Genomic DNA, 70,037 nt, shown 5'->3' with positions numbered 1-70,037 from the left:
GGTGGTGTTATTGATCTAAGCTGTGGGGACACACATGGCAGCTCAGCGCCACATAGTTGCATGATATTGATGGGTGGGCCAGCAGCTGGCCACCTACATCTCTGAGAAATGGACCCCGCTGTTTGTCCTTCACACTGAGCAGACTGTGGGTGTTGCACTGTGGGCACCTTGGAAAAAATGATCACATCTTCACCTCATGTTTGTTCTTTATGTTGGCTCAATTACATTTAATGTACTCAGTCACTTTAAATATGTGGACATGAACTTTCCTGTTCAAATGCAAATCGAAATCAGTAATAATACAACCTAATGACAAAATTCGGACAGAGACCCAAGCGCCACACAACCTCAAATTCAGGGATGGAAAATAGATTTATGCACAAATTCGTGGACCAGGGACAGGCGGCAGGTCGGGTTTCCGGGGTTGAGGCAGCAGAGACGGGTCAGGGACAAGCTGGGTCGGTACTGGGTAAGCAGACAGGGAAAAAATGCTGGAAAGTCGTGCATAATGCAGAGGACAATCTGGCAATGGGCACGTGTGGATGTGTGACCTAAATGCTGTGGCTGATTACAGGTGAATGAGATGCCGGTGCCGCTGATTACTGGGTGAGAGGTGGGCCGACAGGTGAGGTAATGGAAAGGTACATAGAAGGTGAAGCAAAAGACAGGCGGATTGTGACACCTATATGTAAAAATTCAAACCTGGGACTAAACTCAGATCACTTTTTGAGTGTGCTTTGTTTTTGTAGTGATTTCAGTAACTCATTTTGTGCTACAGCCAAGAGTAGCACTCATATACCTAAACTCTCTTTGCCCTCTGTTTAATTAGAGTATGCAATGAGATATTAATTTAAACCGTACAATCTCTGGATGTTTTAAATATGCGAGTCTATACTCACTATATGAAGGACTGATGCTCACTTTAAGGTGGCTGATAAGACACCAGGATGTGTTGCTGACGTTGCAAAACACTTTAATGCAATTTGCGATGTTTCATTAATGTAAACCACAGGATTTAAGTAGAACTTTTACTTTACTTTTTATCTATCATCTGCCTTGTCACAAAGAAATAAATCTGGTACATAATGCATGCGCGCACACACACACACACACACACACACACACACACACACACAGATACACGCAGTATTATAATAGAAAGGAGGAATGTCTGGCATTATGCACAGTGTGGAAGCCTGTTACTTAGCCGAGTTAGCGGAGTCTGTTACGCCCTGATTGCCTGCACGTTCCCAACACGCTCATCTACAGGTGTAGCCGTGCACATCCTCTGCATGTGAGCTTTGGCATTACTCTATTGCACCTGGTCTTTTCAGTAGCTCAGCATTGGCGCGGGTTGCCAGATGTTTTGTTGGCGTGTTTGGTGACTGTGCAGAGACATGGTGTCAGCCTTTTCAGCCCCCGCTTTGTGTCTGTATTGGTTCTGAAGAGCACCAGCAGAGGCAACTGGCTTTGACCACTGGCTACTGCCCCGCCCAGGAACTGTTCTGGCTCTTCCCTTCAGCAGTTTTTTGCTATGCAAAATTTGTAGTTTTATATTCAAACTACTCAGGAGGCAGTACAATATATATATATATATATACTTTAATAAATCCACATTTCCTAACCAGTTTTCACTTTCCCATTATGAGACAATATGCAGGATTTATTTTTAATTTTAGCATAGTTAACGAGTCAATATTGATGGTGTTGCTTTGCCTTAATTGTCAAACATAATGAACGATAACAGAGTGCCGTACATGTGTGTAAATGTTCTGCACACAGTTAATTGTCAGATCAACTGCTAACAGCCTGATTACGGCAGCACTCTTGATGGTTGAGCTCACAAAGGCTGGAAACAAGCAAACAGCGGTGCGATTCAAAGAAGATTGTGTTTGTGACAAACACCATTCCTGACTCATCCATCACGGTTGCCAAACTTAGGCCTTCATTATAAAGTTTGCCGATGGATGCAGCCCGTTCTGCTCGGCCATTCTTTTTTTTTTTAAAGCCTTCTGTTTCTCACCCTTTCTCCTTCGATTCTTTACATCTCCAGCATTGTTCTCCCTCCCCCTCTCCACCTTTTTTAATCCATGCATCCTCAGTATGAATGAGTTTCCTGTTCTTTCTCTTGCATGGTGGGCTGAAAGATGCTGAGCAGCCTTGTAACAAAGGAGGCAGTGCATTAATTAAATGCAGCTATTCTTTTTTTCTTTCTTCACCATGTTGAGAGAACTGCAAAGATTGATGAGGGACTGACTGATACACAAGCAACCCACTACATCTGTATCTCAGGCTGATTGTGATAAAATACCCACTAAATGAACCGCATGTATTACAATATCTGCTATGATGGCATGGTTTTACTTCCCTATTTTAATTATTTCACTCAAGCTTCCCCCCACATTTCAAGTAATCATATTTCTTTGCCAGACAGCATTTATGCTCATCATGGAACCGCAACTGATGTAATGTTATGCAATGTATGTTGTGAGAAATGTCAGATTTTTGTGCGTCATTTAACAGTTCCACAAATTACAGCTGTTGTGTAACAGAATAAAACATTTTAAAGAAACTAAATCAGATAAAGTAGAGCGTCCTGATTCAGGATTATGGGTTGTTTCAAATGGCACCAAAAAATAAAAAAAAATCATTGGCTTGTGAGCACAAATTTCTTGGTCGTTGGCTGAAAATATTACAGCAGGTTTTGTGGTGAGTCAGTTAATCACTACGAAGCTATTTCAGAGAACCGGATTACCAAGCTACTGAGGCTGAATTATGAAGTTATGCTTGTTTTCTTTCAAATTAAAGCCTTTTCAAATGCTGGCTTAAAACCCTCATGTGCTGCTCACTTGCCTATCAGCAATGTCGATGCCTGAAGAGGACATTCTAAAGGGACATTAACCCATCATCCTTTCTGAGCCATCAGTGAGTTCAAAGTGATATGTTCAATGATTTACATGAATTAAAGAGCAGTTTGAACATATTTTGATGAAATTTGAAATTTAAACCCGTTGAGAGTTACAACACAAAGATTAGCCCCTCTCTTCTTTAAGCCCGGGCAGCCGGGCATCCACATCAGTGAGGACCTCATTTGGACAAAACACCACACAGCTGATCAACAAGGCTCAATCGAAGCTGTGTTATCTGAGAAGACTGAAGAAGCTTGGGACATCACCTAAGATTCTCACCATCCTGGCCAGAGGCCTCAGCGTGTTGCGACAGCACTACTGCTGCGGAGCACTGCAGAGAGTGGCCCGAGCTGACTAGAAAGAGGACTCCACTGCCGTCCCTGCATCTACCACTGCTGAGTCCACAAAAGAGCTGCCTCCGTCCTCAATGACCCCACCCACTCCGAACACAGCCGCATTTTTTATACTTTTATTTTTGCATGTCTTATTTGCCTTTAAATTATGCTGTGATTGCATGTTTTATACTTGAGGCTTATTGTTTGGAATTCCTCACAGAGAGAGCAAAAGAATAACTTCATTGTACAGGGAACCTTGTTTTCTTATTGCACCTTTGACAATAAGCCTTCAATCTTGAACCCATCCACACTCTTCTTCCTAATTTGAGTTACAGGAGGGGCTGCAGTCTGAAATGGATTACACTCTGGACAGGGGGCATTTGTGTCATTCACAGGACACACACGCCTACTGGGGACGCTTTAGTGTCCTTAGGGGAGACCAAGGGTCAATTAAGGGCCTCCAGTCAACCTATCGTGCATGCTGTGGAATGTGGGAGGACACCAGAGAAAAATTATGTAGGTGTTGGGAGAGAACATCCAACCTCTATGTTCTGAATCAGACTAAGAACATTCATGTTTTGTGGGGACTGTACTCGTTAATGCAGACACCAAATAAAGACAACAACCCCCATCGGCTAGTGGACAAACACTGTCATTCACCCACAAGTTAACAGTTTACTGGGAGTTGAATTGCAGGACCCGTCTCGATGCCAGGGGTTGGTTCATTTCCTCAGACTTCAGATGACGCACACATGGTCAACTATGGAAACATAAAGGAATTAATCATTTTGAAAACCACCAAAAATAGTAACGGGAGAGACAGCTTGTGTTTTACAATTAGGAACAATCTGGTGAGGATCAGCTGAAGGACGTAGGAGATCAGGAAAGAGAACATGCGCATGGCTGTACCACCAGCCTCTCAAAAAGACACGGAGAATATATCTTTAAAGTAGATAACTAAAAAAAACAAAACTATGACATCAGCATATTCCCTAAACTCCCTCCCTGGAATACCCTAAAGAACCTGAATATGAGCCTTTTCCAGGTCCACATGCAGATCTACACCACCTAAAGTTCTACGCCTTTAATAATGCTCCTCTAGATAAAAACTTTATTCATCTAAGGTTTAGATCATGTAAGGAATTATAAGATGCCCGTTTAATGATGATGCAGCTGTGCTTCATCATTTTCTCTTATGCTCCAGCTCACTGAGGTTTTTCATGTACAGTGTAATTATCACACAGCTTCACCAAACACCCACCTCTTTGTCTCATCCCTTTGTTTCTGTGCTGCATCCCTTTTTCCTCTTCCTCACCTCTGGCCTCCCCTTGGTGCTGCATTCTCCCTCCTCCTCACTCTAATTGATAGGAGCAGCCCTAGTTAAGATGTCACCCGAACACATCCACAAGCCTCAGACACAGTGTCAGCCAAGCATCGACAGCCAACCCCATGCCGCGCACAACTAACCAATGGTTAAATTGGTCTTGTAGGAGGGTCAGGAGTACTTCAGCCCCTCGGGAAATATTTGACCCTTCCTGTCACAGGCTCAAAGTTGCACACACTCCTCACACTCCCGCAGCAAAAGCCCAAGCCCAACAATCTATTTATTTCCACAGGAGCTCATTAACACATGCAACCGATAGCGCAGCTATAAAGCTTGTCAAATATGCACATAATACATACATGCACAAGCACACACTGCCCAATAAAGGCATGTTCTGCAGGATTGGTAATTGCTTCCAGTTCTGACCCTGCTGTCATGATCAATGGGTGTGACCTGGTGATTAGACAAGACAAGTGCCCAAATTCATTGATTAAATGCATCCTTAGCATGGAATATAGATTTATGAGGCTTTCCGTTGCACAATGAGTCAACCCGATGGGATTTCTTGTATAAAGGTTACGAAAGGGTAGCGAATCCTCTCTGAAAGGATTTTCATTTCTAACAAGATAGGAATGACCTTTTCAAAAAACTTGGCCAGAATTTGGGAGCGAAGAAACAAATGCACAACATGCATCTCCACCTCAGAGTGTGGACCGGAATCTTCGAGATGCATTTTCTATATGTTAAAGTAGTTTCTTACCGCTCTGAAGGCAGAGAGATGTCATGTGGACCCTCGCTGAGTCGGCAAAACTAACAAACGCGTATTCACAGAGCCGGAAAAGACATTTTAAGCATTTTAATACTGCAAATCCAGCAATGCACAGCTGAATTAGGGGATCGATGCTCCAGGGTGGTTATTGCAGCACACATGGAACTAATCGATATACTCTAATATCATTGTTTTCATTGTGTATTTAGATGCGACCGCGTGTGTGTGTGTGTGCGTGCGCGCGTGCGCGCAAACTAATTTGAACAGTTTCAATAGGACTGGGTGATTTTAGCAGGCTGGAGTCAGATCATGTTCATTGGAAACAAAGTGTGTGAGATATTCTAAATGATGCTTTTAAAACCATTGGAGTCTCCAGTGCAGCATACGTCACTTTTGCTGACCAGACGAATGTTTGCTTTTCCTCTCTGCTTTGTATTCTGAAGAATGCACAATATTTGGGCAACATGCATGACGCGACTACCTACAAGCCAGGAACCTGCAAATATCGCTGAGGTAGCGGTACTCACATCAATTTGTCCACATGGAACTGCAGAGCCACGGCTTTACAAAGCACAACCTCCCGTATTACAAGGGAGAATTTCCGGTGCTCGATTGGACTTTGTATTCCTTTCTAATGCACAATAAAATCAAAACATTGGAATGGTGCTGCAAAAATCTGTTTGTGGATAGCAGCTTCTTCTCGCCTGCCCGCCTTCACTTAAAAAGCAGGACGCTCTCTTTCTCCCTGCTGATCATAATGATCAGTGAACGTGTGTCTGCAGAAACTCGCTGTCAGGCAGAATGGATTGTACTTAATTTCCAATAAGGTGCTTAAGAGCGATCCCTAATCACGCCTTTAATTAGAGTCCCTTGATCATTAGGGGGAGATAATTCGGTGAAAAATAACTCTCCTCTCTGTGGGAGCAGCAATGCAGCAAATGGTCGCGGGCCAGTTTTCCTCCTGCTATTTGAGGGATCGCTCACATTACCCATCTCCCTCAGTCTGCTTTGACCATTTTGAGTTCCCATTTCCATCACAACCATAATAGGTGGTTTTTATTTTTTAACAGGGCACATGGGCTAATTTGGCCGTATGTGTGGGTTTATGAGTTGAACATTACTGTCCTGCTACAGTCAAACCTGATAAATCAGACTGATGTTCTGTGTGCATACAGCATACAGTCAATATTTGTGTAGTAACAGATGGATCACATGTAGAAACAGATAGAAACAGTTATGATTTCAAAACAGTCATACGTTGTACTGGTAACCACATTTTGAGGAAAAACACACTTTAGCATGCCATAGTTCCCACTTCATCTGCCCAGAATAACGTTACACTGTTGAATTGTTCTGTCTGGTGTACATTTATTAACTGAGAATGACTGGTTTGTGTCTTCGTGCGTGTGTGTCTGTTTCTAGTGGTGCTTGATTAATAACATCCCTTTGTTGCAGTAATCAAGTCTGGGATGGGCAGCAGTGGCAGGAAGATGTAGAACTCGGGGCCTCGCAACATTAACTCTCGTATTTAGCAGCTGGCGACGTGTCCCGACAAATTGGAATCGCCTCGGTGCTCAGGCTTGTAGCAAATCCAGTGAAAGGTCCATTTACATCATTTTGCTTTAATCTACTGACCGAACCTGGAGAGCATACTCCTAAAGAATCCGGCATAATAGAGCACCAAAATCATGCTAATGCCCGTCCTATTGTGAGGACTATACAGTACCAATCGAATTTTGATATAGGTTTGATTCCCATTTGGCATATTTTCAATTCAGATTTATTTTCTATTCACAAATACACTATGAAACGCCGGTCGTGTTAGAGACCAGTGGCGTTGGGAGCTGTTCTTGTGGGGACTTGAACTCCTTAAAGGTTGCAAACTCTTTCACACTGAGAATGAAGCCTCCCCAACACTTATATTCTGATGCCATGTGATTTCAGATTCACTTGTTTTAAGATGTCCAGATAGAGATAATAATGACCTGCTGTCGCGGCCATGGCCTCTGATTCCCTGCGCTTAATCAGCCCCTTCCATGGGCAGTCACACAATTTAATTAGCTTCCCCCCACCGGTATTATTCTGACTTACTGTGGCCCCTCTTGTCAGAGTGGCAAATTAAAGTAAAGGGATGAGACGAGTATGCTGCGTGCAAAGTGCCCTTTCGCAGAACTTCATACGCAGCAGCAGCGTGTAAATAATAAAACATATTTAATGTATTTAACTTCAGAGTCAAGTCATCATCAGAGCGACATGAGTCGTCTGAGCGGGGGGCTTCTTAACCTTGAAAGCTCAGCATTAACGCTGCTGCTCTGCAGCTCCGTGTCAGATCAGAATAACTGCAACAAGAATCACGCTGCATCACACAACTCCACCCTCGTGCCCCTCCCAACCCCCTTGCCGATGCCTATCGGGCCGGTGAGCGAGGTCGTCAGGCAGCCTTGCTGCTGTCAGATCAGGGCTGTGAGCTAAAGGCCTAAATTCATCGCTAAGGTTCTTCAGGCTGAAAGCTGTGGCAGCAACATTCAGTTTTTATCCATCTGTAAATGAGAGAGGGAGTATACACACACACATACACACATACATACATAAGTACATATTACTACTGAAACAATCCGTGCTCACTTCTCGGTTTTATTTCGACCTTTGACCTGATCACATTCAGCAACTGATGTCAATTAATGAGGGGATTAATTGCCGTATTGATCTCTATTGACCTATCGCTTGATGCTAAGAAAGAAATGGGATTATTACCGTGTAATTAGTAATAATACCAGGACTTTAATGTAATGCTGAGGTCCATTTCAACGATATTAATCATACATTTTATATGTAGCGCCTTTGAGGAAAGTCAACCGTCCTTTAAACTATAAAAGATAAAACAAACCTTGAAATAAGACACTCGGTACACATCTCATACGCATATTTTGTCCATAATGCAACACAAACACGTTCTTTTAGGGCATTCCAAACTAACCTGTGACCATTGTGTTACTTAAAAAGAAAGAATTTACCCAGAAATGGCCTTCAGCTGTCTGAGGGATCAAAAGTCATTTTTCTTTTAGTCACCCTGTAAATTCTTTTAAGATTCAAAAACAACTAAACACAAAGCTTAATATAAGAACCCAAGCGGTCCACAATGAGCTTTCACTCACTAAATTACCAGAACAGATTCTTTAGCTGACCGCACAAGAACAGAAACCGTCTTTAAACGTTCTAAAATTTACTGTCTTGGATGCACGAGGTGCATCAAATCACCTCACCTGACGGAGGAAAAAGTACTTGATTATGAGCTCAACGTGACTACTTACAGAAACATTAGCGAGTCGATCCAATACCGAAGCACAACAGATGAGTTTAGAGCTCTTCATTAGTATCGTCAAAAACTGCTTGAACATATTAAAGCAGGTCTTGATCCAGGGTGGGTGACAACATATTTGACAGTGGAGGTGCTACGGAGAACAATAACAACCCTTGTGGTGCAAGATAGAAGAGTACAGGACAAGGAACTGGACGCCATGTGGTGGGCGACGACAGGACCCCATATGCGATCCATAATTAAGGCACTTGGAGACATAAAAGACAGGTGAAGCTGGAGGACATTAGTGGGAGAGTAGCACAGCGAGAACATGTGACAACTAATCAGTAAAATTTCTTACTAGGATTTAAGAAAAAAAACAACAACCTGTATAAACGATAAAGAAAGCAAGAGTTTTGCTAAACAACAGCCCACCGTAACCCGCTGTCATGTCTCTTTGTTGGCCAATTATAACGCCTGTGCCGCTGAGGAAGAGTGTGAGCGATAAAGCGTGAACGCAGGCTGGAAAACACAGGTGGCAAAAACAAAGACAGGGAGGTGAAACACAGGAGTGGATGCTTACGCTGTAGTTTCCTAAGGTGACCCTGATGCGCGGGCGGCATTGTTCATTTAAGTAGGCAGCGAGCGGAGCTGTGACAGCCCGCACCAGAGTGGCGCTGGACCCCTGGAGAGGGGCACTGTAGCAGATGGAATAAGAGGAACTTAGATTAAACAATCACACTCTGCACAGCGTCACCACATCGACGGTGTTCTCTCATTAGAGGTGACGTAAGGCTGGAGCTTTCCTTCTCTGAGAGAAAAGATGTGAGCGTCTCTGATGTTCAGTCTAAATTTTACATGCGATTATTGTCTGCAGCCATTTTGTTATTCTGTACCATAGAATGGCATAATGTCAGGCCGGGACTTTGAACAGGACAGAAAGAAATTGCCGACTTTGTTCTACAAAATCAATTAGATCCACGATGGACACAAACACAGAGACACAGACGACACGTGCAGAGAGGGGCGGCGGGGAACAGGAGGAAACAACCAGTAATCTAGGACAACAATCAGGCAGGTGACACACAAGGGAAGAAATGAGGGGAGAGCTAGGTTTCAAAATAAAACAGGAAGTCATAAGACAAAACTGTGGAGTGACCAGAAATAGATGCTGGTTGCAGTTTCTGCTTCACTTTTATCTTCTTCATTCTTCCACTTTTAGGTATTTCTTGTCAAGTTGTCATCACTTCAAAGTATTTCATTAATAAATCACTTTCATAGGTTCATTAAATGTGTTTGTGTATATGTATATGTATGTGTATATATATTTAGAGAGAGAGAGAGACGCACGCTCACATCTGGAAAAAATCTACAAACGGCAAAAATCCCACCAGGCCGTGGTTGCAGCTTGCTCTACGCTGAAGAGCTACAGCTCAGATGGAACCATGAACCCCTGGTTTGAATTTGTTCCTCCTCAGCCTCATTTCAAGGGCACACCGGCTGCACTGAGAGGTGATCGCGCTGCAGTTGTATCCGTAATATTCCCTCCACTGCCCCATGTATTAGAACATTTGATTACCATCCTCTACACACACTGATAAGCTCTTAGCTGGAACAGGACAGAGGTCAGGCTGCCAACACACACACACACACACACACACACACGCGTGCTCTTACAATAATGGACACAAAAGATGGCTGGCAGCTTCAGCGGTGAGTTAGCAGAACATTGCTCATAACCAAATGGTCGTATTTTATCCACAGTGTTTACTGATACCCAGACTGCAGAGATCATTTTGTTTTATTATGGCCATCATTTTGCCATCTCCTCGTGACAGACCCATTTTTCGCCAAGACACTCTTCTCTCTAATTCATTTTCCAGAAACTGAATTTATCACCGATTATTCTTTACATACACAGTATAATAATATGGCGGCAGCAGTGAAAACGGGGCTTTTGTTGCTGGAGCGTCTCTGCTTCAACGACAGTGAGGTCCTGATGATCTCCTCTGCATGTGCGCCGTTCGAACTGACGCGTGCATCCATTTTCTTGCCCTTTTCTCAGGATCAGTGCTTTTATCTGTGCGTGCCGCCTCTTCTCAGTAGCACTGCAATTTTCCTCCGGGAACTCAATTAGCGTGCAAGGCTGACCTCTGAAAGTTTAAAATGACGACTGAAAATCTTTGCAGAGGGGTTTATTTCACCCCGCCGGTCAGAGGTGGGTAGAAGATACGATGTGTTCTTACCCAACATGCACCACGTATGTCCCTGGTGGAACCAAATCATTAAAGATAGAAAAAAATTCTCCGTGGCATCCATGTAAAGGAAATTCAACCAGCACACGCCACCACGGTAGCAGCCAGCAGCACGTTTCTTCTGTTTTCCCCTCCGCTCATCTTTTTTCCTATTCTGCTTTCATACCTTCTCGGTCATCGTCTGAACCCCCCGAAGGTTCTTCCTGATTTATGATTTCATGTCAACATGTGTCTCCTGCGGTTCTTCAATGTTTAATGGCTGAACCTGGTCTGTTTGTTCTTTACCTTTGAATCACCGGAGCGAATATTTGTACACGTTAGGATCGCGTGATCGGGTTGGACAGGAGGTGTGTCGCAGCCTACTAATACAGAGAAGAATAAAGAGATTTTCGCAATGAGGCTTAATGTCCTGACGCGCTTTCACTTCCAAGGAATCGTCTCTTCTTGTAGAAATGTAATTATTAGATGCAGCTCTGCTTCTTAAAGAGGGCGGAGGTGAGCAGGAAAAATGGTTCATCACGTTTCTGTTTGAAGCTAGTACAGATATTTACGAGCTTAACCAGTTTGACCCGGTAGTCCTCATCATCATCTCTTCACGCCGTCGTGTCACTGTTGCTTGGTTGCAATTGATCAACTTAAATCATACGGTGTGAGAAAAACATGCAGCAAATGACACGCTGAGCAAAATCAGGAGGTTACAGAGGGGAAGGACAAGAGTGTGTAAATCATGTCAAGGCAGGTGCCCGTGTGTGTGTGTGTGTGTGTGTGTGTGTGTGTGTGTCTGTGGGTGTGTGTGTGTGTGTGTGTGGTATTGTGTTATAACTCAGTTATTCTTCAGACAAAATCCATCCACAATGGATTCACATAACTCTCCCAATAGTTGCTCAACATTTCTAATAAACTAAATTATCTCTTTACAGTTTTTGAAATAATGATTCAAATGATTCATTGAACGTGCGCCCAGTATGAAGGTGGCCACTACGAGCGCTTGCTAATGTGTTTCTGTGAGTTACCGGCAACTGCAAAGCAATCTGCCATGAGGTCACTGGGGTCAGACATCCTGATGGTGTGACCTCGGTTTCAAGTGTCAGCTGGTAACGACTGAACAACCTAAACATCAGTGACCTCAATAAATAACGTAATATATAACGGAGGTTGACTGTGATTTAGGCACAACATCACTGCACATTATTGTTGTAATTCTATTTTAAATTATCTTCATATAATAAGTTAGTGAGAGAAAGAACACATTTGTGCATACGTACTTATATATTTCCTGAACTTTTCCTTAAGAGACAGAAAGGTACTTACGTTGTATTGATTTCCACTTTCTATTCCCGCCCTGCAGACTCTTTTTTATACTGCTCCTGTGTGTGCTGCATGTCCTGTCAACAGATAATGATCATTTATCATTATTATATTACCAATTATTTTGCAACAAAATGATGGTCAATAGACCTAAAAGGTACACAGTCTCACTCCTTAACTGCATTAATATTAGCAAGATGAGCAGGAGATGAAGAGGAGATGAGGAGAGGGTGAAAGAATGACAGCAATGCTTTTCTTTGGTAACTGTTCAAGAAAAAGGAAACTGGTATAACCCTCTAGATCAACTGTAAACAGTCAGTTTTGGGCTGATGTCTCATGGATGAATGTTGAACTGGCTCAGAACTGATTCAAAGCGCTGCAAACACATTAGCACATTCAGAGAGACTTTATTTAAATGTTTCACAGCTCTTGCAGGAAAGTGTGTGCAACAAATACAACAGTAGGAAAGACAGATAACGGACTATCGTACAGTTCATTTCTGCATACTCACTCTGACACCTCTCCATCAATAACTGCATGTCCGTGTCTTGTTTCTATGTTTGTGTGTCTACACAGTAACTGTCCCCTCTCTGGGGACCAAAAAAGCTCATCTGCTATCAGCATCAGGGACACCTTTGGATTTGGCGTTCACAGTCTCCAGGTTCATGGTGACTATCAATTCTTTGAGAAAATATTAAAAAAAATAAAATAAAACACTTCTAATCACTGTCAGCCAATAAAAACTCTAAATTATCTGACTTTTAAAAATGGTTCCTCTTAAACAATAGCACCAGACATTTTAAAAGAAGGTCGTCTGCGTGTACATTGTTTGGTACGGCTTTGTCCACCAGGGGGCGATATTCTACGACCAGTTCTTACACTTTGAGCTGGACACAAATCATCGATGGATCCACACCTTTCTGTCAGGGTTTCAGTTTTCTTTCTCACCTCAAGGAGGTTGAGATGTAAAAGAATGAGCAGCTGTATTGATTTGTTAAGTTGTAAAATACTCTAACATCATCAATGCGTCCCTGAAAACTAAATCATGTTGCAACTCAGGAGCTGTGGGTTTTTTCCTGTACAATATTTGACTATGTTCCACTTGTTCCACCGGAGCATGTGTAGTGCCTCTACAAAATGTCAGAACAGAGTGCATGAACATGAAAAATGTTCACACTGAGAGTATAAAAGAGTGCGGGTGTTCTGACAGGATGATGGGAAAAAAAATCAGGAGCTAGGGGCTGTTTGTGGGTTTATTTTGAGCTCTATTACCCCTATTACAGACGAGTATCTGCTCTCCATCCTCCTCTAAATGCTGAGGATGCAGGTGGCCCACCGAGGAAAGCACCTATTAATCTCTGCCTGGCCATCTACTTATCCGTCTGCCCATTTATTCATCAGCTCATCTGATGACAATCCGCCCTGTCTGATCCACTTTTCTTCTGCCTCTCCCTCATCTTTCAGATAATCACTCCATCAACACATCCATCTGTGCTCCCATCCAGCAATTCATACACCCTTGTGCACATCTGTGTCATCCATCCATCCATCCATCCACATAAACACATCCACCTTGAGCTCAGCTGTTTTTAATGCCTCACATTAATTCAGCCCTATGTTATCCTTAAAAGCGGAGCTCCATCAATGGCTAATGTTAACTGTAATACCACAAAGGACTGAGGAGGAAAATACAGGAAACAGGAAGGACCCTTGGAGCCAGTAATAGAAAAGCCCAATATTAGCCTTGCATTTGAAAGCAATCTCCAGTTTACAGATACCTTATAGTGTGGAAGGATGATTCTCCTGTGCCATGTAGGACGCATCACTAAAAGTTCTGGACACAAGAAGTTCTGGTCCACGTGCCTCCATCTGGCCAACAGTATAACTTTTCACTCTTCAGGTTTTTTTTTTTTAAATGTACTTAAGCTCTTGCTATATTTAGGTTGAAGCCGGAGACCTAAGAATTTCATGACCAGCCGAACTGCTGCTATAATCTTTGTACCCAAGATAATAAAAATCTTGATGGTAAATATGGTCAAAGTCACATAATACGTACCCCCCTACTGTGGCTAACTGGGCTGGAATAGATTGATTTTGTACTTCATCTGCAGCACTTTATCAGTTTCACTTTTACTTCTCAAAAACAGCACAATTAAGATTTAATGAACAAACTCTCGTTAAAGGCGGCGCTCCCCCGAGTTTAGAGCTTCCTATCAAACTGCCAGCTGTGGCACAGATCAGCTGCATCGCAGCAATTAGCTTGATTCTTTTTAATTAGAACTTATTTCATTTCTTTATTTCAATTTTAGGTCAACAAGCTAGATTTCCACTCGTCTGGAGTCCAACTTTTGCCTCCAAAAACAATTGCAAAGTAATATGAGTTTTTGTTTTTTTTGCAGGAAACGATGCTGCGCTCTTCACACGCTCCAGAGCTGTAGCCTGCTTGGTCCTCTCTGACCTCCAGCTCATTAAATAAAAACATTGTTTTGGCGTCATCGAGGTTTCTGATCCAAGACACAATACTGTCGTCGTCTTCTGCCTCAGACACAGTTTTTTACACTTTCTGAATATGTAGAATATTTTCTAATGAACTGTTTCTATACAGCACTAAGCATTCATTGAGAAGGGCTACCAGGTTTGTTGGCAGTCTGATGTGCACGTGTGAGGAACTCATTGGAGACACACACAGGGGTAAAGCAGTGCTCTTTATTCAGTCCAAAAGTCAAAAACCCAGCACACAGAACTCACAACAGTGATAAAATCCCCACATCAAGGAAATAAGGAACTACTAGAGGAGCAGAGCTGAACCAGTACTCACCAGGAAGACAAGACAGTAACGAGACACAGGTGAGACACATAAAGGAAATGACCTAAGGTCAGCACAAAGGAAGGAAGCGAACAGAGATAAACTAAAACAGGAAATGAACTAAATAAGATGCGAACCCCGACGGCACCAGCTGTTCTAGATCACAGCGATGCATTCAAAGACAAAGCATCACCAAAATATGGAAAATTCTTGCTATACTGTGCACCACCAAAGCACATTTTATTCTATTTTCCCCTCAGGGAAATAAAAAGAATATCAGAGTTGCTGCATTTGCTGTTTCAGACAATTAATATGTTATAGAATCCTTATTGATTTGCCTGGAGTTCACTAAATGGATCATCCGCAATTGTCTTCGGAGGTGAACGCTGTTGGTAACGATCGGAAGAGGAGTGGGAAGGGGGGGGGGCTTAGCTGCACGTGTCGTTCTCCGACGGCCCTGCAGGCCAGCCATTAGGAAACAAGAGGCAATCACCATTTCATCAATTTTCACCACACATTCCCCCACCTTTTCTCTTTTATTCATGTATTCTCCCCCTTTGCTTTTGTTTTGGGTTTTTTCCCTCCGTCTCGATTCCTCATTTTCATTCCATTTCCGTCGCTCTCAGAGCGCTCCGCTCTCCTCCGCTCGGTCAACATCGGTGGCGGCTGCGTCTTCTGCCCCTGTGTGAGCTACTAAAAGTTTTATTTGAGTGAAGAATACAAACCTTTTTGCACAGCTGCTGCGTGTGTGGATGTTTTTTGTTTGCAGACATGCATGCAGAGAGAGGGAGAGAGGGAGAGAGAGGGAGAGAGGGAGAGAGAGAAATCCAGCAGCATAATAAAGAACAGCCCTCCATCCCTCCATTTCCTGTTAACCACCACTTATTCCTAATGGAGAGCCTATCACACATTCCCCTCATTATGGCTCTCTGTGGCCATCTCACAGCTCACATAAAGGCATCGGCCTCATACCATCCCATTTTCTCTGTATCCTTTCGCCGTCCTCCCTCTCTGAGAGGCTTCACTCACCACCTTATCGGCTTAAACCAGCTCTGACAGTGCCGGGCCCCCCTCACACACACCTTGTCTCCAGGGCAGACCACATTATGAAACAATTACTCCCCTAATTGACAGTTAATTAATCTAAAGTCAATTTGACCTTGGCAAGCTAACCTTGAGATTGAGTGCTGTAGTTGTCACGATACCGGAGCAAAGAAATAGGCCAGTGGAGAGAGAAGGATACCGTATGAGGGAGAGATGGAAGGAGATGATGTCGATGCATCTCTGAGCTATCTGCTACTCTGGGTGATGTCAGCGTGCACGTGTGTACGATCTGCAGTATTTCTGGATGTTGTTGACTGGTTGCGTGCAATATTACGCCTTCACAGGCAGCCACCAATGTGTTCTGCTGACTTGGTCATTTAGGTGTTGATTAGCTTCTCATTTTAAAGCTCCCCAACACCTCGGGTTTCTTTCTCTCCTGCCCCCATCTGTGCAGGCGTGCGCGCGTGTTGTCACAGTGGAAGTTGCAAATGTCGACAAACTTGTTTTAGTTGCACCCCCGTCGCAGCTCATTTTCATCTCTAATAATGATTACCTTTGTTGCTAAGTTGGCATTAACAGATACGAGCTCATGGGAAGAGTGCAGATGAATATATTTAGATTAACAGAAACCTCTGGTTCTCCTGGCAAATTCAAATGTTAAAGAGCGAGTCCCAGAAATACAACCGAAGACACCTGAACTCGGTGTTGTGATGTGAGAATTCATTTGTTCACTTGTTCACAGATTAGCATCGGCGCTCACCTCCACGTGATAAGACGCCCTTTACGGTGGAGCCTCTTTTCCTCCCCACAGATTTTCTGTATCGAAATCTGCGGTGCGCTGGATAAATTTGTCTCTACTTTGGGCTGCTTTGACAAGACGGAGCCCCCGCGTCACGGCTGACTGAATTTGTGTGATTAAAGACGACAAGCAAAACCATCTGCTTGTCATATCCATCTGTCATCGCTCAGCGTTTGCCATCAGCGGCGCATCACTCACAAACAAGTCCTGGATGGGGGAAAATAAAAAAAAAGGTGGGGGGTGAACGCCACAATAGCTGAGAGACAGAGGGAGCTGGAGAGAGAGTCGAGCAACTAGAAGGTTGAGAGAGTCAAGGGGTGCCTGTGAAAGTAAATGAGTGCCCAATTTAAATGGGGGGGTGAAAGGTGGTGAGTGTCCATCTCTGAGCCGCACTCGTCCCAGCTGTCTCGCTTCTCTCGCTTTAGTTTCAGATTAGAACTCTAAACGTGTTAAGGTGCGTCTAGGTTTGACGTCTAGCTGTGACCCGGTGGGTCGAGGGTTGACCTTTCACCTTTGCCACCATCCCAAAGGGAAACCTGCACATGAATTTGAGTTTAGGTGAGTTTGAGTTGAGTCTCCTGAAATCTTCTCAACAGCAATGATTTGAATTCAGTTTTATCTTTGTTTGGGGGGGGGGTTGCCTGTTTTTTGACCGTGCTTATAAGTAGAGCAGTAGCGTTTATTAGGGGCACACGAGGGTGTGTACTCAAAAACAAACCAGTATGAACCCAGCAGCTCTGACACATCATGCGTTCCTTCAAACCTACTTGATTCAGTCTCTAGCTGTTTTTTTTGTCTGCTCATCCTCACGTAAAAACAGTCAGCAGAAGGGCGCTTGTGGGAGGAGCAGCCTTCATCCTTCACCTCAGCTTTATTCTCCCTCTCGCCCGTTCCTATTGTTTTCCACTCCTCCTCCTCCTCCTCTACACATTCTCCCACCATCGTTCTCTCTTTCCCTCCCACCGACTATCTCCAGGATTATCGATTTAGCGTGGGCTGTGATTGAGTTTCACTGGGTGTAATGTGGGCCCTGAGGTGTCTCCTGAACGAAGAGCATCTTGAGTTATGGCCCAACTATAGTTACTCTTCCACAACACTTAAGCCACAGTGAAACATGGGGTCCTCATTAATACAAATATTTGTACACACACACACACACACACAGAGGGTTGTGCTTGTTTTCAAGATTCAAGATATACTTTATAAATCCCCGTAGGGAAATTGAATTGTAATAGCAGCATAGACATGAAGGAATGTAACTATAGTGTATAGACACAAATAGCAGCAGGTGTATTTACAAAGTATAGAAATAGAATAAAATAAAATACAAATAAGATTAGAATGTAGGCATAGAGATAAAAACAATAATAAATTATAAGCATATTTACATACATATAGAATAATATAGAAATAAGATTAAAACATAAGCATTAAACAATTAATGTAATTGAATGGGTTTGGAGGGCACCCGAGCTGATGCATAAATCCAGTCAAGAGAGTACAGCTCTGACAGAGAAGGAGGAATTATACAGTGTAATGGCAGGAATGACTTCCTCTACCGTTCTTAGACGCTGCTTCTCAGTTTGTCCACTGTGTTATGGAGCGGGTGGGAGGGATTGTCCAGGATTTATTCCCATCCACTTGCACATCCTAATCAACACAGTCAACCTTCAAAGTTCATCCATACAAAGTGAATCTATGAGATCGCGCATGTTTCAGTTGCTAAAATCGCGCGTGTCAACATTCAATTACATTTATTTGATAAAACATCACATAAATATTCTGGACTGCACATACTATAGAATTTACTGAGCTAGTAGCTCACTGTACATTTCCATCAACATGGCTGCTGGCCGCTTCTCCTGCATGGCTCTTTCTTTAGGTCTTCCCTATTAGTTTACTTTTTAGGGCGGAACCACGGATACTTGTTCACAGTTGTCTTCTGCTCTAGCTGGCTGGCTGCTGGCTGGCTGCTGGTTGCTGATCTTTTAATACTTATATTCTGGTGGCTCTTCATCCGCTTTTGCTGGGTCTAGAAAAGATGGAAAGAGCTGTGAAAGGTGCACCTGGATTTTCTTCTAATTTGTTGCTGTTGCTTTTCTTATATGTGGCAAAATGACTTTGTCGGCTTCAATGTCCCATCACTGCGTCAGTCTCACCTTGGGTTTCTGGGCCTCCACGATTGTCTCGGCTGAGTTGACGTCACTAACTTTTGGCAGTGATTTTATTCCAAATGGTTTTTTGAAAGAGCTTTGAGTTTTTTTCTTCAAAATTAAAAAGACAAAGGAGGCCTTGAGTTACATGAGCTTGTGGCCATGTTTTGAGCTATTGTGAGTTTTAGGAGACCAATTTTTCAAAAACTTAAAATTCGAAAATCTAAAATTTAAAGTCGGTCATCTGTTGAGTTTCCGGTGACACCAACAAAGGGCTTACCTTTTGTCCCCCAAACTCACCTTGTTGGTCTGCAGTTGACTCTGTCTGCCCTCAACCGGTTTCTCCGATTTTACTTCATTCTGTTTTTTTTTTCCGTTTTCCCTTCAATTTCTTTTTTAAATTTTTAAATATGTTCCTGGAGGGAAATAAGCAGGAATTTAAAACCATTTAAAACTTATCATTTAGGTGGAAATAATAAATAGAAAATCTGACATTTCTTACAGGAAAGAAAATTTCTTTGGAGCTTCTGTAGATGTCATCGCCTCTGGTTGTGCTTTAGCAGAACGTCCAGCAGACGAAACTAGAAACGATTGTGTTGGGTTTTCTTATACTGTGCAGTATTTTACAATTTAATATCCTGATAATAACGTCTACACAAATCAAATATGCTTCACTGCAATGACATGTAATACAGTACAATATTCTAATAAACTGTATAGCTTTATATGGAACACACAACGAACCTTTACCAGGTTCCCCCTTCTTATTAACATCCAGCTTGTTGTCAGTCTCCTGTTCACTTCCCCCTGAGTCACTGGGTAGCCAAGGACGGATGGACCATATCCGCATGACCTCCTGCTGCTGACTGGTGTCTCCTCCAGTTTCAGATTCTTCATCTGAACTGATTATTGAGTAAGAAGGGTATCTGTGGTGTTGGAGAGACAGTTTTTAAGATCAGTCACACTGAAGAGTTTCAGCAAAAATATTTAAAGAGAGACGATCAATAGTCTAACATTGATGGAGGACGACAAGAAACAGTCTGGTTCAAAACTGAATTTTCTTCCATGGCATTGACTTACTTTGGTTTGGCTCTGGGCGTCTTGTCCGGTTCTGCCGGCTGGTCCAGGAGTTTGCTGACTGGTGCTGCAGGCTTTACCTGGATGTCTTTAGAGGGCAGCCTGAACTGAGATCTTGCTGGCATCTCTGAACACATAAAGTGACCATTTTAACACAATCATCAATAGTTCATCACAATGATTTGCATGTTTAAATTAGATTGGGAGGTGGACAGTGAGTGACCTCTATCAGGTTTCTCCTTCTTATTTCCAGTCAGCTTCTTGTCAGTCTGCAGTTCATTTCTCTCAGACTGCCTGGGTAGCTGAGGACAGCGGGACAATTTCCGCTTGTCCTCCTCCTGCTCACTGGTGTCTCCTCCAGTTTCAGATTCTTCTCCTGAACTGGATGTTGAGACAGAAGGGTATCTGAGGTGTTGGAGAAACAGTTTTTAAGATCAATCACACTGAAGAGCTTCAGCAAAAACATTTAGAGACGATCAATAGTCTCACATTGATGGAGGACGACAAGAAAGAGTCTAGTTCTAAACTAAATTTTCTTCCATGGCATTGACTTACTTTGGTTTGGCTCTGGACATCTTGTCCAGTTCTGCCGGCTGCTCCAGGAGTTTGCTGACTGGTGCTACAGGCTTTACCTGGATGACTTTACAGGGCAGCCTGAACTGAGATCTCGCTGGCATCTCTGAACACATAAAGTGACCATTTTAACACAATCACCAATAGTTCATCACAATGATTTGCATGTTTAAATTAGGGTGGGAGGTGGACAGTGAGTGACCTTTACCAGGTTTCTCCTTCTTATTTCCAGTCAGCTTCTTGTCAGTCTGCTGTTCATTTCTCTCAGACTGACTGGGTAGCTGAGGACGGCGGGACAATTTCCGCTTGTCCTCACTGGGTCTCTGGAATGTGTCACACTCCTGCTTTTGTAACAGGCATTCTCGTATTTTAGTCTCCTCCTGTTCACTAGATGTTTCGTCACTTGAGGAGTCATCAACAAATCTGAGGAGTTGCCAGATTAAATCAGTTAAATTCAAAGCCATGCAAAGCTGCTCATGAAGGTGTGACTATTTAAAGAGAGGAGAAGTATATTTTGATCTCCTTAATCACATTCATCACGCTATCAAATTTTCCTTACATCGTGGAGCTCTGGGTTGGAGTGGGCATGGAGACCTTCCCCTGTGAAATGACAGATCATTTTAATGTTTGCATGAAGTTGTACCTCAGTCCAAAGCGTTAAGGCCAGAGAGTCAGGGAACCGTCACTCTTAGGCTGAGACATTCATTATTTTTAAAAAAAAACTTGCCGAGCTCGAATGAATTTAAGTCTAGAATTTCCCCATTTGTGTTTTTCACCATACATCCATGGTGAAAATGCTCATTAACGTGCGCTGCACATTCTGGGGGATCGTGTGTTATTTCACTTCCTCTCTCAACCTAATTATGCAGCCTGTGTCAGAGTGGCAGCCGGTGTGAAGCTGACGTCCTTACCGTCTGCTTCCGGCTTTTGTTCTGCTCCCTCCTGTTTTTCTTCTGCACCCTGTGGTCCTGTTTCTGCACACACACACACATACATGCACACACACACACACAGAGACATTGGAACGGAGTCTGCATAAGAGATCACGAACTAAGATCTGTTTCAATCAGGCTCATTTTGAGCAGAAGGTTTAAGAATATCTCTATAAAGACCAGGTGAACATCTGAACCATTATTAGAACATCTGTAGGGACCGATTGAGTGTCATTGTTCACCTCATTCACATCCTTCAGGGTGCTGTTCTCTGACTCCAGCGTGAGGTTCTCCTGCTGCAGCTTCAGGATCTGTGCCTGGAGCATTGTAGTTTCCTGCTGGAGTTCCTCCTTTCCATTTTTAAATTCCTCTTTCTCCTGCTGCAGCTTTAGGATCTCTGCCTGGAGCATCATAGTTTCCTGCCGGAGTTCCTCCTTTCCGTTTTGAAATTCCACTTTCTCCTGCTGCAGCCTCAGGATCTGTGCCTGGAGCATCATAGTTTCCTGCTGGAGTTCCTCCTTTCCATTTTTAAATTCCTCTTTCTTCTGCTGCAGCTTTAGGATCTCTGCCTGGAGCATCATAGTTTCCTGCCGGAGTTCCTCCTTTCCGTTTTGAAATTCCCCTTTCTCCTGCTGCAGCCTCAGGATCTGTGCCTGGAGCATCATAGTTTCCTGCTGGAGTTCCTCCTTTCCATTTTGAAATTCCACTTTCTCCAGCTGCAGCTTTAGGATCTGTGCCTGGAGCATCGTGTTTTGCTGCTGGAGTTCCTCCTTTCCATTTTGAAATTCCACTTCCTCCTGCTGCAGCCTCAGGACCATTGCCCGGAGAATCGTGGTTTCCTGTCGCAGTTCCTCCTTTCCATTTTGCAATTCCACTTTCTCCTCCTGCAGGCTCAGGACCATTGCCCGGAGAATCGTGGTTTCCTGTCGCAGTTCCTCCTTTCCATTTTGCAATTCCACTTTCTCCTCCTGCAGCCTCAGGACCATTGCCCGGAGAATCGTGGTTTCCTGTCGCAGTTCCTCCTTTCCATTTTGCAATTCCACTTTCTCCTCCTGCAGCCTCAGGACCATTGCCCGGAGAATCATGATTTCCTGCTGGCGTTCCTCCTTTTCATTTTGCAACTCCTGCTGCAGCCTCCTGCTCTTTGTCTGCTCTTCAAGATTCTCTTGCTGCAGACGGAGGTTCTCCGCCTTCAGCCTCTGGTTCTCGGCCTCCACCTGCATCGCTGACTTCTCCAGCTTCAGATTTTCCTTCTTGTAGTGCAGCTCCAGCTTTTCCTGCTGCTCCTGGTTGTCAAAGGAGACAATGACATTCTGTTTTTCACCACATGGATTTACAGAAATGGTTTTGTCTGGACATCTGCCCAAACATTTCAGTCACATCACAAACCCAACAGCAGTGTGGTTCTTCTCCCTTTGCTGCTTGGGCTAGCTGCATCCTCAGACTGTTGATCTCCAGTTTCAGACTCTCGATCTCATTCTTCTGATCAATTTTAACCATTACTGGAAAGATGTAAAAAACAAGGTTTTTAGAGTCCACACCAGTGGAACATGAATGTGACTTGTGAAGTATTTACAGTTCTGGCACTGGTCCGGGTGACGCCGCAGCATGTGTTTCTGGAGGAAGAAGGCATTCAGGTACTTCTTCTCACAGTGTCCACACTGAAAGTAAAGACAACAGAGCCAATATTTAACTTTTTTTTCCAAAAAGCAGACCTTTTGACTGACTTTTGTTAAAACAATGGTTTTAATATTCCTCAGGAGCGAGGCTTTAACATCTGAACGCTACCTGGATGCCGTTGTTGATGTTTGTTGCAAACAGAGTTTGTTGCTTTTTAATAATAGTTCCCCTGGACTTCAGCTCAGAGACCATCCCCTTCATCTTCTCCTCCTGTTCCTTATTCTTGTCCTGAAGCTTTTGGCACTCTTCCTCACTGGATTTCAGCTTATCCTCTGTGTTTTGCAAGCCAGAAATGAGTTTTTCCTGGCAATGATGCAGCCACTCCAGTGACAACTGAGCCAGCCGAAAGAGTTTGACTAATGTCGGGTCTGCGGGGGACATGCACCGCGGACACTGCACAGTCTCCAAGCTGCAGTAGGTGACATCACTGATGTATTCCTGAAGGGCATTGATATCTACCGTCCTCACCAGTAGATCAATGTTCAGAACATTAATCCGTCGCCAGTCCACGTTTCTTTTGTCTGAGCTAAAGTTGAAGCCAAGTTTGTGATGGTCTCCTTTCTGGAATGCCATTGTCATGGAGTGTATCTTCTGTGGATAGGACACATGAATAAAGTGAAGTGACTGAATGATAAAAAGTGACTTCCCAATTCAAAAGACCTTAAACTCCCACAAAATAAGAGACAAGAGAAAACCCTGGAAGTGATGCTGCAGAAATGTTGGCCAATCGACCTTCTGTGGGATACTTAGCCTACTATTAAACATGCCCGTATAGGGCGGAGCTGGGAAATGGCTCCTAAACGTACAGTTGGAAACAATCTTGTTACGAACTATCCATAAATATAATTTCTTTATACATTTCAAAAGGCCTACCGCAGAACAAATGTAGTCAATCTGCTGGTGCAATAAAGCTGATTGTTGTTGGTTGTAAACTAAACATATTTTTATTACATATATGGTTGATAAAAGAGGATAATGGGCTTTCATATCAAAGAGATTAAACATAAAGGATATTAAAGAAATTGTTTGACTGTCGGTCTGTCATTTAGCAATTTTAATCAGTATTGGGCCAAGTTGTGGTAAAAGCAACAAGTTTTAGAAGTTCTCTTCAGATTACCAAACATAGATGTGACCAATTATTAAAAGTCATTTGGAAAACAGTGGAGGTTTTTTTTTACACATAGACCCATGAAGAGAAGAAAAATGAATTGCAGTCATAGCTGAAAACTCATTTTTACATTTATGTGTTGGAGAAAGAAATGAGAAACACAAAAGTGTGCACTTGTAAAGGCTGAGCATCATTCCCAAAATCTAATTATAATCATGTATCTGTGAAATTTCCCTGTTCTCCACATTCTCCCACCATAACCAGTCCCAAAGCTTTGAGATAACCCTGATAACACCACGCATCCTGCAAAACCTTCTGTGGGATAATTAGCCTGCTATTAAACATGCGCGTATAGGGCGGAGCTGGGAATTGGCTCCTAAACGTACAGTTGGAAACAATCTTGTTACGAGCTATCCATGAATATAATTTCTTTATACATTTCAAAAGGCCTACCGCAGAACAAATGTCAATCTGCTGATGCAGTAAAGCTGATTGTTGTTGGTTGTAAACTAAACACATTTATATTACATATATGGTTGATAAAAGAGGATAATAGGCTTTCATATCAAAGAGATTAAACATAAAGATATTAAAGAAATTAAAGACAATCTGAACATGGTAACCAATCATGAATGAAACAATCTATTCCATTCTATTTTCAGAAACCCACAAACCCAGATGGAGCAAATCAATCAACCAAGCATCTGCTACAATCTAAATCGTCTCTAGGTGCTTTACAGAAGAATCCCAGGGCCTGACCCTCAACAAGCAACAGTGGCATGGAAAAACATGCCCATAAATGGCAGAGCTGGGAAATGGCTCCTAAACGTAAACTTTGAAACTATCTTGTTTTTTGACCGTGCTTAGAAGTAGAGCAGTTGCGTTTATTTGGGGGACACGAGGGTGACGTGTGTCCTCAAAAACAAACAAACCAGTATGAACCCAGCAGCTCTGGGACGTCAAGCGTTCCTTCCAACCTATTTGATTCAGTCTCTAGCTGTTTTTTTTTGTCTGCTCATCCTCACGTAAAAACAGTCAGCAGAAGGGCGATTGTGGGAGAAGCAGCCTTCATCCTTCATCTCAGCTTTATTCTCCCTCTCGTGCGTTCCTCTTGAGTTTGTCTTGTTTTCCACTCCTCCACTCCTCCTGACATGTAATACAGTACAATATTCTAATAAACTGTATAGCTTTATATGGAACACACAACAAAACTTTACAAGGGTTCCCCTGCTTATTTACAGTCAGCTTGTTGTCAGTCTCCAGTTCATTTCCCTCTGACTCACTGGTCAATTGAGGACAGCAGGACAATATCCATATGTCCTCCTCCTGCTCACTGGCGTCTCCTCCAGTTTCAGACTCCTCACTTGAACTGGATGTTGAGACAAAAGGGTATGTGAGGTGTTGGAGAAAGTTTTTAAGATCAGTCACACTGAAGAGTTTCAGCAAAAATATTTTGAGACAATCAATAGTATAACTGATGGAGGACGACGAGAAAGAGTCTAGTTCAAAACTGAATCCTCTTACATGGCATTGACTCACCTTGGTTGGGCTGTGGACGTCTTGTCGGGGCTTACAGGCAAAGGCCTGGTGGCCGGGGCTATTCCCAAGGGACCGGACCGGGGTGCAGCCCGAAATGGCGACATATGCCCGACTTCCTGTAGACTCCCCACCCACAGGAAGATCCATGAGAGGAAGGTCTCATGCTGTTGTTTGTGTCTATGGGCCAAACAGAAGCACAGACACCCAGCCTTGTTGGAGTCCCTAGGAGGGGGGGGGATTAAAAGTGCTCTGACTGGGGATCCCATCCTTCTACTGGGGGACTTCAACACCCATGTGGGCAAAGACAGTGACACTTGAAGTGGTGTAATTGGGAGGAATGGCCTCTCCGACCTGAAACCGAGTAGTGTTTTGTTATTGGACTTCTGTGTTCATCACAGTTTGTCCATAACAAACACCGTGTTCATGCAAAACGGTGTCCATTCGTGCACATTTGGACACTTGGCTGAGGAGAGGGGCTGCACTGTCAACCACTCACAAACTAGTGGTGAGTTGGATTCACTGGCAAGGGAGAAGGCTAAACAGGCCCAGTAGACCCAAATGTAATGTGAGGAGTTGTTGAGAACATCTGGCTGAGCCCTCTACCAGGGAGATCTTCAACTCCCACATTCAGAAGAGCTTCACGCTGTTGGATTGCAATACCTCTCGTGTGTCACTGCCAATCCGCGTGTTCTTTAAATGAAGACTTCAAGTAAACAAATGTCAATTTCAAAATGTATTTAGCATACAGAATCAGTTCAAGATACAAATATTACAGAGCTCTGGGCCAGTTCATAACCCTAGCAACAACAAAGTCAATTGTCAGGGCATGAAGTCTGACGACCTAACTATCCCTTGACCCAGTCTTTTATAGAAAGATATATGTAAATTATTGATGCTAATTCAGTCCAATCCAGTCCTTCTTCTTGGATGACCCCATCTTCTTCTTCCAGCCTCCTTTGGTGTTGGTGTGGTCCTTCTTCTCCATTATCTTCTCCAGATGGCCAGGTCCAAAGTCATATTCCTGCCAAGGAACTTATCAACACCAGTAAACTACGTTGTCATGTTTTACGATGGGGGTCTACCATTTCCTGTCTGCCTGGCTCCAACTGTCTGACCAGTATTCAGGTCAAGGAAGGGTCAACTGACTTGCTTATGTGTATTCCTACTAAAGAGTATATAGTATTTCTAACTTCTAAACTAACTGTAACATAAAACAAAAACATATAGTATAACACATGCTGACAAGATAAAATAATTCTCTTCAACGCATATCCCAAGGGAGGCTGGGGGACATCGAGTCGGAGTGGACCATGTTCCCTCCCTCCATTGCTGATGCAGCAGCATCAAGCTGTTGACGCAAGGTCTCTGGTGCCAGTTGTTGCGGCGGGCCACAAACATGGTGGTGGACATTGGAAGTAAGGGACTCTGTCAACCTTAAGAAGGAGTTCTATCTGGCCATGTTGCCCCATAAACCTCCCCAAACAGCAGGCCAAGCAGGTTGCAGCTCGGGCTGTCCAGGAGGCAAACACTTGTGTCTGGGAGGAGTTCGGGGAAGCCATGGAGAAAGACTATGGGTCAGGCGAGAAAAGATTCTGGCAAACCATTCGGCGCCTTAGGAGGGGGAAGCAGTGCTCTGCTAATTTTTGATAGTGCAGACGGGGACCTTCTGACCTCTACTGGGGATATTGCCGGACGGTGGAAGGAATATTTCGAGGAGCTCCTCACTGTCCTGGCTGGCACGCCTCTGCAACATCGCATGGCATTTGGGGACAGTGCCACTTGGGTGGTGGTACCTCCTTTTAAAAAGGGCAACCGGAGGGTGTGTTCCAACTATAGCAGGATCACACTCTTCAGCGTGCCTGGCAAGGTCTATGCCAGAGCACCGGAGTAGAGAATTCGACCGATAGTTGAACACTGGATTTCATAGAAATGATGTGGTTTTGGTCCTTTCTGTGGAACACTGGGCCAACTCTATATCCCCTGCAGGGTGCTTGAGGGTTTATGGGAGTTTGTCCTGTGGTATATTTTCTTCTGGTGGTAATCGAGAGGTGTTGATGAGGAAGGAATCTTCGCAGACACATACTTGGTTATAAGAGATGTTTATTGGAGAGAACAGTCAGGTATCAATCAGACACCGCAGCTTGCACGAGGGAGTTTTTGCGGGTGAAATGGTGAAGATCTCCAAAGTGCTTACTTCGATAACCCCTTCTTATATAGTCAGGTAAACACATTCTTCTCCGATGACCTCATAACACAGTATAGCCAACCAAATGGAATAGAGTCCAGTTATTATCAAAAATGGAAGCAAGGCATCATGGTACACATCCTCGTGTGAAGAACAATGAGGAGCCTATGGACCCCAGTATCACCTCTTATCAGCTTCTCTTACGGGAAAGAAACAAGATATCCATCACAAACATGAAAAGAACAAGGGCCGCAGGACACCTGTAAAACATATCTTGAGATGGCGTCAAGCTGGCTGAAAAACAAATTGTGGCTTTACAAAGGTCAAGGCCTGCAGAGAATAGAGGCATAGACTTCAGATACTACATAACACTCCCCCCCCACCGAAATTGCGCAAAGTAAAAAAGATAATCAAGTTTTATTGAAGTTGACGGTGACCAATAAAGTAGGATAATTTGATGCACATGAGCAAAAGATTGATTGGGTAGGAGTAATTCATATATGAAAATTCAGTGGACTGTGAGAGCAAGTCTCTGATGGTCCCTCTGTCTATGGTGATCAGCTACGGTACTCCAAGCAAATTTTGCAAAAAGGTTATATTCAGGGAGAGTTTGGCAAACACAAATGAGACACTCAGAAACAAAATCAAAAAACTGTCCATGGTCAAGCTGGTCAACCCATCGGACCTTACCTCGGAACTTTCCCTGACTAAGTACTCATTTCCCTATTCACCAAAAACCTGAGTTTTCATAACATCTGCCTACTGATGAAATCCCCCAAATAACTTTATTGACAAAAACCATGTGTGTGTGTGTGTTAAACACATCAAATTGCAGTTTTTTGAACTTGTACTTCGTAGTCCCCTGATGAAGGATCTTCAGGTGATTCACATCTTCAGTTGTTCCACATCTTCATTCAGTGTCCTCCAGCATCTTTCACTGTTCATTTTGAGTGAGTCCATTCGAACATAGTTGTCACCCCAACGTAGATCCCCAACTACTGTCCTGGAAACAGATCTGGCAGTATCCTTGCAAACAAAATATTGGTTTCATTAAGAGGAATACAGTACAAACATATCAGAGCATGAGTATCATATCTCAATCGAATATACTGCATATTTATCAACCATCTTGTCAGAAATGTCCTCATCTGAATCAACCAAAGCTTTATCACTTAAGAGCGGCATCTGGGTCTCATTGCCAGGCATCACCACACCAATCCAATGCAATATCAACACCTTGGCACAGGTCAATGACAAAGTGCAAAAACAAACTATCACACTACGACTGCACCGAGAACCTGAAACAACACAGCTCCCATTGGATGTAACCTAGATGTAATCTAAAGCCATGTCATCTTTCAACAACGTAAGTCTGTGACTCCTCTGAGCATTGGAAAGATGTTCAAAGCCTCTTATGGTTTCATTAGTGATATTGTCAATATTTTCGGCAAGAAATACAACAACATACCACGGAAACCAACCGATACCCCATTTTTCTCCTAGATTTTTCTCCAATGGATAGATTCAAGATTGTGAAATTGTGCGAGTTCTCTCACTCTCCTAGCACCCGAGGCAGCAGTAAAATTGCTGGTAGAATTGGTGTCATCTGAAGGCGGGGTTGTACCACTGGTGCCACTTTGTTCTGAGCCTAGACACAATGCGACAAGTGATACTATGTTGGCGAACCTTTGACCTGGACAGCAGTTCAACGCACAACTTCAAATGGACCTTGACGACACTCGTCAAACCACTTCCTCCGGAACACCTTTACAAATACCTTATCTCGTGGTTTCACTGTGGTGCTCGTCGAGCCTCTGTTGCGCCTCTTCCTGCTGCTGCCTTTCAGAAACATATGTGGGTATTCTTTTATGAAGAATAGCCAAATAGTTAACTTAGGCATGCATTTCATACTCAAGAAGTTCCAGACTTGGGCCTTTGCCACTTGTGCGCCAAGGAGTTGGCATTCGTCTGCCTGTCGCTAGTTCATGTTCAGGAACCCACAAACTCAAATGGAGCAAATCAATCAATCAATCTTTATATAGCATCTGTTCCAATCTAAATCATCTCTAGGTGCTTTACAGAATCCCAGGGCCTGACCCTCAACAAGCAACAGTGCCATGGAAAAACATGCCCATATAGGGCAGAGCTGGGAAATGGCTCCTAAACTTAAACTTGGAAACCATCTTGTTTTTTGACCGTGCTTATAAGTAGAGTAGTTGCATTTATTTGGGGCACACGGGGGTGATGTGTGTACTCAAAAACAAACCAGTATGAACTCAGCAGCTCTGACACATCATGCGTTCCTTCAAACCTACTTGATTCGGTCTCTAGCTGTTTTGTTTTTTTTTGTTGTCTGCTCATCCTCACGTAAAAACAGTCAGCAGAAGGGCGCTTGTGGGAGGAGCAGCCTTCATCTCAGCTTTATTCGCCCTCTCGCCCGTTCCTATTCATTGTCCAACATCCCGAATTCCTCTTCTTAATCATCTGAATCAGACTCACCGACCGGTTCCGCTTCAGCGTTGATTTTGTGAAAGCTCTTACAATACATGAAGACGGTATTATAGCCCATGCGTCTACAATCCACCCGCATATGGTGGCATAACTTGCCCGCCGCTGCCTCATAGATGTGGCTGGGCGCCGTTATCTTGTCGCGGCAGTAGGTGCGGAAGATGGCCGCCCTCTCCTGGTAGTCCGCGGGCAGCCGCTGCGCAACAGTTTTCCTCGCGCGTATGGAGAGATGCCGCCGCCTCATAAAGCGAAAACACTAAGATTGCTCGATTGCCATTTTCAGCCGCATATTCGATGGCCTGCAGTTTAAAGTAAGCCTCATTCATATAGGTCTCGCTTGACCGGCACCATTTTAAGGGATCCTTACGCGTAGGTGTCGCTAATCGATTGGCGGAGCGTTTACCGTAGTGCACCTACCAAAGGCACACAGCAGACACAAGGCGCTCCATATTAGAAGGCGCACCGTCGATTTTTGAGAAAATCTCAGTGTTTTAGGTGCGCCTTATGGTCGTAAAAAAACGGTAGTTACTCTTTCACAACACTTAAGCCACAGTGAAACATGGGGTCCTCATTAATACAAATATTTGGACACACACACACACACACAGAGGGTTGTGCTTGTTTTCAAGATTCAAGATATACTTTATAAACCCCCATAGGGAAGTATAGAAATAGAATAAAATAAAATACAAATAAGATTAGAATGTAGGCATAGAGATAAAAACAATAATAAATTATAAGCATATTTACATACATATAGAATAATATAGAAATAAGATTAAAACATAAGCATTAAACAATTAATGTAATTGAATGGGTTTGGAGGGCACCTGAGCTGATGCATAAATCCAGTCAAGAGAGTACAGCTCTGACAGAGAAGGAGGAATTATACAGTGTAATGGCAGGAATGACTTCCTCTACCGTTCTTAGACGCTGCTTCTCAGTTTGTCCACTGTGTTATGGAGCGGGTGGGAGGGATTGTCCAGGATTTATTCCCATCCACTTGCACATCCTAATCAACACAGTCAACCTTCAAAGTTCATCCATACAAAGTGAATCTATGAGATCGCGCATGTTTCAGTTGCTAAAATCGCGCGTGTCAACATTCAATTAAATTTATTTGATAAAACATCACATAAATATTCTGGACTGCACATACTATAGAATTTACTGAGCTAGTAGCTCACTATACATTTCCATCAACATGACTGCTGGCCGCTTCTCCTGCATGGCTCTTTCTTTAGGTCTTCCCTATTAGTTTACTTTTTAGGGCGGAACCACGGATACTTGTTCACAGTTGTCTTCTGCTCTAGCTGGCTGGCTGCTGGCTGGCTGCTGGTTGCTGATCTTTTAATACTTATATTCTGGTGGCTCTTCATCCGCTTTTGCTGGGTCTAGAAAAGATGGACAGAGCTGTGAAAGGTGCGCCTGGATTTTCTTCTAATTTGTTGCTGTTGCTTTTCTTATATGTGGCAAAATGACTTTGTCGGCTTCAATGTCCCATCACTGCGTCAGTCTCACCTTGGGTTTCTGGGCCTCCACGATTGTCTCGGCTGAGTTGACGTCACTAACTTTTGGCGGTGATTTTATTCCAAATGGTTTTTTGAAAGAGCTTTGAGTTTTTTTCTTCAAAATTAAAAAGACAAAGGAGGCATTGAGTTACATGAGCTTGTGGCCATGTTTTGAGCTATTGTGAGTTTTAGGAGACCAATTTTTCAAAAACTTAAAATTCGAAAATCTAAGATTTAAAGTCGGTCATCTGTTGAGTTTCCGGTGACACCAACAAAGGCCTTACCTTTTGTCCCCCAAACTCACCTTGTTGGTCTGCTGTTGACTCTGTCTGCCCTCAACCGGTTTCTCCGATTTTACTTCATTCTGTTCTTTTTTTTCCGTTTTTCCCTTCAATTTCTTTTTTAAATTTTTGAATATGTTCCTGGAGGGAAATAAGCAGGAATTTAAAACCATTTAAAACTTATCATTTAGGTGGAAATAATAAATAGAAAATCATTTGTTTTTCCAGAAATCTGACATTTCTTACAGGAAAGAAAATTTCTTTGGAGCTTCTGTAGATGTCATCGCCTCTGGTTGTGCTTCAGCAGAACGTCCAGCAGACGAAACTAGAAACGATTGTGTTGGGTTTTCTTATACTGTGCAGTATTTTACAATTTAATATCCTGATAATAACGTCTACACAAATCAAATATGCTTCACTGCAATGACATGTAATACAGTACAATATTCTAATAAACTGTATAGCGTTATATGGAACACACAACGAACCTTTACCAGGTTCCCCCTTCTTATTAACATCCAGCTTGTTTTCAGTCTCCTGTTCACTTCCCCCTGAGTCACTGGGTAGCCAAGGACGGATGGACCATATCCGCATGACCTCCTGCTGCTGACTGGTGTCTCCTCCAGTTTCAGATTCTTCATCCGAACTGATTATTGAGTAAGAAGGGTATCTGTGGTGTTGGAGAGACAGTTTTTAAGATCAGTTACACTGAAGAGTTTCAGCAAAAATATTTAAAGAGAGACGATCAATAGTCTCACATTGATGGGGGACGACAAGAAAGAGTCGAGTTCAAAACTGAATTTTCTTCCATGGAATTGACTTACTTTGGTTTGGCTCTGGGCGTCTTGTCCGGTTCTGCCGGCTGGTCCAGGAGTTCACTGACTGGTGCTACAGGCTTTACCTGGATGTCTTTAGAGGGCAGCCTAAGCTGAGATCTCCCTGGCATCTCTGAACACATAAAGTGACCATTTTAACACCATCACCAATAGTTCATCACAATGATTTGCATGTTTAAATTAGATTGGGAGGTGGATAGTGAGTGACCTCTACCAGGTTTCTCCTTCTTATTTCCAGTCAGCTTCTTGTCAGTCTCCAGTTCATTTCTCTCAGACTGACTGGGTAGCTGAGGACAGCGGGACAATTTCCGCTTGACCTCCTCCTGCTCACTGGTGTCTCCTCCAGTTTCAGATTCTTCTCCTGAACTGGATGTTGAGACAGAAGGGTATCTGAGGTGTTGGAGAAACAGTTTTTAAGATCAGTCACACTGAAGAGCTTCAGCAAAAACATTTAGAGACGATCTATAGTCTCACATTGATGGAGGACGACAAGAAAGAGTCTAGTTAAAAACTGAATTTTCTTCCATGGCATTGACTTACTTTGGTTTGGCTGTGGACATCTTGTCCAGTTCTGCCGGCTGCTCCAGGAGTTTGCTGACTGGTGCTACAGGCTTTACCTGGATGTCTTTAGAGGGCAGCCTGAACTGAGATCTTGCTGGCATCTCTGAACACATAAAGTGACCATTTTAACACAATCATCAATAGTTCATCACAATGATTTGCATGTTTAAATTAGTTTGGAAGGTGGACAGTGAGTGACCTTTACCAGGTTTCTCCTTCTTATTTCCAGTCAGCTTCTTGTCAGTCTGCAGTTCATTTCTCTCAGACTGCCTGGGTAGCTGAGGACGGCGGGGCAATTTCCGCTTGTCCTCCTCCTGCTCACTGGTGTCTCCTCCAGTTTCAGATTCTTCTCCTGAACTGGATGTCGAGACAGAAGGGTATCTGAGGTGTTGGAGAAGCAGTTTTTAAGATCAGTCACACTGAAGAGCTTCAGCAAAAACATTTAGAGTCGATCAATAGTCTCACATTGATGGAGGACGACAAGAAAGAGTCTAGTTAAAAACTGAATTTTCTTCCATGGCATTGACTTACTTTGGTTTGGCTGTGGACATCTTGTCCAGTTCTGCCGGCTGCTCCAGGAGTTTGCTGACTGGTGCTACAGGCTTTACCTGGATGTCTTTAGAGGGCAGCCTGAACTGAGATCTCGCTGGCATCTCTGAACACATAAAGTGACCATTTTAACACAATCATCAATAGTTCATCACAATGATTTGCATGTTTAAATTAGTTTGGAAGGTGGACAGTGAGTGACCTTTACCAGGTTTCTCCTTCTTATTTCCAGTCAGCTTCTTGTCAGTCTGCAGTTCATTTCTCTCAGACTGCCTGGGTAGCTGAGGACGGCGGGACAATTTCCGCTTGTCCTCCTCCTGCTCACTGGTGTCTCCTCCAGTTTCAGATTCTTCTCCTGAACTGGATGTTGAGACAGAAGGGTATCTGAGGTGTTGGAGAAACAGTTTTTAAGATCAGTCACACTGAAGAGCTTCAGCAAAAACATTTAGAGACGATCAATAGTCTCACATTGATGGAGGACGACAAGAAAGAGTCTAGTTCAAAACTGAATTTTCTTCCATGGCATTGACTTACTTTGGTTTGGCTCTGGGCGTCTTGTCCAGTTCTGCCGGCTGCTCCAGGAGTTTGCTGACTGGTGCTGCAGGCTTTACCTGGATGACTTTCGAGGGCAGCCTGAACTGAGATCTCGCTGGCATCTCTGAACACATAAAGTGACCATTTTAACACAATCACCAATAGTTCATCACAATTTTGCATGTTTAAATTAGGGTGGGAGGTGGACAGTGAGTGACCTTTACCAGGTTTCTCCTTCTTATTTCCAGTCAGCTTCTTGTCAGTCTGCAGTTCATTTCTCTCAGACTGACTGGGTAGCTGAGGACGGTGGGACAATTTCCGCATGTCCTCACTGGGTCTCTGGAATGTGTCACACTCCTGCTTTTGTAACTGGCATTTTCGTATTTTAGTCTCCTCCTGTTCACTGGACGTTTCGTCACTTGAGGAGTCATCAACAAATCTGAGGAGTTGCCAGATTAAATCAGTTAAATTCAAAGCCATGCAAAGCTGCTCATGAAGGTGTGACTATTTAAAGAGAGGAGAAGTATATTTTGATCTCCTTAATCACATTCATCACACTATCAAATTTTCCTTACATCGTGGAGCTCTGGGTTGGAGTGGGCATGGAGACCTTCCCCTGTGAAATGACAGATCATTTTAATGTTTGCATGAAGTTGTACCTCAATCCAAAGCGTTAAGGCCAGAGAGTCAGGGAACCGTCACTCTTAGGCTGAGACATTCATTATTTTTAAAAAAAAACTTGCCGAGCTCGAACGAATTTAAGTCTAGAATTTCCCCATTTGTGTTTTTCACCATACATCCATAGTGAAAATGCTCATTAACGTGCGCTGCACATTCTGGGGGATCATGTGTTATTTCACTTCCTCTCTCAACCTAATTATGCAGCCTGTGTCAGAGTGGCAGCCGGTGTGAAGCTGACGTCCTTACCGTCTGCTTCCGGCTTTTGTTCTGCTCCCTCCTGTTTTTCTTCTGCACCCTGTGGTCCTGTTTCTGCACACACACACACATACATGCACACACACACAGAGACATTGGAACGGAGTCTGCTTAAGAGATCACAAACTAGGATCTGTTTCAATCAGGCTCATTTTGAGCAGAAGGTTTAAGAATATCTCTATAAAGACCAGGTGAACATCTGAACCATTATTAGAACATCTGTAGGGACCGATTGAGTGTCACTGTTCACCTCATTCACATCCTTCAGGGTGCTGTTCTCTGACTCCAGCGTGAGGTTCTCCTGTTGCAGCTTCAGGATCTGTGCCTGGAGCATTGTAGTTTCCTGCCGGAATTCTTCCTTTACATTTTGAGATTCCACTTTTTCCTGCTGCTGTTTTAGGATCTCTGCCTGGAACATCGTAGTTTCCTGCCGGAGTTCTTCCTTTATGTTTTGAAATTCCACTTTTTCCTCCTGCAGCCTCAGGATCTGTGCCTGGAGCATCGTGTTTTGCTGCTGGATTTCGTCTTTTCCATTTTGGAACTCCACTTTCTCGTGCTGCAGCTTTAGGATCTCTGCCTGGAGCATCGTGTTTTGCTGCTGGAGTTCGTCCTTTCCATTTTGGAACTCCACTTTCTCCTGCTGCAGCTTCAGGATCTCTGCCTGGAGCATCGTGGTTTGCTGCTGGAGTTCCTCCTTTCCATTTTGAAATTCCACTTTTTCCTGCTGCAGCCTCAGGATCTCTGCCTGGAGCATCGTGGTTTGCTGCTGGAGTTCCTCCTTTCCATTTTGCAATTCCACTTTCTCTTCCTGCAGCCTCAGGACCATTGCCCGGAGAATCGTGGTTTCCTCTTGGAGTTCCTCCTTTCCATTTTGGAACTCCACTTTCTCCTCCTCCAGATTCAGGATCTCTGCCTGGAACATCATGACTTGCTGCTGGCGTTCCTCCTTTTCATTTTGCAACTCCTGCTGCAGCCTCCTGCTCTTTGTCTGCTCTTCAAGCTTCTCGTGCTGCAGACGGAGGTTCTCCGCCTTCAGCCTCAGGTTCTCGGCCTCCACCTGCATCGCTGACTTCTCCAGCTTCAGTTTTTCCTTCTCGTAGTGCAGCTCCAGCTTGTCCTGCTGCTCCTGGTTGTCAAAGGAGACAATGACATTCTGTTTTTCACCACATGGATTTACAGAAATGGTTTTGTCTGGACATCTTCCCAAACATTTCAGTCACATCACAAACCCAACAGCAGTGTGGTTCTTCTACCTTTGCTGCTTGGGCCAGCTGCATCCTCAGACTGTTGATCTCCAGTTTCAGACTCTCGATCTCAGAATTCTTCTGATCAATTTTAACCATTACTGGAAAGATGTAAAAAACAAGGTTTTTAGAGTCCACACCAGTGGAACATGAATGTGACGTGTGAAGTATTTACAGTTCTGGCACTGGTCCGGGTGACGCCGCAGCATGTGTTTCTGAAGGAAGAAGGCATTCAGGTAGTTCTTCTCACAGTGTCCACACTGAAAGTAAAGACAACAGAGCCAATATTTAACTTTTTTTTGTTTTTTCGAAAACCAGACCTTTTGACTGACTTTTGTTAAAACAATGGTTTTAATATTCCTCAGGAGCGAGGCTTTAACATCTGAACGCTACCTGGATGCCGTTGTTGATGTTTGTTGCAAACAGAGATTGTTGCTTTTTAATAATAGTTCTCCTGGACTTCAGCTCAGAGACCATCCCCTTCATCTTCTCCTCCTGTTCCTTATTCTTGTCCTTAAGCTTTTGGCACTCTTCCTCACTGGATTTCAGCTTATCCTCTGTGTTTTGCAAGCCAGAAATGAGTTTTTCCTGGCAATGATGCAGCCACTCCAGTGACAACTGAGCCAGCCGAAAGAGTTTGACTAATGTCGGGTCTGCGGGGGACATGCACCGCGGACACCGCACAGTCTCCAAGCTGCAGTAGGTGACATCACTGATGTATTCCTGAAGGGCATCGATATCTACCGTCCTCACCAGTAGATCAATGTTCAGAACATTGATCCGTCGCCAGTCCACATTTCTCTTGTGTGAGCTAAAGTTGAAGCCAAGATTGTGATGGTCTCCTTTTTGGAATGCCATTGTCATGGAGTGTATCTTCTGTGGATAGGACACATGAATAAAGTGAAGCGACTGAATGATAAAAAGTGACTTCCTAATTCAAAACACCTTAACCTCCCACAAAATAAGAGACAAGAGAAAACCCTGGAAGTGATGCTGCAGCAGAAATGTTGGCCAATCGACCTTCTGTGGGATACTTAGCCTACTATTAAACATGCCCGTATAGGGCGAAGCTGGGAAATGGCTCCTAAACGTACAGTTGGAAACTATTTCGTTACAAACTATCCATAAATATAATTTCTTTACACATTTCAAAAGGCCTACCGCAGAACAAATGTAGTCAATCTGCTGATGCAATAAAGCTGATTGTTGTTGGTTGTAAACTAAACATATTTATTACATATATGGTTGATAAAAGAGGATAATGTGCTTTCATATCAAAGAGATTAAACATAAAGGATATTAAAGAAATTGTCTGTCTGTCTGTCTGTCTGTCTGTCTGTCTGTCTGTCTGTCTGTCTGTCTGTCATTTAGCAATTTTAATCAGTTTTGGGCCAAGTTGTGGTAAAAGCCACAAGTTTTAGAAGTTCTCTTCAGATTAACAAACATATATGTGACCATTTATTAAAAGTCATTTGGAAAACAGTGGAGTTTTTTTTACACATAGACACATGAAGAGAAGAAAAATGAATTGTAGTCGTAGCTGAAAACTCATTTTTACATTTGTGTGTTGGAGAAAGAAATGAGAAACACAAAAGTGTGCACTTGTAAAGGCTGAGCATCATTCGTAAAAACTAATTATAATCCTGTATCTGTGAAATTTCCCTGTTCTCCACATTCTCCCACCATAACCAGTCCCAAAGCTTTGCGATAACCCTGATAACACCACACATCCTGCAAAACCGTCTGTGGGATACTTAGCCTGCTATTAAACATGCTCGTATAGGGCGAAGCTGGGAAATGGCTCCTAAACATACAGTTGGAAACTATTTCGTTCCAAACTATCCATAAATATAATTTCTTTACACATTTCAAAAGGCCTACCGCAGAACAAATGTAGTCAATCTGCTGATGCAATAAAGCTGATTGTTGTTGGTTGTAAACTAAACATATTTATATTACATATATGGTTGATAAAAGAGGATAATGGGCTTTCATATCAAAGAGAGTAAACATAAAGGATATTAAAGAAATTGTCTGTTTGTCTGTCTGTCTGTCTGTCTGTCTGTCTATCATTTCGCAATTTTAATCAATTTTGGGCCAAGTTGTGGTAAAAGCCACAAGTTTTAGAAGTTCTCTTCAGATTAAAGATCTGAACACGGTAACCAATCATGAATGAACAATCTATTGAATTCAATTTTCAGGAAACCACAAACCCAAATGGAGCAAATCAATTAATCAATCAATCAATCAATCAATCAATCATCAATCTTTATACAGCATCTGTTACAATCTAAATTGTCTCTAGGTGCTTTACAGTATCCAAGGGCCTGACCCCCAACAAGCAACAGTGGCATGCAAAAAATCCCCTTTAACAGGGAGAAACCTTGAGCAGGACCTGTCTGTCTGTCTGTCTGTCTGTCATTTAGCAATTTTAATCAGTTTTGGGCCAAGTTGTGGTAAACCACAAGTTTTAGAAGTTCTCTTCAGATTAACAATCATGGATGTGACCAATTATTAAAAGTCATTTGGAAAACAGTGGAGTTTTTTTTACACATAGACCCATGAAGAGAAGAAAAATGAATTGTAGTCGTAGCTGAAAACTCATTTTTACATTTGTGTGTTGGAGAAAGAAATGAGAAACACAAAAGTGTGCACTTGTGAAGGCTGAGCATCATTCCCAAAAACTAATTATAATCATGTATCTGTGAAATTTCCCTGTTCTCCACATTCTCCCACCATAACCAGTCCCAAAGCTTTGAGATAACCCTGATAACACCACGCAACCAGACCCAAATATTTAACATTATTCTGCTCAGGAGACACATCGACAATTCCCCGCTGTATCTGTCGTGTTGTGCTGAGGAAGAACGCGGCACTGAAAAGCGACTTCAGCCGCACCATCCCCTTTTTGAGGCCACGGACTCATCTTCAGCTTATTGACCCGCCCCATTTAGAATCACATTAAGCATCCAGTCCAGGCCCAAACACATCCACAGCCTGCCAGCAGCTGAGAAATGTAGCAACAAGAGGATAAATAATAACAGGGGACTCTATTAGAAATCCTCTTTGTTTAGTACAGACGGTATTGATTTTGAGAGAAATGTTTCTCAGTGTCTTCTCAGCAGCCCCCCCTCAGACAACAAAATAACACTTTATGCCTTTTAATTTGTGTGTTAATGGCATATCAACGGTCATCTCATATTCCCTCTCTGTGGGCTCCAGAATGTCTTCAATTGTTGCAGTCAAGGCATCAGAATTGGATTATCTAATCTGATTTGCACATTTCTAGCACTCCAACATCTTTCCTGCCTGTTTAAAAATGAGGATGTAATGAGGATTTATGCTAGTTGTGCACAGGCTCGGAGGGCTCGCAGGTCTGGATCAGGCAGAAGGAAATACTGGTCTGTTTCGCAAAATTATCCGGGAAGTTGAACGCACCTGTTGCAACCTTTGGCAACACTTTGGCAACATATTATTGTAGAATTCATTAAGTCTCTGCCTCTCTTATGTTTTGAGCTCGTTTATCCATCCATATGGGCGGTGATGGCACCCCCATATGAAGCAAAAGGCTACCAAATGAGTCCCAAGGCCAGCAAGGAGGGGAGAGAAAGGGGGAAGGTGGCGTTGGGAAAAACGCTGCGAAGAAGACTGCAGGGTTGGAACCAATTAGGCCAGGAGAGGCTCCCTCCACCTGCACTACAAGACCCCCAGGGAGCGCCCCGGTGACAAGATGAGGGATCATCATCATTACCATTATTTATTTGCTAAGCAGAGGCCGACTCTGGGGCCAATCCTAATAGGTTCTGCGACTAGCAATGAGGGGGGGGCACCTAGGCTGCTCGAGGAGGAGGAGGAGATAGTTAATGCACTGGTGAAAAGCCTGCATACATTTGGAGACATCAGCTCACTGGATTAAGCTCAAGTCAATGTCATTTAATCAATTAAGCAGACCTGTTAAAGGCCCCTGAACTATCACCAACAATGTATGTGGTGCCGCTGGTGGTTCAGTGTTCTGTGAGATGTGGTCAGGTCCAACAGAGCCTCAGATCATCTCTGATTATTGTTGTTATCAAAGTTATCAGAATTGGCTCTTCTCCCACGCGTCCTCATGGGTTCTCATAGGTTACACCATCTTCCTCCCACAGTCCAAAGACAAGAACGTGGGGGTTGAGGTGAATTCCACCCTGGAGCGGACCTTTTCTGCCTCTGTGGTCTGAGAGCATGAAGACTGCAAATACTTGGGATTGGCAGTTCAAACTGTTCCCAGCAAGCAGGGCGACAACTGGGACCTTGGCTCTGTTTTCATCATCAAATTCTTTATCAGCTCAGCCAGAGCTGATTCTGGCAGCAGTGCTCCTCCATCCATCCATCATCCATCCATCCATCCATCCATCCATCCATCCATCCATCCATCCATCCATCCATCCATCCATCATCCATTCATCCTTAATATAATATGGAAGGAAGGATGAATGGATGGATGGATGGATGAATGGGTGGGTGAATGGATGGATGGATGGATGGAAGGAAGGAAGGAAGGAAGGAAGGAAGGAAGGAAGGAAGGAAGGAAGGAAGGAAGGAAGAATGGATGGCCGTGGATTTGATTGGAAAAAACAAATTTTACTTAATAAAATGGCAGAAATGTGTGGTCATACTCCAAATGCATTTTTAACACGTATGAGTCGGAAATATTAATATTTATTTATATATACTTTCTTTTTTCTTTTTTTCACATCACTGTTCCATCCACACATTTTTCATTGTGCTGAAGTTAAATCTTTGTAGTGACCACTAAAACAATGACTTTGTTCTCCATTAGCCATTGTGCCTCAGCATTTAGAGTGTGTTTGGAGTCACAATCAATTTTCAACAAGGCTTTAACGTCACACGGTGTCTTGAAAATCTCTGCATTCCCATAAATGTTTCTACTCAAATCATTGTACTGATTTGGAGAATTACAAGATTTTTGTGACTATTAATGCCATCCATCCATCCATTCATCCATCCATCCATCCATTCTTTCTTTCTTTCTTCCTTCCTTCCTTCCTTCCTTCCTTCCATCATCCGTCCATCTTTCATCCATCCATCATCTATCCATTCTTCCTTCCTTCCATCCTTCCATCTTTCCATCCATCCATCCATTCTTTCTTTCTTTCTTCCTTCCTTCCATCCATCCATTCTTCCATCTTTCCTTCCATCTTTCCATCCATCCATCCATTCACCCACCCATTCATCCATCCATCCATTCATCCATCCATCCATTCATCCATTTTTACCACTTCACCCCTTAACAAGGTTGTGGTAATAAAAAACGTGTCCTTGAAATATTTAGTCTTTAATAAATTTAAAACATCCAAAATGTTAAAATGTGATCAGAATATGGACTTGTTAGAGTTAGGGTTAGCTCCAGGGTTGGCTCCAGCATCTGTCCTAATCAGGAATACACAGAGGTTAACAGGAAGGAAGGAAGGAAGGAAGGAAGGAAGGAAGGAAGGAAGGAAGGAAGAAGGAAGGAAGGAAGGAAGGAGGAAGGAAGGAAGGAGGAAGGAAGGAAGGATGGATGGATGGATGGATGGAGGATGGATGGATGGATGGATGGATGGATGGATGGATGGATGGATGGATGGATCACAAGCGTTACACTTAGTTTTTGATACGCTGTTTGTGCTGCGTAAATAATGCAAGAGCGACCTCTGTTGACTTATATAGTCACTACACAATAAACTGTAATGGGTCCTTTCAGATTTATTTCACATATTCTACCTCTTAAATTGTAATTCGTAACCGCAGAAAAGTTGCCTTATTTTTTGTTTCACCTGACTGCTTTTAAATATGCAATTTAGACCTTCTACAACGTGATCCTCATGAATTACTGTAGTACAATAATCACACACACACCCACCCATCCAGTCAGGATGCAGAGGGTGCGTTGCCTGGCTGCCACTCCTCTTTCTTTTCCTTCTGTATTCTGTCAAGAGCGAAACAGGAAGCGGCACCACGGGCCTGGGCAGGTTGCTGCCAGGCTCCAGCAGTTCTCTGATTGGCCGACAGAGCCACCCTTCAGACACGGGTCACGTCCCCCCGGGGAAACAGACTCTGCTTCATGATGCTCTGGACCGAAACACAGTTGACGATATCACAGCTGCTATGTTGTCATCCACGAACCCTTGATCCCCCCACTGCTGAGTGTCAGGAAAGAGAAATCCTGTGTGTGTGCGTGCGTGTGTGATTGTGAGACAGCCAAGAAATGAATGAGTGATATTACAGAAGACATATAGAAAGGTAAACATCTATTGAAGGACCTGATGTATTATTAATTATCAAAAGGTAAATTAAACTAGTTCATAACTAAGACTTAGGAACGCACCCTTCACATGCCATTCCGAGCCTTCCTGATCTGAGAGGATGGGCCTTTGCCTGCCAACAAATTCCCTCGGTGCGTCACAAGGCTGATGGTGCCACACGGCGAGCCTCAGAGAACACACTCAAATGCATCTGACGGCATCGTCCTCACACTCAGCTGCATACCTCCTGTGTTGCAACGGGGTGTTCAAACCCAGTCCACAAGCAAACCTGACTTGCTCTTCTATGGATGTCGATTCTACTTTCCTCTATGAGGGTCAACTAATGCAAAGGTCAGCTGGCATGAGCAGACAATTAATGTGTCCTTCATCGCTCTGGCAGGAAATAAGCACACAGGAGCCTTTTAATATACAATTAAAAACAAAAGACGATGTTTGGACTGAATTGCGTACAGTGATTCCCAACATAGACCAAAGATCACATTTCAAAGTTTGACACCAGCGTAGCTGGACGTTGGTCACCAGTGTGACCCGCCGGGCGTCCTCAGATCTCCTGCAGCAGATCGGCTGGGAAGAAGCCCAGCTTTCGCCCTGTGCTGACCTTCAGGTAGCCGTTGACCTCCTCGCCTTTCTTCACTACAATCTGGGAAAGGCAGAAGAACAAATATGTGTTTTTGACCTCGTGACCGCGTCTGTGCGCCATGATGGACGCCGCGGCGGGAATAAGTGCGTGGAGGCGGCGTTAACCTGGTCTTTCTTCAGCGTGATTTGGCCCATCTCTCTGTTGCCAACAAAGGAGCGAGTCACCTTGTAGACGCCCTCTCCCGCTCGCACTCTGATGATGTAGCTGGCAGGAAAGAAGCCGCTTCTCTCTTTTATCTTGCCCTGGCGGCACAAACAAAGGCGCTTTGCTAATGACCTTTATTGACCTTTTATTGCTATCATGACCCCGAACTCACCCTCCACCACTCCTCGTTCGAGTCATCGATGACAGCGATGCGGTCGCCGGCGCTGAAAACAACGTTTTCCTCAACTTTAGCGTCTTTTAAATAAAAACGCAGAGGCGAGAAGAAGGTTCAAGGAGCGAAGGCTTACTGCACGTCCAGGTCGTCCTTCTCGATGGCTTTGAAACTGTACAGAGCCAGGTAATAGTGAGATTGGCCGAACACGCCGATCTTCCCCGGCTGGAGCTTTTTAGTCTTAGATCACACAAGTCAAAGGTTCGATTAGCTGTGACGACTCGGGTTAGCGCGCTCGTGCGTGTGACGTCATCGCAATCACCAGGATCAGACCTTGTCGTCCGCAGGAGCCTTGTCTCCTTTCTTGTCCCCATCCTGGTTAGTTGCTGGTCAGACAAAAAGAAAGTGACTCCTGTTAGAACGCCAATCTCTGACCAGAATGTTCCACCGTTCCCCCGGGAGGTCCCCTCAGAGGTGGACGTGAAGCTCGTGGCACATTGTTTTTACCTCCTTGGCCTCCGTCGTTGTCGTCCTGTTTGGGCTGCGACTCATCATCCTCCATCATCATCATCTGAGCAAATTTAGGGGAAGAAAAAATAGTCACACCATTGCGATTCCTTCAGGTAAAATCCCAAATTGAAAGGGTGGAACTCACGTTCTTCTTCTCCTCGGATCCTTTCTTTCGCTCCTTGTTGGCCATGATCACACCGATACGCAGCGTCTCAAACACGGGGTCGGTGCGGTTCGACTGCGCTGCCAATCAAACAGCCCCGGGATGGTTGTCACAGTTGGATTCCAACGGGTGGAAAAACAATGATTTTCATTGGAGGCGTGAGGAACGTGCACGTGTTGGACTCACAGAAGGGCAGCAGCTGTGAGACCGTGGCGTTCTGCTGACTGCTGTACAGAGGAGAGCTGTAGGCCCGTCGGAACCCTGGGGGCTGACGGAGGAGAGAACCGTTCGCCAAAAAACCCGGAGCAACGACAGAAAGATCCCCGCGGCCGTGAAAAGCTCGAACGAAACTCACAATTTTGCCAAAGCACCTCTGGAACTCCACGTAGGACTGGCACTGGTGATGGATGCTGGTTTTGCAGTTCTTGCATCTCAACGCAAACTTGTTGTTCACTGGAAAAGTAGATCCAGAATAAAGCAGAAACACGTGTGAGAGGGTCACGCTCGCGGCGCAGCCAGGAGGCAAAAGGGGGAGGGGCCACGTACACACGATCATGCGCGCGCAGACGTCGCAGAATTTGGGCTTCTTGCAGTAGTGGTCCTTGAACTTGTGGGGCCTGTCGTTGACCGGTTTGACTGGTTCTACGGGAGGAGCTTCGTCCTTCTCCTCCTCCTCCACCTCTTCGTCGTAAATGAAGTACACCTGCAGGAACCAGGAAGAAGGTTTGGGGGGAAAATGGGAAGAGAAGCCAGAAGTGATGCCACGCTCTGAAGCAAACGTCGGTTTCGGAACCTTTTTGTGGCGCTTTTGCGCCAAAGGTAATTAATGCGCGTCTTAATCCGTGAAGATTCCTGTTCATTAGCAGCTGCTCCTGACGGGGCAACAGTGCACGGGGGCAGATTCCTAAACACTTGACAACAAATGCCTCAGGGCCCCTTCACGGCCATTTAAAGCGTCTGGACCAGTCGGGCAGTCTGGTGCATCTGCCCCCCCCAACCCCACCAATGTATGATTACAAATACACCCCATCCTTAGACAAAATGGTTTGACCATGTACCAGCTATTCAAAGTTGTATGAGGAGAAAAATGCCCAAAGAATGCTGCCGTAATGTGTGTGTGTATGTATCTCTCTCTCTCTCTCTCACTCACACACACTCACTCACACACACATACACACACACACACAAACACACGCACCACAGGTGGGTGGGGCTGAATGTTTCAATCTAAAATTAGCCATCAAAGGGTGCCGCCAGTAGGCCCAAACTAACATGTCCTCGCCAAATTTAAATATAAAACACTTGTATTCAAACACACACGTGCACGCGCACTCATGTCCATCTGTGCACACATTCCCAGTTCCAGGGACCAAACTGGCTCCAGGCATCCTGCGGTCACCTGGTGATGGATTTGGAGCACAATAAGCGCTAACAGCAGGGACGCTTCACACATTACCGTACCGGAGTCCTGCCACCCGAGTTGGCTACTCGAGGTTCCAGCCCCCCCCCCCCCCCCCCCAAAAAACCCCCATCATCAGTTGAGGCTGAATCCCTCACAGCTGCCAAAAACCAAGAGAGAAGAATAGAACAGTCCACTCAGATTCCACAGATTTTGGGCTTTAGTGTCCGTTTCATTTATATACGCTGTAATTGATTTTTTAAAGGACTTGTTGATGCATGTGGGGGGGGGTGGGGTGGGGGGGGGGGGGGGGGGGGGTCTCACCCTGTTGTCCTCCTCTTTCACCACATTATCAGGGAGGGGCGGGTTGTCGTGAATGTCCACAGAGTCTTTGTCGTCCAGCCTGTCATCATCAGAGAGCAAATGTTGAAACTGAGATTTCGGGTGTGGACTAACTGCATCAGTGCCTCATAACCCCCCCCCCCATTTAAGTTTCACGTCTAACAAGGTCAGAAAAAAATGGTCAGAACAGCATCTGACTCCACATTTTTGGTTTGACGATGTTTTCAGATCCATCTCAAACCCATCATCGGTCAGAACTTACGAGTCATAATGAGCCATGGTGAAGGTTGGTGAGGCCGGGTCCCTCCTAGTCAGGGCGGGAGCGATCGACTCTGCAGACACACACACACACACACACACACACACACACTTTAACAGTATATTCAGAAGCATCAACATGTCCACTAATTGGCTGGTGCATTTTCCGGATGAGCAGGGTGAAGGTCTGGGAAGCTCGTTAATCCACAGGACCTGTCGCCATGTTCGGGATGAGAAGAGCAGCGATATTTCCGTTAAAATTAACACGGAAAGCTGCTCCGCGGGGGCAATTCGATCCCGGCGGAGGTGAGACCTGCCGCCAGATATACATCTGCTGCATCCACGCAGGCTTTCTCAGGTTGCTCCAGACAGGGAATCATCCAGTTATTCAAAACTCCACAAGTTCCAGGGAAGCTTTCGGCCTGGGATCAAGATGAGTAGAAGAGAATTAAAGCCATAAAAGCAAAAGGCCTCATCTTACCATTAAACTTTGATTCCTGCTTGTTGGGAAAGCACAGACCGACGCTGCTGAGGAGCCTTTCTAGCAGGCCTGTTGTTCTGTCGTTAACATGCCCAACTTTCCAAATGAGGCTCAAACAGGTGGGAGATTGGGATGAGTAATGCCGGCAGGACACCCCCGGCCCAGCCCTGGGTCTGTGTGTCTATATATGTGACTGTCTGGGACAGCTGGGCACGTTAAAAGCCCAGAAGAGAGCTTTGCTCCTGTTTCCCCTGCAGAATAAAACACAAGTTGGGAATATTTACCGCTAATAGCAGTGAGTTTTAGACTATATTAATGAATATATTCATTATTAATGAATATATTCTATGCATCAGAAGCCGAATGTGTACAAAAGCTTCATTGTGTTGTTTACTTGCTTTTCCTTTTTACTGCATGTTACTGGTGTCGGTGATGAGTTTCCTTCATTTCCAGCATGATTTAGAACCTTGAAGTCTTCGATATCCAGGGGTGAAGGTGCGGGCTCTTTTACTTTTACACACATTTAAGTTTTCGCCCGTGAGCGTGCGGGTTCACAGACCAACAGGCTGAAGACGTGATGACAGCATCCATTTACTTCTTTTGCTGACAGATGAGCTCCCATCAGGCCACTTTCTTACACAAAATATCTTCAACTTGATAGAAATTCATGAAAATGACTCTGAATATATTTTAGTCCTAATTAACACTTAAGAATACCGTGTGGAGGTTTACAGGGGCCAGTTCTACATTCACAACTTTGCTGTTCCCACTTTAAGTATCAGAGTGTAAACACACTCACACATACACACTTGTGAGGACTCTTGTGGGCAACCTGCATTCCTCGCCCCTGCATCCAACCATAAGTATAACCTTACAGCCTTAGAACGCGAACCCTACCCCTCAGCCAAATAGCAAATTAACTTAGACCCCAAAACTGAATCTCAACCCTTGAGAAAGACCAGACCTCATTCTGTAGTGTGTCCAAGAGGGGTCTTTCACTCACACACATCCTCGTATCTCTATCTTTGTGAGGCTCCTCATAGACGTAACAGTGCCCAGCTCCTGACCATCCTAACTAAGCCCCTAAACCCGAGTCTAACCTCTAACCCACGTTTGGAGTTGTGGAGAGTCAAAATGTCCTTGCTTCTCAAAAACATCTGAAATATTTATAATATTTATATGTAGTAAGTACAAGAGAAACACACACCTGTTTGTAAATCAATGAACCACAACAGATGTTTTGACATTTTTTTCTCCACTTTTTATATTTTTAAAAACAAACAAAAATAACAGATTAAATAAAATTTACAGTAGACATATGCAATCATTGTGCACTTTACTTCTTCTGATACGTTCTGCACGGCTGTCAACGAAAAAACGCGAACACAACGGGGCATCGAGGTGGAGCGGGGGGGTGGTGGGAGAGGAGAAGGACTCAAAAAGTGAGGTAGAGGGCAGGAAGGAGGATCAAGGGATGAAGAGGGAAGGAAAAGAGGAAAGATAAAGGAAGGCCTAAAGTTTTTAACTCTGGGGAAAAAGAAAAAAAAAAATCACTGAATATATAGATTTCTTTTATTCCTTACATCACTTATATAAATATATTGAATCCCAAAAAAGAAATAAAACAAACTTGAGGAAAAAAAAAAAAACAGCGCAATACGGGAACCCACAACAGCAGTAAGGCAAACAGAAAGCAAGAGGAGAGAGCAGCGACAGGAGCAGAGGGAGAGAGGAGGCGGCTGCAGACATGGAGAGAAAGAGGGGAGGAGGAGGAGGAGGAGGAGGAGGAGGAGGAGGAGAAGTGCACCGGTGTGCGTATGAAAACGTATAAATACGCGAGGCGGGGCGGGAGATAAGAGAACGTGTCGGCGGGGTAGGAGGAAGGGTCGAAGGATGGAGGGGGAGGAGGTGAAGGGCAAAATGAGGGCTTGACTGAGGTCGACTGTCCAGTGTGTTATGTGCTACGTCACCCTGTTGCCTGTGTGGTGTGCGTCTCTACTGTCTCCTGGGGTGCGAGTGTGTGTTTCTTGTATGGCAGCACACATTCCACGGCAACAGTGAAACACATGCCTACGTGTCTTGTGTGCTCTTCTATATAAATACAAAACCAAAAAAAAAAGAGATGAATAGTAAAAACGACAGAATCATATTTGCAACCAAACACCAACCACCTCATGATTCACACCTTCTTCCCTTTTATACATTTGACACATCTTGAACTCAAGTTTTTATGGGTTTTTTTTGTTTGTTTTTCATTTGTACACTAGGAGCAGTCCCCCCTCAGACCTCCTTCCTTTCCACCACTCCACCAAGAGTCTTTCTTTCTTTCTGTCTCTGACTTTCTGTCCTCCACCTCTGATGGGTTTTCACTGAGAACTGGCTCTCTCCAACACACGCAGGTCATAGTTCTTTTTGGCGGCCCTCAGTTTGAAGAGGCTGGCCCCGCTGTTGTTGAGTTTGAAGGAAGCACTCTGGGCAGCCGTGGTGCTGGGGAACACTGCCACTACTGTGTAGAGGTGAGCAGGGTCGCTGCCGTCACCCTTTGCTCCCATGGCGGCTCCACAAGAAGGCCCCATAACAGGACCGCAACCGACCTGCCCTCCCCGGCCTCCCTGGGGTTCCTTCAGCCACTGAATCTTGGCTCCGCACATTGAAAGCTGGTTAAAGAGTTTTTCAGCCTCCGGACGTGAGATCCCCTCTGGTAGGTCCGTTACCTCGAGTATGCGACTCACAACTGGACAAAGAAAAGGAAAGAAGGATATGAGCGGGTCGAGCTGGTTTTACTGGAAAGGGTTTAAACATTTCTGATGAAGTCAGTGAACATTGATCTGAGCAGAAGAGGGAGGGAAAGCAAGTCTAGAGAAGTGCAGGAATCTTCAGAGAGACCACACAAGCAGCGGAGCTGCATAGTTGAAACCCGGTAAATATTCACAGAGAGACAAAGTAGCTACAGAAAATAAGAATATCAATCATGATAAGTATTAGTATGACTCCAAGTACTAACCAGCATCAGCAGTGCCAAGATCCGTTGATGCAGATTTAAGTGTTGGTTTCTTCCCTCGTGCTCCATGTTTCATCACTCCTTGGCTCTGAAGATATATTGGAGAAAAAAAGTAGGCCGCTTTTAAATGCAGTTCCGCGTAGAGACACTAGATGGGGTGTGAGTGAAAGGTTTATTTTTGGTTGTTACATCCACGGTGAGACAGGAAGTGATGTGGCCTGCAGCAAAGAGGTGGAGGTGTGTTTTCCAAAGGTTAAAAAAAATCAGTCACTTCGCTGCCTCTACCTGAAACACACTTTAAGTACAACTCCACCTTCGCTGCAGACCCACATCTGATGGTGACATGGAGTCGATGATGATTGTTGACATTAGCCTATTGTCTATTATACAGACTTTGAAAACGACACTGCTAAAAAAAAGTAACAGAAACTAAATATTCCAGGTGAAATCTTTACTTATTATACAGTACACTTCCTTCTGAATGATGTTACATCTGTTAATTTCCTCAAGGCCACTCATAATAGGGCTCAACAGTGTGTACTGCCCTGTTCCTGGATGCATTTCCTACAACATCTGAGCATGTAGATGATGGGATGTCTCAAAGGGACCTCTGTCTCTTCCTGGATTAGGGCAACAGTTAGCTCCTGGTAGATAGTGCATCATCGTTCAGAATCTCCTGAAATGTTCCAGCCACATGAGGTACATAACCATGTACCACAGGGAACCCAGAGGACCAACATATGGTCTGGAAGATATGACCTTACCCAGTACACATGTTTAGCACAGCAAGGTCACTGACCCAGCAGGAAATTGATGTGTCCCAAGACTCATGTGTGGTGTGAACCGGCTCATCTCTGATGAGAACAGGGTGCCCAAGGTGGCTCTGCAATATCTGCTGCTCTCTGCTAAATGCTAGTTGAGCTGCTGAGAGACCAAGCCAGTCATGCCACCTTTCCAGAGTCTGACAGTCTGGGCAGCTACGTGGACATAAGGCCATTTGGATGGGCTCTGGTAGTACTGCTCCTGTTCCAGAACAGGATGACATCCTGGACTTTTACTGGACTTTGAGTTACACTGTGATGAACATGTGAGACACTTTTGGAGTGGTGTGCATTCGTCCTGAAATGTGTTACAACTTTTATGAAATGTGATTACAGCACTCAAAGTGATGAAACACTACAAGTTCATACACAAAAACTCTGAAGTAACCTGGGGAGAAGGTCACTGGTACTGACCTGATGGGAGCTGTAAGAGGATTGGCCATGCATGAGTGGAGCAGGACACAGACTGTACTGGAGAGGCTGCCCCAAAAGAGAGTAATGTCCATCCCCTGAAAGACAGAAAACTGGTCATATCAGAATAAGCAACTCTTCTTACATATGCAATGATGAAAATAACTGGAGGAGGAGAAGAAAATGCTTTTTATCGTCACTGTAAGAGCTGCACAACACCTCCTCACGAACTAACCTCACCTCATCCTCCTCAGTTAAATATTGAACCCTTACCATATTATCACCTCTCAAGTGGCCCAATCTATGTGTGACAAAGATCCTTCCTAATCACAGTTCACCGTTTTCTTCATGTGTACCTTGAGTTGGTCCTCCTGGTCGTGGAAACTGGGAAATGATGGGTAGTGGTCCTAGGCCGGGGCATACACTGCTGACACTGCCAGAGGGTGACGGGGTCGGAGACTGAGTGGGGGAGGCCAAGGGACTTGTAAGCTGAGTACTTGCCTGGAAAGAAAAAGAAAAAAAATGAGAAAAAATAATAGCTAACTGAAAGGGGCAATTTGCACCAATGCAAACATGTCACACTGGATTAACGGCTCCAATACGTGTATTTTTACGTATCAACACAAGTCCTATCGTAGATATCAGAGGATGAATCTTACCTTGGTATATGAATAACACATTGAAAGAAAAAGATGCATGTTCACATGTTAGGAACTGCATTTTATCAAAATGAGGGAGTAAAAATATCTGGAAAAGATATTTAAGATGTGCCACAGTCACAGTCCACTATACTAATTTCAAGTGAAAGAGTTAATGTTAATTCCTGATTTTATTTCCAATCCCAAGACGCACTGTCACATTACACCACTAGGTGGTCGGCAGTATGTACCGTATATCACAAGCTCCTTCAGTCACCTGCTGATGAATATTTGTGTGTACCTGTGGAGTGTTGTCAGGTTTGTAGAGGTCGCCTGGCTTCCCAGGCCTCTGCTCTATGCTGTAATATTTACAGGGGTTCCACTGGACAAGCGGCGGGTTCTGGGAAGGTTGCGGTCCATTAGGGACACTGAGCTGCATGACCATTACCCCAGGGCCAGGAGGTGGAACTCCTGCATACACAACAATGCCTGTCAGCATTCAATGTGATATTTGATCTCCTACATATACAAAGTACACAACAACAAATCAAACCTGAATATTGCTGCTGCAGCTGTTGAGGGTTGCATGGGGACGGCGACTGTGTGATCTGATACTGCTCAGAGCTGGGGGGCTGCAAGTAGCTTACAGATGGGCTGCAGGACATCAAAGAATAGGACAGAAACACTGATGTTATTTGGGTATAATAACATAGCAAAAGAAGTATTTTGGAGCTGCACTTGCCAACTACTTAACATGTATTTTTGTGACACTGACACACAGAAAATGACCTTCATCGATGTTCACCTTGTGCTATTCTGTTGTGTAGGCGTGATCACGCTGTAGTAGACAGGCATCGGTCCCTGGACAGACTGGCTGACCGGCACCATCACCTGCTGCTGGTACTGCTGCTGCACCACTTGCTGATTTTCATTTCCCACTGGAACCTGTGACGGGGCGACACCACAACACCATAAATATCTTTCGGACTGATTCGGCATCCATCCATTTTCAATTCTGTTAGATGAAGACACATCTTTTGTGGGTCCATGTTTGGTTCCTCTCAGTTTAGTATTACAGAAGACTCCCACCAACAGGAGTGACCCAACATACAGTATTAGTAGTATCACTGTTTTAAGCGCCTGTCAGATAAAGCTGTTTCAACTTCCACATAACATTTAACATTTAAAAATAAAGGTTTATAAAGTTAATACAACAAAGCGGAAATGTTCATACCTGATATGACGGCATCTGCGTATACTGAACCATTATGCTTTGCATCTGTCCTCCCATTCCTGCCCTCTGCGAATTGAGCAAAGCAGGGTTTTGAGGCTGCTGCACACCCATCACACTCTGGTAGCTTGGCTGCTGGCTGGGAATCATGGTCTGGAGACCTAACAGAAGATTAGGAAGACAGTATTTAGTGAAGGGTTAATATAGATATAAGACCAGTAAAACCACCAAATGACTCTTTGCCTGAACACCAGAAGCCACCGTACTGACCTGACTGTTGTGTTGGTTGAGGTATGGGTTGTGTGCGCTGGGCAGGATAAGACACCTGGTGAGACATTGACTGGGGTACCCGATACTGCTGGCCTGAGCTGGGATACTGACCAGGAGGATAGTATGACACTTGAATCTGAAAAACAATTTCAATCAATAAATACAAACTGGGAAACAATGTTAATGTGGAACATAACAACACAACTGATACTCATAACAGCACAATAACAGGAGGACATTAAGTTTCAAGATTAAATGAAGTTTTAAGAATCAGCAGATTTACTTTCAACAGTCCAGTTTATTAGCGCATATTTAAACCAATGATCCTCATAAGCAGCTTTAATGTAAAACCTGTGACAGAAAATCCCCTTCGTAAGATAAACACTATAAAGCAATTTCAGAGCAAACACCGCAGCAGGACCAGTCGGGACCACTTAATTGCAGTATCCAGTTAACCTGATATTCCACCTGCTTTGTCGTTATCATATAATTTGAGTATGACTGAGGCAACAATGTGCTGTTTGAGATAACAGATAATTAATAATCGAGTGATTAATAAATGTCACACGACATCTAATCCTCTTGTTTGTGGGGTGTGTCAACAGACACTTTCAACTACATAAACATACTACTTTCAGACTATTTCATATGCGCTAATATTTAAGTAAATTATTGTGCATTTTCTGGGTGGTGGCTCACATATTAGGTATGTCCTACCAGCATCCAGACAGTGGATTCTCAAGTTGGTCATTTAAATATGGTTGTGTTTCCGATGTAATTATACATATGTTTATAATTTTACCGTTATTCCCCTATTGTTGGTGCTGCGTGCTCATTAAACTATCACTCCTAATAAAGTACAGAACACATTCAGAAACATAATGAACACAAACCATGTATTCTCTGTGATTAGCCTCAGAAAGTCCATGTCTCATACAGCCTGTGCTCCATTACCTGCTGTGGTGGTGGTGGAGGCTGCATGTAACCTTGTGGTGGGGGTGGGGCCTGCATGACTTGCTGGGATGGTGGAGGTGGTGGAGGTGGAGGATGGGGGTGACCGGTAGCAGGCTGGTAGCCAGATGGAGGAGGCAATGGCTGACCCGTAGTCGCCATGATGTAGCTCGTCTGAGGTGGGTGCTGGGAAATCACCGTTGGAGTCTGATACATGGGGGGTGGCTCAGGGTTCTCACTGGAGCCCTGCCGACTGAGGGTCATTTGGCTAAACTGGGATGCAAGTTCTTCTCCCTGGTAGGAATGAGTTCACAATTGTACCTTAGAGCAACTCTGTTAGAGACAGGTTTAAAAAAAGTATGATTTCCAAAGAGTGGTACTGATCAAAACAGGGACAACCAGCCAGAACACGTGAAATGATCAAATAAAGCCATTATTCAAGCAAAGGTGCTCTGAAAAGTCTTAAAAGTCATTGTTTCATCTAAAAACTTACAAAGTTATTAAATAATATGAATGAGAAGACAGAATATGTGCAGAGTTTCTAAAAGAATGCAGAGAGTTTAATGTCATGAGGGAGGGTGTCAGTAATGCAGAGGTAATTTTAAAAAATCAATACAAAGAGATGAAGCCGTGAGAGATGCCAGTACCATTGTGTACTGCTGGGGAGGAGAAACTGGCAGGAGAACCTGGGGGCAGGAAGGGCTGGAGAAGGAGACAGGCTGAGAGTGCTGCAAAGATGCCACCGGCTACACGCATACCACCAAAAATTTGAGAAATACATGCCAGTGACAGGGAGGGAGTCAGCAGCAGATGGGTAAGAAGGAAAGAAATAAAGAACAGGAAAGATGTGGGTTAGAACATAGGATCATTTGTTAATTTCATGAACAGAAGGATAGAAATGGAACTTACATTTCGTTTCCAAACATACAAAAGCGTTAAAACCGAATAAAATAAAGTGAGGATTTTTTTCAGTGGTCGATGACTGTTAAAACTAGTTTTTAAATTTTCTCCCTAAACCAAGTTCTTATTTTACTATCGCTTTTAGTTGAAAGTGCAGTCCCGCTGACTCTGAATGAGTCAATGCACATGAACAGCACAGCAGCAGCGTGTGTTCTGCTTGCATTTAAAGCATTTGTCCTCCATATTTCTGTCTTGAATGCATCTCAGACAAACGCTCCTATCATCAATTCAGCACAAAGCCTGCTGTTTAAGGTTAACTAATTCATCTTGCCAACAAAAAAATTCTAATCTGCAATCCACAGTCAACTATGTACATTTGTTGCAAGTGGAAGATCAGGACAAAATTGTGTAGGGAGTTTCTGCGACTATAGGTGATGAAAGACAATCTGAAGTAGCTTCACGTTTATATTTTGGAAAGCCAAGACAAGTTTTCTACTGACCATCAGTATCAGACTATCCCTAGAAATGAAAGCATGTCTCATGATGTATGGATATGTCATATGACATAAATACAAACCCTGGAAGCACAAACCTGGGCAATCATATGGTTGCCCATTGGGTGTTGCTGTGGAGTTGGAAGGAGGGCAGTCTGTGGCGGACCCTGGGGCTGCTGTGTCGGGCAGGGCAGCAGACTACGGCCAGACTGGGATACTGAAGGTGGGGGGCACACGTCCGGACTGACGAGTGGCAAACCTGTAAAATGGACAGGAAGATATGAGAAACAGCCCAAGTTGAGCTTACAGCAGAAGCTACAGTCTCTGCAATTCTACAAACTGTTTTTACATCCTCAAACAAAAGATATTGTCTCATTTTCTGGCAATACAATAATACTGTATATTCATTGTAAGCCATTTGTACAAGTTTACTGACGTTAAGCACCTTATATTAATCTTCACTTGTGTTATGCAAGTAGAGATACTATACAAGTGATATTTGGAAGTAGTATCATAAGAGGGTTATGAGGATGCTAACATTGGCATCTGCATATTATGTGGATTAGCAAACTCAGAATTCCTCTTTCTCCGTTTGTTAAGTCCTTACCAGAGCGAGAGCCTTTGCAGCTACCCTGGGAGCCTTTGTTGCTTCCAAGGCTATCCCCTCTGGTAAGAATGGAGATGCCAGAGAAGCTGCTAGCCTTGGTGACAGGTGGCCGGAGCGTACGGTTGGAGCTGTCTGAATCTGTACTGCTCCAGGGCCGAGGCTCCAGGCACTTCATGTCACTGTCTGTGCTGCTTTGACGACTGCTAGATGCCCGGCTGGAGCTATCACGGTTCCCTCTGAGAGAAGATACAATGGGTTAAGGTGAGGAGACAGACCTTTAAGAAGAGTTAAACAACAATGAAAGTGAAGACAAGTTGAATGTTACTGACGTAGAAAAATGAAAATTTGACCATGTGAGAATTCAAAGCAAGTCAGAATGTAGGTTGTGGATAAAAAGAAAACCAAAAATGGAAAATAGAAAGCAAAGCAAGAAATCCCAAGTGGTACATTTGAGACGGTGACAGGCTGTAGACTGAGGCATTCACAACAAATGCATATTAGGCTGGTTTAAAGGAACGACACCACAAAACTCAAGCAACAGTCCCTCAAAAATATCATTAACAGATGTATGATCAACCTCATTCTCACAGACCAACACGTATGCAAAAATAACCGCATAATAACAGATACATGCGGGGAAAGGGAACCAAAGCTCTGCAGAAAACAAAACTGGGTTATAGGAACATATTAAAAGAGACCAGTTGGGGTATAAATTCAGCACATAATTATCTAACTCAGGAGACATCAAACAGTACATATAAAAAGGACCACACAATGGATACTTGCACACAAGTTAGACACTGCAAGACACACAAAAAAGGTAACACATGCTCTTTAAATCTTAAAAATAAAACAAAAAAAGACAAGAACTGATCCATACAACCGATCAAAATCGATGCCACACATACATAAAGACGTTCAGACTCACAATATTATCTACAAAATAACCACGTTCTACCACTGGATCACCACTATGGTCTTTAAATTGTATTATTGTATACACACTCATTGTGTTGCTGTGATGCGGTCACCCTGGATAAGGGTAGCTGCTGAGAAAACCAATGATCACACTGTAAGCGTAACCCCTCTGGGGAAACCCCAACACATGTCAATGTTTGGCTCTACCATTGACATGCTGGAATCAGCGACTCTTGCATTTAACTCACTGATGTGACTGGAGAATCGTCACCCAAACTCTTAACGAGGGAATTTACAGACGCAGTAACGTAAAGGTAATCTGGAAATGATGTTTCTCTCATTTAGGGCCTGAAGGAGGGACAGGGCGGGCTTTTCAAGCGCAATGAACAAGATTAGAACAAATTCAAGACATTATAATGGGAGCTGCCACCATGAGCAGAAGAACCTGGTGTGTTGCAGAATCCTGTTGACAGTGTGCAGAGTTTGAAGGTCGCCCTGCCTGATAAATATTTCAGACAGACTATAATTAATGGAGGATCTATATTAAGGCCTCTCTAAACAACCTATTTTTGAGTAAATCTGGGCACTTTACTATTCGGTGCAAAAGCTGGGAATCATTTGTACACTTGGCTTTGCAGAGAAAGATAAAAGCCAAGTGAAAGGAACAAGAGCACTCCATTTCCTTTGCAAGTCTTCTTCACCACATCAACAAACATGAAAGCTGCTCTAATGCAGGGTTCCGCTGCTTTTTCTTTAACGAAGATCAAACAACCAATTTCATACCAAAGAGCTTTCTGCCTCCATTTCTATTCTAGAGTTTTTATACAGCTATTATAAAAGAGTGTATTCTACATGTCACCGAAGCTCGATAGTAACCAATTTCCAGTGATCAGGTTTTAATAACATCTTTAAAGCAAATTAAGGCTTCATAACTGTGCCAGTACACAAATGAAAGCAGAACACAGAGCCTGAGGATGGAATGGATGAATCTGTTTGCAACTTAAGGCACTAATAAAGTTTACAAATAGAGATATATTACAAAGTGTGTACTTTGTTGTAAATGATTTTACATTAAATCAGATGTGATGAGATAGCTAATGTCTTAATAAAATCTTAGCAATCTTGATTAGAGATTTATTTTGTATGGCAACTGCAGGTGGAGCAAAACATTTAAATACATATTATACATGAGTGTAACTCTGACTGTACCATTTATGTACTTCTATGAAACAGTGACATGCTACCAAAACAATACAAGTCACAAAAATGTAAAAACCAAATATGTTATTGACGTTGAATGGGTCAGAGGAGAAATAGGTTAATCGGTTTCTAGTGTAACCACAAAGCAGCCATGCATGGGCAATTGGAAGCCCCACGGTGCAGTGCTGGACTCAATCAGCCGGATACACCAAGCAAAGTTATAGAAACCACAACAACTCACAACTATCATCACCAATCACTTTTAAAAAGAGGCATGGCAACACAAAAATCAAAGTCAGCAGCACCCCAATACCTAAAGATCTGCCTCCTCTTTTGAGAGCTAGAGCAGTAGCCCTCAGTGGAAAGTCTGTTGGGTTAACATTAGGAGAAAATGCTAATGTTACAGAACTGGATTGAAGGACATTAACAGAAGAGGCAGGAAACAAGAGTGGAGAACCTATACTGCGGCTGCCATTCATAAAAAAGATGCAGAAAACACACATTCAGCGTGTATTACGGTCTTAAGAGAACTATGCAATACATGCATTATTTAATTGAAAACACTAGAAAAGATGGAAATTTATACATTACTGAAACAGTGTGTCATATGTGGTTTTAGAGCTAGTCATTGTTTCTTTAAGGGTTCAACTGCATTAAGTAGGACCCAACAACTGACTTTAGATACATTTTTATTTTAAGTCTTCAGCAGCATGAAGTTTCTTACCTGTTGTCATTGATGTAACCATTCTGGGATGACTGTAAAACAAAGGACACCTGTACATTATGAAATGCTTCACTCCTCCCCTTCAAAAGCTTAAATGATATTTAAGACAAAGACAGATAAGACATCTCTCTACAAGGTTCTCTGCTGTGACAAACTCTTGCAAATTATATTTTCCTGTAATAGTATTCAAGGTTCGAATACTTTGTGTTGCAGAAAGACTGTTCAGGTCTGACACTTACTTCCCGGGCAAAGATCCGATCCCGTACCCTTTGATATTCTTCCTCTCGCTCTTCAATGGACTTGCTTCGTCGACCATCCTGAAGCGGCACACGAATCTGAAATTTGGGCAACCACCAAAGTGGTGAGAGATTGTTAACAGTTTCTGTGACAGAGCGCATTTCACCACTGACATATTTGAATTTTTACTACAACCTTGCTCAAATATCCATCGTGGCGGGAAACAGTGTACATGTTAGCTAGTTGCTTGGGTGAAGACAAACCTGCCTTATAACACTCTTATTTGCTTTTAAATATGACTTTTTAGAATTGAAAGAAGCATGGCATAACTGATACTTAAGGAAGTCCACCTGATTATCATCCTTGTCCATGCTGGCATCGTCTCTCTTGAGGATGAATTTCTTCTGAAAGTCCATGTTACGTTCATCTTTGATATGTTCTGAGAAGCGTTGCTCTGGTCTGCATTGACAAAATAATGACAGGTTGGTATGACAACTGCTATAAAAAATATAACAAGCATTCATTTGTAATGAAACACGTGTTCAATAAGATTTTTACAACAGGTAAAATGAGGTATTATTTTACTTTGAAGAGCTCTTTGGCTGACCTCGGTCACTGTGCTGTGGAGCACAGTCAGTATGTACACTCACATGCGTGTGTTGCCAGTTTTATTGATGATGACTGCTTTGCCTGTTTGATCAACATTGTGGTCCATGCCAAAGTAAGCAGCCACACGGTGCAGCAGCATACGATGGTAAGAGGTCATCTGAGGGAACTTCTTGTACTGGTTACTAAAAGCAACACAAAAGGAAAAAGATGGAAATATGTCAGTCCCAGTAATCAGACACCAAAAATTACATATTTTTGCCGATTGGAATTGTGTCACAGAATTAAAAATATAGAACTTCCTGATGTTTTCTTAAGTTTAGCTGTAAATCCATCGGAGAGCATCACTCAAAACCTGAGATAATTTAGAGCCTGGAATAATCTGGAATGCCAGGCCACAAGAATATTTGTACAAGGGGAGAACAAGCTGCTGCACAAAGAAAGGTCCGAGAATCATCCCAGAACCTCGCTATGAGCCCACTGTGCAGAATTCTGCACTGCGTTAATTCCATAATATATCAACTTACATTGCCCTTCAATCTTTTCAATAAAATGCCTGCTGGCTCCATTCTGGAGAGCTTTACTGATAAAAGTCCATTTTTTAAATTTCCTCTCCAAATGAACTCAAATACACTATCCTGTCAGACTTTAAGGGAACTACCACATGTAAAAAAATAAAAATAAACGTGTACTTAATGTGCTTAAACACAACAAAAAAGACAGTTAACTAAAACTTTGGAAAGAAGATAGGGCTCACTTGTCATCATTGATGAACTCCAGGATATCTTGTTCTAGTTTGAGCAGCATCATTCGATCCCTGATAGGTCAAAAGCAAGATATGATCAGAGGAAGGATAACTATTAACTATCATAACTACTTAATTTGATCTTAAGGTAAAGCTCATTAGAAAAGAATCTACACGTCTGCATAACTTTGTTTCAAGTTACAATACAATGATCTACCTGAAGTTGAAAGCCTTAGCCTTATATTATATATAGCTAGCTTGTTATATTGTTGCCTCAGTATAACTCATTTGTCCGTTGAAATTGGTGACACACATTTAACCAAGTACACAAACCAGAGATAATACACATTCAACTGGCTATTGTGAGAATAAGGGACAAGAGTATTAATGGTTGGTCAATCATATTCTACATTTTAATGTATAAACAAATGCGAGGGCATAAAATATAAGTTAGCTGTGACATTGCGGCACACTTTGTGACAGGCTCATACCTGGGATTATTTTTCAGTGTGTTGACCAGAAACTCATGAACGTCGATGCCCGTGGAGTCCGTATATTCCTGACTTGAGTCTACCAGAAGGAAAAAAACCAGCCAGGTAAGAGGAAGAAACTGCTTTGAAATAACGCTAGAAAAAGAAAAAGCACTTTGTGGTAATGAGGGCCGAGTCAGAATGCTGCTCGGCATAGCTACCAAGATGGTGACCCATCAGAGCAGCAACACTTCAGGTTCTTCAGTAAGATTAAACATTAAGAATACAGAGTTGTTTCTCCTTCTCTGCCTTCACATGCACATACACCCTACAGGTGATCATTATCACAATGTCCCACTGAAAGACAGTAAAGGCAGCCGTTTCATTTTTCCTGCTCTCAGTTAAAAGGTGCCTGGGGACCTTTACAAAAAGAGATGGGAACTAGGGAATGACTCATGGAATAACGTATTGGCTCACATCAGTTAGGACCGAAATAATAGGGTGGACATTACGTTTTAGCCGTTTTGGGTAGAAAGAAACCAGCCACACTTAAATGACGTTCATAGTGATAGAACAGGTTAAAGCAGTCAAAGTTACAGTTGAATTTACCACGAGACAGCATCTTTCTGGGGGTTTTGTCCTTCTTCTCTTTTTCTTCATTTTCATACTCATCCTTTGAGGACTTCTCCTCTTCTTTGTCTGATGGACAGCTAATGTGAAGCTGGATAATGTCCTGTGGAAAGTGAGGATTGAGGAGAGAACTGTTTTAGTCGCAATTAAGAGTTGGTACTTCTGAAGAAGTTGGACTGTTGCAGGCTGGACTAAGTGCAGGTTATGAAAGAGGGTTAGTGTGAAGTGTTAAGGGGTTAAAAGGGAAACGGTACCGATTCTGGAGGCCCGTCATTGGAGAAAGGACCAGAGGACTCCTCACATACTGCCAGACTCCGAACCAACTTCAGTTTGGCATTAGACTGCAACAGAATCACATAGATATTACCTCCACGGCTGACTGCTTGCTTGCTTGTTTGTTTGTTTTTTCAATTGATTTTCAACCAGAATTTAGATGCAACATATTCTGTTCCTCATAACTTTATAAACGTCATTTTAACTTTCCAAATCACATGCATTTAAATTTTTGGAAATGAAATTGGTCATTTTGTCATAAGCACAGCTCGAAAAAGCTGCTAGTAGTATAAAGTTAATAATAAAAAATAAATATATATGTGTATATAATATCCAATGCTGAACCAAACTGAACTGCAGAGTGCTGGCATCACAAGGACAACTACCACAACCTCTTTTCTACCACGCATCTTCAGTATTGCTGCATTTTTTAAAAGATCCATTTTCAAACAACAAAAATCCAGCAGTGCTGAGTCCATGCGTCATCAGAATAATGGCCCGCAACAGTAGCTGGTATGTGTGAAAAAACAAGCTGTATTTAAGGAAAAGCAAAGAAAGTGTTATAATTTAAGCCATTTGTGCGTAATCAGTTCAGAGTTTAGAATGTGGAGCAGAAGTGACGCACCAAAAGAACAGAAAAAAGAGCTGATGACAGTGCTGTTATGTGTAAATTACAAACTAAAATACCAAAGGGCAAGAGGATTATTTTACAGAAACTTAAAACTTGAATAGGGGCAAAAAAAGTTGATAGGGTTCTCGCTTATAAAAGGTCTGAGCCCATATTATTGGTTTATTTCTATTTGACCCGTAACAGTCTACACGTGTAAAACCCTCAAAATTGTGCCAGATTTTTTTCAGAACAGAAACATTGCAGTTCTTTCTGCATCCATTTTAGCTTCCAGATTGCTCTAATTGGGAAAGATAAAGTGAATGAATTGGCCATTAAAAGCACTAAATTAGTTTTTCACCTTCACAAAACTGGGGGCTGTTTGCAGTATGTCGTGCTTCACTATCCTTCAGCACTGTGTATGTGGCACTGTCAATACACATCTGGACACATCAGCAGACATTATAACATTTCTGACAGGAAGTGAAATGATCATCAGCGGTTCTTTTCTCATCACACTGTTATAGGAATGTCGTCATTTCATCTGCCAAGGCCCAAATTCTAGAACTGAGCATCCTAGTCCAAGCCAGACTGTCTGTCTTGATTATTGTTTTTATGAACCATAAATCTATTAATGCAACTGCCAACTTACTAATAACTTAACTTTGGATACGCCGCCACCAGAAAATAATCTCTTGACTGGCCTTTCATTGCCAGGTGAAGAATTCTGCCGTCATTTGCTTACATCGTCTACAAATAGCCATCAAAAGTCAACGCTTAAAATCAATTTTGAAGCCTTTAATGCTTCAACCATCTATAGACGGCGGCATTAATAGTCACAAAAATCTTGTAATTCTCCAAATCAGTACAATGATTTGAGTAGAAACATTTGTGGGAATGCAGAGATTTTCAAGACACCGTGTGACGTTAAAGCCTTGTTGAAAATTGATCGTGACTCCAAACACACTCTAAATGTTGAAGCAAAATGGCTAATGGAGAACAAAGTCATTGTTTTAGTGGTCACTACAAAGATTTAACTTCAGCACAATGAAAAATGTGTGGATGGAAACAGATATGCATGTGAAAGAAAAAAGCTGTCAGAAAACTGTGCCCTACATCGAAGGTCAAAGTAGAACAGCTTCTACATGCAAAAGGATGCCAGAAAAGGGGGGAAACCTCCAATGCACACTTTGTGGATAGGTTAAATAGTTTAGGCCAATGGCAAATATAAGCGGTTGAGGGTAGATTAGAAATGAAAGCAAGTCTGCAAGCACATTTTGCAAGCCAAACAAGCAGGCAGTTATTTAAGGAATCAGAGACATGCTTTTATTCAGTGGCTCTTGTCCATCGCACGGCAGAAAATGCTTTTACAGATTAAAAACTGAATATTAAATCGGTGACAGTGAACCACTTACTTTGGCTCGTTTCCTGCCATGGCTGTGATTCGAAGTCCGTTTCTGCAAGACAAATACAAATGTGCTATTTACAGCCAAATGAAGATTTTGTTCAAACGTCTTGGCATAACAGTTCAGACAGGTTGTTTCTGCATAATGGATTTAAAATGTCAATCTAAGAATTTGGAGTAATTTATATGAACAAGGCACATGGACAAATATGGTTTAAGACATTGAATCATGTGAGATCTTCCACGTCTTCTGCTGCAACCGTTTCAGAGGCTGTGGGTCACTTCCCTTACATTCAATTCAGGGATCATTTAACATCATTTCATTAATTCGGACAGTTTGTAGCACAGAAATATTCAGATCTCTACGCAGAAGTGAATTAATACTCCAGCTCTGTTGGCCTTTATATTTGAAATAAGAAATTAATGTGAAAATTAAATTATGAACACGACAGTGCACTGTAGGTCCATCATGCACTGTATATAGAACACATCAGTTATATGTGCAATTCAACTGCAACAGAATATGTTGTTATTAATGTATGATTAGTTGGTGCATTTTCCCCAACCTGTGCATCCTGAGGGGAGCTGTCCTCAGGCTCCACACTGTCTCCTGTCCCCTCCTTTGTGCCCTGTGGTTGTGGAGAGGTCTTGCCTCGACTGCAGGGCTCAATGAGCGGCCCATTCTCTCCCTCCAGCTGGATGTCTGTTGTCAGGTTCACTGAGATCTTCTTAAGGGAGGGAGGGAGGGTGGGAGTTGGGGAGGGGGTTGGGTGACAAACCCAGGAGCAGCTGACAGTAAAAAGCAAAAAAGATCTCATAAAATAATGGTGTCCTAAATATTGCTTTGATAAATGTGGATAAAGAGAGACATGGTGGACATGTAACACTTACCTGTAGGTAGTAGCCGATGTGATGCTCTCTATACAGTGGCTCTAAATAGAGGCACAACCAGGAATATGAAAGAACCCGACTAAGGTAGTGCAGTAAGCTGTGTACCAGCAGGAGGCGGAGAGAAGTCCATAGCAAGACTTGGTCTTTGAGGTGGGACTATGGAGAAAACAAGACCAACAATAAGAGAAAAAACATTCTTGAATTTGTCAGATTTCAATCACCGTTTAAATGCCCAAAGAAACATGAGATATGGGCAACTGTCCTCCACTGTGTGATGCCGTAAAAGCCAGATTAGAGGATTTTCAATTTTTGTTACAACGTTACAAATTATACTCCTGGTTACAGCCATCACTGACAGAAATTTTAAAAAAAGAAAGACATTTACAAGGTTAAGAAATATACTTCGCAACAAAGATGCAGAACAAATCATTTTTATAGCAAACAGGTGACAAACTGTTTCTTTTATTAAAAAGAGCCACTATGTCAGACAAGGGGGAGGGACACGCTACCTCAGTGATCACTGGGGCGTCTCTGCTCTCTCCCTGGGCTCAGTGCAGCAGCGGCAGCAGCGGCAGCAGCAGCAGCATGGTCCGTGCTCCAGTCGAGAGCCCTGCACAACACAAGCAGAAGAGGAGGACACCGGTGACGTCATCTTCACACATAGTGACTCATCGCTGCTGCTGCGCTCGCTAGTGATCGCAGGGAGGGAGAGCAGAGCGGCACAGAGAAAGGAAAACCTTCAACCTGCTTTCATCCTACCCTATATTAGTCTATAGCTTATGAAAACAGGGTATCCTGGGAAGAAATGAAGCTTGTCTTCTTACAATGCATCATAAATGTTCTTCTTCACTTGATGCTAATCGTGATTTGCAGTTACACTATAACTTAAGGAGCTATAGTGAGACTGTATGTAATCTAGGTGGAACAGCTGATTACATCCAGGATTAATTTAAGTCCCAGTGTGGGAAATGCAAATACGAAGCAAACAGCAGTCTTTTAATGGGTCAGTTCCAGGAAACCCACGTGTAAAACCTTATTTGGCACATGCAACCTCTCAGACGCGCACACATGCAGACAAGTGATCCGGTCTGCTAAGCAGTCACGTTAAGTAGAGTTAGGTAAAAATAACATTTCATATTCAGAAATCATTTAGAAGAGCAGAGCACCTCCACTTTCATTTGCTCAAAAGCATTTTAAACACAAAGAGTTTTGAGATTGATGAATGATTTTAAATGTTGTTCCGAGGAACTATTAGACCAAAGGCACGAATATGAAGTTACAATCAACGAGCCACATTTTCTCATCAAAAGAACTGGCAGACCACAGAAGCTAGGAAGGCTTGACTCGTTTAGAGCAGGACTAAAAGTGTTTCAGTGAATGTTCCCCTCTTATGTATGTTCTTTAGTCAAATGGACACAAACTTGGAGCTAAATGATCATCAATTACAATCAATTACATTTAAACTCCAGAAGTGTCAGCCTTCATTTCTTCATATCATGAAGCCATTTCTCCCATTTTCCCTCAACACACAATGCATCCCTGAGCACACATGCATCTGCCCACATGGTTGCTAAGGAAATGGTAACGTCATATTCAATTGCTGCCATTTATAATTAGAGAGTACCGATTGGAAAGGCATGAAAATACCATTCGAATGTCTTACACCGCCTGGACGGACCAAGATTTAGCATAAATTATACACATTCTCATTTTGTGGGATTTTTGCAAATCCATTATTATATCAGGCTCACGGATATATACCATAATATACTTCAGACACAAAGTTTATCATGCAGGTATGAGCCCACTGTCAAATTTAGCTCCTGGAGGTCATGTTGGGTCAGGGTCTCGGCAACAGAGAGCAGCAGGGCAATGCAAGAAACTGAGAGGTATTTTCCCAGCAGGCAGCTGGTACTGTCGAAGCGTTCTAAAATATCAGTAACTGTAAACCGTAACGTTATTAGGGAGCTAAAAGATGAACTCACGGGGAGATGTTCATCCCATTGATGGCCAAATGATCTGCAGATACAAGCAGCATAGAGGGGTCGATAAACAATCTTTTCATAAATGTCAACGATGTAATGATAGCATCAAGCAGCTGCTACACATCCGTCACCAGCTTATCTATTATGTCAAGCTCACTCAATCAAAAACCACAGGCTCTATTGGATTTACATTAAGGGATTATAGTTGCTGTTTATCATGTTGTGCATTCTATCCTGTGCCGATGCGTATAATGAGTGTAAACAATAGTAACTGCCATCCCGCTGACCTCTGGCATCATGATTTTTACCCAGGCAACTCATTGAAGGGTTCCTATTTGAAATCATTCTGTATAAATCCGTGGACGACAGACCAACAGTTTCTTAGGCCGATTTGGCACCAACATTCATGACATATTAGTCAAATGACACAGCTTTTGGTGCAAATCACAGCAGTCCGACAGATGTGGTCAGCAAGACCCAAGTGCAAAGAAACAAAAGCATGATCTACTACGGCTTCTTAGCATTTATTTACCGAAGACATTTCATTTGTTGTAATCTAGTAAGGTAGAAACAGGCAGGCCTGCTCAATTTCCCCACAAACACTGAACGAAACAAAGGTGAATGAAAGCCGGAGAGAAACCGGCGGCTCAGCCCGATTCAGCTTCTCTATCCAACCACGCCGCTAAGCCATCCGACGTCAGAAGAAAATCATTAATCCGAAAAACAGAGAGGTGAATGAAAACAGCGTTACAGAAGTAGTGGTGTCGGACTTTATGTAAGCTCGGTGCTGCCACAATGTGCTTGTTACTGAGGAATCCCCGCTACGTCAGCGGCACGCAGGGCGAGCTGCTAGCACACTGCCGTAGTGTACAGGCTGCAGAACGTGAACCAAGCCCCTCTGCAGCAACTCCATCTGTGCTCTACGAAGAAACTCCTGAATAACATCCATGAATGACACTGCGGGACTCAGTTCTGCAAATGAGTGGTTAAAGGTGACAGACTGGCACAGAAAAGTCAGAGCGACTCGTAGCACGATCCCAGCCAGGATGAGAAGAACCAGGGTCTCCTTTCATCTCTGCCTCTTTCCTGCCATCTTTTGCTCATTTTATGTTATGAGGATTCCCCTTCCAACCTCTTTCATGCCAACCCCTCCCATGTCCTTCTTCATCCTTCCGGCTCTAGGTCGAAGCTCTCTCACTCTTTCAACACGTCTTCTTAAATTGTCAGACCAGCTGCTGACGCCATCCTCCTCCACTCAACAAGCCCACGCAGTCCTGTGGGATGAGCTATGACTCACTCCTTTCTTCAGCCCTCTCCACCGTCCCTACTTACCTACCTACCTACCTACCTTTCTGCAGCTCTCTCTTGTTCTCCCCCCTGTCACTTTCTGCAGAGAGAAAAACTACTATCACTAATTATATACGACATCGAAGCGAACCGGAGGAAGAATGATGAGGAAAAAAAATAATACTGAAGAATAGAAACAAAATAGACATGACAATGGACAAAAGGGTGTTGGCCAAGTAAAGGACAATGGAGATTCCTGATCTTTGATGCATTGATGGAGAATCAAATTATGGGTTGACAGAAAATCATCTCCAGCAAGAGATGTTTTCTCTGAAGGTAAATCCGTGTGAAAACAGTGCTTTTTTTAATCTTACAGTTTCACACACGAATGGATTCACATCTCTACTCCCTCTACGAGGTAAACTGACTATCTCACAATTTTGTAAAAAGCTACCTTGCTCATTTGGCAGGGCTCTGTCAGGCTTCCATGATGGTCACATGGAAGCAAAAGATTTAGAATTGTTAGAATTGATCAACTTAGACGATCAAAAAGCCATTCAATTCAATTCTTCCATCAATTCCTTCCATCAGAACATTATAGCTTGTGTTTTAATTCATGAAATGCATTAAGAATATTAGGAGTAGTCAGTTCGTTTATTTAATATTAGCCATTTATTGCTTGACAATGTTTGTAAATGAGTGAACCATGTCGCTGCTATTAGTGTGCACTGACACTTTCACCAGCACTACATGGATGAATGAGCACTAATCAAATTCAAAAAGCTATGAAGCTGTTCAATGTTCAGAGCTAATGTGATAAATACTGTGTATTTTACAGCTTAGAATAAACACACAGTAGAACACAATGCCTTTAACCACTGAAGTATGTGAGAAAGTGTTTACAGAGCTATTGTGTTTCTACAAGAAAAGAGCCTTGTGATTGATTGGGGATGCTCAACTTGAGACAATTGTCAAAATAAAAGCGTCTGGAAGGTTCATGATATTTATGAATGAGGAATAGAAGAGGCAGGAGAGAGATGGAAGAGAGCAGAGGAAAGAAAATCAGGAAAGATGGAGGAGTGAGGGTGGCCTGTGAGATGGGGAGAGAGGAAAAACTTCTCAATGATGAAACAATCTCTTCTGTTAAGCTATTGGCCCACACGTCCACCAATAGCAAGACCAGCTCCATGGCAACAAGCTCTGTCACCAAGAGAGAAACAGCCATATCGCGCAACACCCCCATATTTTTCTCTCCCTTTCACTCTCA

At 43.3% G+C, this 70,037-nt stretch overlaps 4 protein-coding genes and 2 long non-coding RNA genes across 11 annotated transcripts; all 6 read right to left on the bottom strand.

The window, feature by feature from the left end:
* Positions 1-7,610: 7,610 nt before the first annotated feature.
* LOC130524337 (uncharacterized) lies at positions 7,611-12,276 on the bottom strand. The gene is made up of 3 exons (XR_008950106.1): positions 12,202-12,276; positions 9,219-9,333; positions 7,611-7,877 (listed from the first exon to the last, which is right to left on the bottom strand). It is a non-coding gene; the product is annotated as an uncharacterized LOC130524337 (long non-coding RNA).
* Positions 12,277-20,201: 7,925 nt separating this feature from the next.
* Positions 20,202-22,502, bottom strand: LOC130524634 (bromodomain-containing protein DDB_G0280777-like). Its single transcript, XM_057030916.1, has 6 exons — positions 21,825-22,502; positions 21,562-21,624; positions 21,210-21,250; positions 20,859-21,073; positions 20,633-20,756; positions 20,202-20,482 (listed from the first exon to the last, which is right to left on the bottom strand). The coding sequence occupies exons 1-6, from the start codon at positions 22,482-22,484 to the stop codon at positions 20,239-20,241; spliced, it is 1,347 nt and encodes a 448-aa protein (XP_056886896.1). The 5' UTR covers positions 22,485-22,502; the 3' UTR covers positions 20,202-20,238.
* Positions 22,503-27,992: 5,490 nt separating this feature from the next.
* On the bottom strand, positions 27,993-31,116 carry LOC130524635 (uncharacterized). The gene is made up of 2 exons (XR_008950176.1): positions 30,594-31,116; positions 27,993-29,120 (listed from the first exon to the last, which is right to left on the bottom strand). It is a non-coding gene; the product is annotated as an uncharacterized LOC130524635 (long non-coding RNA).
* Positions 31,117-31,283: 167 nt separating this feature from the next.
* LOC130524600 (trichohyalin-like) lies at positions 31,284-38,130 on the bottom strand. 4 transcript variants are annotated; one of them, XM_057030874.1, is made up of 20 exons: positions 37,448-38,130; positions 37,230-37,314; positions 37,064-37,155; positions 36,634-36,936; positions 36,061-36,129; positions 35,802-35,864; positions 35,450-35,490; positions 35,099-35,313; positions 34,875-34,998; positions 34,549-34,724; positions 34,323-34,446; positions 33,997-34,172; positions 33,771-33,894; positions 33,445-33,620; positions 33,219-33,342; positions 32,883-33,064; positions 32,641-32,719; positions 32,418-32,535; positions 32,124-32,228; positions 31,284-31,996 (listed from the first exon to the last, which is right to left on the bottom strand). In XM_057030874.1, exons 1-20 carry the CDS (start codon positions 37,916-37,918, stop codon positions 31,862-31,864), a joined length of 2,982 nt encoding a protein of 993 aa, XP_056886854.1. In that variant the 5' UTR covers positions 37,919-38,130; the 3' UTR covers positions 31,284-31,861. The 4 variants fall into 4 exon arrangements, with proteins under 4 accessions (XP_056886854.1, XP_056886851.1, XP_056886852.1 ...); XM_057030871.1 differs by having other exon boundaries at positions 36,061-36,936; XM_057030872.1 differs by lacking the exon at positions 32,124-32,228 and having other exon boundaries at positions 36,061-36,936.
* Positions 38,131-43,735: 5,605 nt separating this feature from the next.
* LOC130524833 (SH3 and cysteine-rich domain-containing protein 3-like) lies at positions 43,736-47,741 on the bottom strand. Of its 3 annotated transcripts, none has more exons than XM_057031292.1 (12): positions 47,469-47,741; positions 46,992-47,061; positions 46,712-46,790; positions 45,344-45,691; positions 45,175-45,256; positions 44,971-45,068; positions 44,823-44,886; positions 44,649-44,701; positions 44,452-44,555; positions 44,316-44,367; positions 44,104-44,241; positions 43,736-43,999 (listed from the first exon to the last, which is right to left on the bottom strand). In XM_057031292.1, exons 2-12 carry the CDS (start codon positions 47,006-47,008, stop codon positions 43,901-43,903), a joined length of 1,134 nt encoding a protein of 377 aa, XP_056887272.1. In that variant the 5' UTR covers positions 47,009-47,061; positions 47,469-47,741; the 3' UTR covers positions 43,736-43,900. The 3 variants fall into 3 exon arrangements, with proteins under 3 accessions (XP_056887272.1, XP_056887271.1, XP_056887270.1); XM_057031291.1 differs by lacking the exon at positions 47,469-47,741 and having other exon boundaries at positions 45,344-45,441; positions 45,535-45,691; positions 46,992-47,300; XM_057031290.1 differs by lacking the exon at positions 47,469-47,741 and having other exon boundaries at positions 46,992-47,300.
* A 965-nt stretch (positions 47,742-48,706) lies between these two features.
* LOC130523932 (R3H domain-containing protein 2) lies at positions 48,707-68,651 on the bottom strand. Its single transcript, XM_057029560.1, has 27 exons — positions 68,616-68,651; positions 65,604-65,654; positions 65,499-65,539; positions 65,174-65,396; positions 64,618-64,659; positions 62,577-62,663; positions 62,302-62,425; positions 61,714-61,792; positions 61,235-61,294; positions 60,522-60,662; positions 60,222-60,330; positions 59,874-59,969; positions 59,635-59,666; positions 59,224-59,277; positions 56,793-57,028; positions 56,284-56,444; positions 55,439-55,537; positions 54,795-55,085; positions 53,841-53,976; positions 53,574-53,731; positions 53,145-53,284; positions 52,893-52,993; positions 52,641-52,810; positions 52,058-52,202; positions 51,705-51,799; positions 50,473-50,557; positions 48,707-50,202 (listed from the first exon to the last, which is right to left on the bottom strand). The coding sequence occupies exons 1-27, from the start codon at positions 68,649-68,651 to the stop codon at positions 49,835-49,837; spliced, it is 3,360 nt and encodes a 1,119-aa protein (XP_056885540.1). The 3' UTR covers positions 48,707-49,834.
* Between the last annotated feature and the right edge of the window lie 1,386 nt (positions 68,652-70,037).

The sequence above is a fragment of the Takifugu flavidus genome, chromosome 4 (assembly GCF_003711565.1).
Source record: "Takifugu flavidus isolate HTHZ2018 chromosome 4, ASM371156v2, whole genome shotgun sequence".
In the NCBI taxonomy this organism is placed as follows: Eukaryota; Metazoa; Chordata; class Actinopteri; order Tetraodontiformes; family Tetraodontidae; genus Takifugu; species Takifugu flavidus.
This window is presented reverse-complemented; position numbering and strand designations above follow the sequence as displayed.

Excerpts from the sequence above, each read along its gene's own strand:
- LOC130524634 (XM_057030916.1), bottom strand. The coding sequence starts at position 22,484 with ATGGTCCTGAGCCTGCAGGAGGAGAAAGTGGAATTGCAAAATGGAAAG. Across the intron at positions 20,757-20,858 it reads AAATAAGAAGGAGAAACCTG|AGATGCCAGCGAGATCTCAG; the intron begins GTAAAGGTCACT and ends TTATGTGTTCAG. Across the intron at positions 20,483-20,632 it reads ATGTCCAGAGCCAAACCAAA|ATACCCTTCTGTCTCAACAT; the intron begins GTAAGTCAATGC and ends CCAACACCTCAG.
- LOC130523932 (XM_057029560.1), bottom strand. The coding sequence starts at position 68,651 with ATGAAGAAGGACATGGGAGGGGTTGGCATGAAAGAG. Across the intron at positions 60,331-60,521 it reads AAAACTGGCAACACACGCAT|ACCAGAGCAACGCTTCTCAG; the intron begins GTGAGTGTACAT and ends TTGTCAATGCAG. Across the intron at positions 59,970-60,221 it reads TGGACAAGGATGATAATCAG|ATTCGTGTGCCGCTTCAGGA; the intron begins GTGGACTTCCTT and ends CCCAAATTTCAG.
- LOC130524600 (XM_057030871.1), bottom strand. The coding sequence starts at position 37,918 with ATGACAATGGCATTCCAAAAAGGAGACCATCACAATCTTGGCTTCAAC. Across the intron at positions 34,725-34,874 it reads ACGCCCAGAGCCAAACCAAA|ATACCCTTCTGTCTCAACAT; the intron begins GTAAGTCAATGC and ends CCAACACCTCAG. Across the intron at positions 34,447-34,548 it reads AAATAAGAAGGAGAAACCTG|AGATGCCAGCGAGATCTCAG; the intron begins GTAAAGGTCACT and ends TTATGTGTTCAG.
- LOC130524833 (XM_057031290.1), bottom strand. The coding sequence starts at position 47,128 with ATGTTGATGCTTCTGAATATACTGTTAAAGTGTGTGTGTGTGTGTGTG. Across the intron at positions 45,692-46,711 it reads TGAAAGAGGAGGACAACAGG|GTGTACTTCATTTACGACGA; the intron begins GTGAGACCCCCC and ends TGGTTCCTGCAG. Across the intron at positions 44,000-44,103 it reads TCACGCTGAAGAAAGACCAG|ATTGTAGTGAAGAAAGGCGA; the intron begins GTTAACGCCGCC and ends TGCCTTTCCCAG.